The sequence below is a fragment of the Sciurus vulgaris genome, assembly GCF_902686455.1.
Source record: "Sciurus vulgaris genome assembly, chromosome: 8".
Taxonomy (NCBI): Eukaryota; Metazoa; Chordata; class Mammalia; order Rodentia; family Sciuridae; genus Sciurus; species Sciurus vulgaris.
In genome coordinates, this window is record NC_136468.1 from 2,766,314 (window position 1) to 2,835,627 (window position 69,314).

The window sequence follows — 69,314 nt, forward strand, 5'->3', positions numbered from 1 at the left end:
GAGACCCCTGCCAGAACTTCTCAGGAGGAGCCCTCCTGGAGCAGCCTGGGACGGGGGCCAACTGACTGGAAACTCACACCTTTGCCTGCAGGTCAGGGACTCTGCGGTCAGAGCCGCCAGCAGGGCAGATGGGCTCTCAGAGCAGAGAAATGGGGCTGTGGGGACCAAGGACCCAGCTGTGAGTGGGGGTGGGGGTGGGGCTGGGCAGTGACCAGGCAGAGCAGCCGCCCACTTGGCATTACTCCTTGGGGAGGTGACGGGGTAGGGACTGGAGGCGGGTACTGGGCGGGTTGTAGGGGTCGACACCAGGGTGGTGGCCGGGATGGAGCGGGTGGGAATCCGGATTGGGGTGTGGAAGCCTGAGATGGTTGTGAAGACTTGGAACTGGCTGAAGATCCAGGCTGCAGGACCAGGGGCGGGGACGCGGAGGTAGCCCTGTCACACCTGGCGGGGCCCCTGGCCGCACCTGCCGGGGCGGGGCCGCGCGGCCGAGTCTCCAGGCGCGGCGCAGACCTTTGCATGCCATTTCCCTGCCGGTCGCGATCACAAGGAGATGGGGCTGCCTGTGGGCCTGCTGCTCCTGCCCGCCCTGCTGGGGCCGGCGCTGTCCCGCAGCGCCCAGGAGCCGGATGTGATCTGCGGAGGTGAGTGCGCTGAGGAAGGACAGCGGAGCCTTCCCCAAGCCCCTTTCCCCAGTCCCCGCCCCTGGGTACCCAACCCAGAAGCCCTTTACGGTTCCCACTAAGCCCGCCAGTCCAAGCCCGCCAGTCCGGCTGGGTCCAGAGCTGGTCAGCAGCTGCCCTGGTGTCCTGCAGAGCTCCAACCCTGCCTCTGCCTGTCCTGGCTCCCTGGGGTCGGCTCACCTCTCCAGGCCGGTGAGGGGTGGGCTTAGGCCCTGAGTGAGCTGTGGGGACAGAGGCAGGCGCAAGGCAGCCCGGCCTTGAGGGGCTTCCCACACTGTTGATTTAAAGGGGTGCATCGGGTTTTTTGGGTGTAGGCTGTCCTGGGGACTTACAGGGTTCAAGGTGGTCTGGTTGCTGAGAGAACCCAAGGCAGAACAGACCTTCTGTGAGTCACTCTGGTTACAAACAGCCTGGTGCACAGGAGCCTTAGGAGAGTGAGGTGATCCTAGAGAGGACGGGACTGAATGAATAAGGCAGAGCTTGGTCACCAGTGGGGTAGGGCACATGTGGACCCTGGGACAGGAGCACCCTGGTGCTTCCAGGTGCCGGGGGACTTGGTAGAATTTGAGTCTTGCTGGACCTCTCTGCTGTTTGCCTGCATGTCCGAGGTCCCCATGGAGTGGGCATGACCCTTGGGACTTTCTTTGGATTGGGGCCGGTCAACTGGGCCTGGGAAGTTGAAGGCTGACTTTCTGACCATGCTGGCTTCCAGCCCAACTCTGGGCCAGGCGGTGGGAGCTGGTGCAGGGCACTGTGTGAGCACAAGGGACTGAGAATGGGAGGAGGATGCTGGGAACCCGTGGACACTGCCTGGACCAAAGGTTCTGGCAGCTAGTAGAGCAGGGGAGTGTGGGCCAGGGGCTGAGGAGACGAGGAGGCGCGGGATTTGGATGTGTGGTGTGTGAGTCAGGGGCTCTTCCGGGGGCCGTCCCCAGGGTGTTAGCTGAGCCTTTTCCTCGTAGCCTTTCAGGATTGGTCCCCACCCAGCCCATGCCATCAGCATGCCCCTGAGCAGAAGTGGTCCAGATGCAGCAAGAGATCCCACCACCCAGAATACACCCTCCCTCATTGTGACCCAGTGTTCTGAAAGTTCCTGCTCAAGTGCAAATACTGTCCCGTCCCGGCTCCCTGCTCCAGCGGCCCTGGTGCCTCTGGAGAAGAGTCAAGTCCAGCTGGTCAGATGACTGACAGAGCTGGGCTCCCCAGGAGTGAGATGGTGCAGTGCTGGCGACCTGGGACTGAGTGGAGAAGCGGGGAGCCCAGGAAGAGGTGGAGGCCCAGCTTCTCTGCTCACCCGCGTCACCCCGGCTCCCCAGTGAAGGCCTTCTCCTTTAAGATCTCTTCCAGGGTTTGCCCAGCCCAGCTGTGCGGTCTCCAGGTCCCTCTGGGGTGGGTCCTCAGTGGCTTACACCCTGCACTCTCTCTCCTGTTCCCCTCCCCATGCTCCCATCTCACTCCTTTGTCCTGGGGAACTCAGCCTCTGACAGGTAGACGGACCCACCCTCCTCATTTGTCAGCAGAGAACCTGAGAGAACCTCTTCCAAGGTTGTGCAGCTGGGGAGGGACAGGTGGGCCCAGGCCAGTGGTCTGGCTCCATGTCTGTGCTTTGGAGCACTGTGCCGTCTTGCATCGCTAAGTGGTTTGTTCAACCAACCAACACTGGTGCCTTGGAGCACCCTCAGGTGCCATGGGGACAGAAGTAATAGATGCTTGGGGGAGAAGCTTAGAAAAACAAGGACACCCACAAGCCATTGCAAGTGTCAAATGATCAAGACGATCAAGTTCAGAGGAGGGAAGAATTTGCCCCTGTGGCTTCCATGCTGACAGGCTCTCTTGGCCTTCAGCCCTGTGGGTTTTCTTGGTGACAGTATGGCTCCTCATTTTCCATTTTTCCTTGCTGATTTCCCCAGCTGCCCCCTCTCCATGCTAGAGCTTCAGGGCTACCTGCTGGTGAGCCCCTTTGCTGCCCACTGTCTTGGTGCCAGGTCCTCTTGGATAGCTCCTCATGGTGCCCAGGACCTGTAAGTGAAGCTGCTGCGGAGACATGTCCTTCGTTAGGTCAGAAGGAGCCCTGGTGCAGTCGAGCCTGGTGACTGCCATGGAGCTGGCTGGGACAGTCTGACCTCAGTGCAGCCCGCAGTGTACATTGCGGGCGTGTCTGAAGATCCTGCTTCCCTGCACATCGGTCCGCCCACCTAGAACATACAGTGGCCCTGATGTGCGTGGGTTCCTGCCCCCATGGCTTGTCCTGAAGGATGGAAGGCGGGCTGCACCCAGCTGGCCCTGCGGCCTCATTGCAGCCTGGGGCAGCAGAGCCCACCGGTGTGAATGCCATTCCGAGTTGCCCCTCGGCAGGCACTGTCTCTTCTCTCAGAGGCAGTGGGCTCCTCACCCACCTTTCCTTTCTTCCCTGCTGGCCCTGGGGACCAGAGGCACAGTTAAAGGTGGGTGGTCCCTTGCTTGAGGGTGAAGATGCCCTCGCCCAGGGGACAGCAGCCCTCTTTTCTCCTGGGAATGAGCAGCTCTGCCTTTCAATAGCAAACCTGAGCACTTGCCCAGTGAAGGAGGCCCCTGACAGGTGTGGCTCTGGACATGCCTCACAGGCCATGGGCTTGGGTGTCCTTCTCCAAGCCTGACCCTCCCCTGAATTCACACTCACTGGCACAGATGCCCACTAGATACTCCCTGATGTCTAGTGTGGCCCACGCGTAGCCTGTCCAGAGCGGGCCTCTGATGCTGCTGCTCCTGCCTGCACCCCTGGTCCTGGTCTCCGAGTCTCCGGGTGGCTCCCGTCTGATGCTCACTGGCCTGTGCTCCGTGGAGCACTGTCTGTCACTCCTTCCTCCACCTCCCCAGGTTTCACCCCATCAGATTGTTCTGCCCCCAAGACGCTGGCAAGGTTCACCCCTGCCACCCTGGGCTAGGGGAGCTGCATCCCCTGGAGTCCAGCCTCCATGTCCTTCCTGCTGCACCTGTCCACTCTGCACACACAGGCAGAAGTGACTGCTAAAAGAAACAAACAAACAAACCTCAATCAGATCGTTCTTTCCCATCTTTGAAAGTCATCAGTGGAGCTGATGGTGGAGCTAGGTGGTAAAGCGCTTGCCCAGCTGGAAGAGGCCCTGGGTTCAAGGCCCAGTGCTGATGAAATAAGTGGATGAAATAATAAAGATGAACAAAACAGAGTTGTCCATGGCTTCCCACTGCTCTTAGAATACCATCCAGGGCCTGGCCCAAGCCTGAGACCTGCTCCCACCCCCACGCTGCCCAGCCGTGCCCCTGCCCCCAGCCCTCCTGCTGCCAAGCTCCCCTGGCTCCCAGAGGCTCCTCTCAGCTCTTGCCTTCGGTTTGGCTCCTCTTCGCCTGCCATTCCACATTTTCCTTGTGGTAATTGAAACCCACTTGACCCACCCAGCCGTCCAGGACACACGACCATCTGCTGATGCAGAAGCTCCTCGCCCTGCCGCTACCTTGCCATGTGGTCTGGGATCCAACATGACACCTGCAGCTCCCGGGAGCTGCTCACCTCCCATTCCTCCTTCCTGCTCCCCTGGCTGGAGCAGCCACCTTGGACCCGTAGGCGGAGGCCACCTGGCACATGGCAGAGCTGTGCCCCAGTCCAGGACCTCTCACCTCTGAACTCTGACCCTCTGGAACATGTTCTGCTACGTCCACGTCATTCTACTTGGAGTCCCGAAGGCACCGTTGCTTGGCAGTGCCTCCGCCACACAGACGCCTTCCACGTGACCTTCTCCAGGAGACGCTGCCAGAATCACTTTCCCTCTCATAATCCAGTTTCTTCAGAGCCACGGTCACACTGTCTTCTTAATTTATGCGATGGCCAGTCAGCTGTAATTTCCCTGGCTAGACCCAAAGCATGATGGTGGACCTCTCTGCACACTGCCATGCCCTGGGTACCTGCAGCCTCCAGGTGGACACTTGCTGAAGGGAAGAATGGGCCAGGTGCTTCAAGAAGTCTCTGTGGGGTGTGAGAGGAGGACCTGAGGCCAGGCTGCAGTCAGGAGGCAGGCCACCTCCCAGAGCCTTTCCCAGTGGCTAGTGGCCTCTTCAGTGAGCTGGTCTCAGGCTGTCTTCAGTCCACCAGGGTCTGGCAGGAAGGGCCAGGATGGAGCACTGGGCTCTGAGAACCAGCAGGCTACCTAGGGATGGTGGACGGTGCTTGCAGACTGCTTACCACGGCAGCTGCCCTCTCTCCTCACTACCATCCATCAGAGCCGGCAGGGTGATTGCCAGGGGGCAGCTGTCTCCCCTGCAGATCGGGGGTCCTGGGGAAGCAGTAGTACCCTTGCCTTCTTGTCACTTTGGGGGTGTGGATGGAGGAAGCATTATAAAGCCAGGAGGAGCATTCGAGAAAACCCTGCCTGGAAGTCAGGAAGACCAAGCTTAGGACCTCCAGGGACTGGGAAGGGGCATCACTTCCAAGAGGAGGTCACAAGCCACCGAGGAGCCAGGGAGCAGATGTGGACGAGGGGCAGAGCTGTGCCTGTCCAGCAGGGGAGTGGGGCGGTCACTGCCCAGCTCCTCTGCTCTTGGAACTTGCCTCCCGAGCAGAGCCTGGCTGTGCTGGTCTCCTCCACTGCAGGTACATTGTCCCTCCCCTTTAATTACACATGGCTGTGGAAAATGTGAATGTCCAGCCTCTGTGCCCTCCCCAGCCTGGCCTCCCAAGGCAGGCGTACCCTTAGCAGCGCCTGCACGGCACAGGCGTTTATCAGGCAGGTCTGTTCTTGGCACACACGTGGAGCTGGCGTCTTGCCCTGTGAGGGGCATGACTGAGGGGCATGGTGCTGTGCTGAGAACCGTCACCCCTGTCCTCCTCCAGGACCATCCCTCCTGTGCACTGACACTCTGACCCCCCAGCCTGCCAGCGGCACTGGACTTCCTGCCTCTGACTCTGCCTGCTCTGGTGCCTCGCCTGAATGGGGCACGCAGCATTTGTCCCTTTGTGACCAGCTCCTTTCACTTTGCACAGCACCCTCTGGGTTAACAGCACAAGTCAGATTTTCTCCCAGGAGGTCATGTGACCTTGCAGGAAGCCCATGGTTGTCCACACGCCCACCTGCCAAGGGCACAGGGAGGAGCATAGCCGGCTGTGAGTGGGCTTGCAGGTGCCTGTGACTTCCTGCTCCTGGCTGTCATGTGCATGCCCTGACGTGAGGCTCCTGGCTCAGGTGGTAGCTGTGTTCCAGTTTGTCTTTGCAGATGCGCCAAGCTGCTTTCCACAGGGCTGAACCTTCAAGTTCCCGATGGTGTTCAAGGGCTCTGACTCCTGTGCCTCACCACCCTTTGTTATTATCTGTCATTTCAGCAGTGGCCATTGTACTAATAGTAGGCTGTGATTGGCAGGGTATTTGGGGGTTTTGTTTGTTTATTTTTTGTGGTACTGGGGATTGAACCCAGAGTGCTCTACCACTGAGCCACATCCCCAGTACTTTTTATATTTTATTTTGAAATAGGATCTCACTTATTTGCTTAGGGCCTCACAAAGTTGCTGAGGCTGGCCTCGAACTTTTGATCCTCCTGCCTCAGGCTCTGGAGCCACTGGGATTACAGATGTGCATCACCACACCTGGCTCTACATAGAATTCTTTAACTTGTGTTTTTGGTTTTTTGGGTTTTTTTTGCACCAGGGATTGAATGTAGGGGCACTTGAGCACTGAGCCACATCCCCAGCCCTATTTTGTATTTTATTTAGAGACTGGGTCACATTGAGCTTCTTAGCACCTTGTTTTTGCTGAGGTTGGCTCTGAACTCTCGACCCACCTGCCTTAGCCCGAGCCACTGGGATTACCAGTGTGTGCCACTGCACCTAGCTACCTTGTGCTTTTCACTAACAAGGTCTTGAAGATCTTTTCTTGACAGTTTTTGTGAATCTTTCAAAGTTAATACCAACTTACACATCTCAAATTCAGCATATGACTGTTCATTGCATATTACTGTCTACTGACTTTAAATTTTCAGCAATCTAAGTGGAACTAGTACCTTGGTCTCCTGTTTCTTAGGTCATGACAAGGTTGAGTGTGACTTCCCCTCACTGATGCCTCCTTACCAGTTCTTCTCTAAAAATAACCTGGCTTTGCCCATTTCTCTATTGGCTTGTTATTTATTCCTCAATGATTTAGAGGAGTCTTGGGGAAAATAAAAAATAGCTTTTTCTGTATGTATTACAAATTTTCTTTTAGTTTTTCATTTATCTTTCAAATTTGTCCATGGCAATTTTTCTCTACAAATTTTCTTTTTAAAATTAGTGCATTGTAATCATACACAATAGTGGGGTTCATTTCGACATATTCGTATATTCATGTGACGTGTTTTTTTTTCCATTTCGACCCCTGTACTATCCCTTCCCCTTCCCTCTGTCCCCCTGGCCCCTTACTCGTCTCTATCCATCTTCCTCTATTTGCCTTCTATTGATTTATTTATTTTTGAGTTTTTGGCTGTACGTGGACAAAACACCTCTGTCTTATTTATTTATTTATTTTTCTGGGGCTGAGGATGGAACCCAAGCCATACACGTGCAAGGCAAGCGCTCTGCCCCTGAGCCCAGCCCAGCCCTGTTTATTGCCCAGCAGGTGTACCATGGTTACATATATGTGACCGGCGTGCACCGTGGCATAGTTTCACATGCACACAGCACAATTTGATGAACTCGGTTCCCCTCTGCCTCTTACTATACTGCTCTCCCTTCTATTTTCACAAAGATTCCCCCTTCTATTATTTTTTCCCTCTAGCTTCCACAGATGAGAGAAAACATTCAACTCTTAACTCTCTGAGTCTGGCTTGCTTCGCTCAGCATGCCGTTCTCCAGTTCCATCCAGGTACCAGCAAATGATCGATGGCATTCTTCTTTATGACGCATAAACTCCGTTGTGTGTATGTACCACATTCTCTTTGTCCATTCGTCTGCTCCACAGCCAGGCTGCTGTAGATGGTACTGCTGTAAACATTGGTCTACATGTAGCACGATAGGGAGCCAACTATCACCCTCCTTGGTGTGCATCCAAAACATATAAAATCAGCATACTGTAACTACATAATTTATTAGTGTTTTTCCTTATGATTTTTTGGTTTCATCTCATGCTTATAAAGACAACCCACTTGAAGTTTGCTTTTTAAAATCATTTTGGTTGCTCCTGGAATTAATTTTGGTGTTGAATCACAACAGAAATCAAGGCTCATGAACTGACTTTTGGCATTCAATCCATGCTCAGTGTTTGCTTTTTACCACTACTGTTATTTTAAATATTATAATTAATGCCTCTATGTGTTGGAGTCTATTGCTGGACTCTGCTGTTTTTAACCAGTATTTGATTCTTATTATCGTATTCTTTTTCTTACCATAGCCTTATACCATGGACGTGTTTGGTGGGCACTGGGTGGAGCCCAAGGCCTCGTGTGACACTCAGCGAGTGCTCTGCGTCGCACGCATCCCAGCCCTGCTTTGTTTCAATATCCCCTCTTACACTTGTATTTTCTATTAACTTTTTGTGGGTGTGGTGCTGGGGACTGAACCCAGGGCCAGGTACAGGCTAGGCAAGTCTCTACCACTGGGCTACAGCTTCCATTAGCTCTTTAATTATTTACAAAGGTCAGAAAGATCTTCTTGTTATTTTGATTGTGATCTCATTGGATGAATGTAGATTAATTTGCAGAGATTCACATCTGCACAGTACTTACTCTTCCTTCTGGCTCGTTCTGATTCCCCAGACAGCTCTTTCCCTACTCTGCCTTAGACCCCGGACTTTCACACCCTCATCTGACGCTTCCTCGGGGCTCAGAGCTGCTGGGGTCCCCAGGCTCATGCAGACACCCCTTCTGCTGGGCTCTGGCTCTGTCTTCATCCCATAGTGAACTTGATTCCCTCCCAGGTGCTGCCCATAGAGCATGTGGGCACGAGTAGGGGCGTGTGTAAGCATATAAGTGGGGTGTTGTGTATGCATAGAATAGGTAGTTTTGGGGCAGCTCACCTGGATGCTCTGGGATGCCAAATAACAGGCTTGTCCTCCCTGACTGTCCCCTTCTTAGAAAGCCCCAGATGTTGGGCTGGGGACATAGCTCATTTGGTAGAGTACTTGTCTGTCAAGCACAAGGCCCTGGGTTCAATCCCAGCACTGCTAAGGAAAAGGAAAAAGAAAGAAAGCCCCAAATGTGCAGCTTGATGGTTACAAAACCCCATGCTTCATGGTGGGCGTCTTCGATGGCTCCCCACGGACAGTGGAGCCCTGCCAGGCAGGGGCCTAGTGCTCACCTCGGCTGCATTTGTTTCTGCCATCCTCTCACCGTGCAATGGGGCATGGGTGTGAGAGTCCTTGTAGGTGCAGCGTCTGCACACCACAGCAAGGCGGCAGGCGCACCCAGCGAGGCGGCCCCACCACCGTCCTGGGGAGCTGAGGACCTCAGCCACATTCAGACGACCCACCTGCTCCCTCTTCTCAGCCTTCCGCACAGCAGATGGAGCAGGCTCCCATCTCTGCCCCACCCGGTCACTCGAGGAGGGCACTTCTGCGGCCCTGCTGTTGGCAGGCCTCCCTGCATGTCAGCCTTCAGCCTGACGGCTCCGCAGGCTATTGATTTAGTGACAGTGCCCCTGCTAGGAGTTGCTCTAATGTTTTCATTACACTAAAAATGCTTTAACAAGTTCATTCGAAATTAGGCAACGGTAAGGATCTGCTTGGTTTGATGGTGTTCCCTAAAGGAGGATGACATTTTGGAGACCTGGACGACAGCCACCCGTGAGGCTGTGCTGTGCAGCCTAAGCTGAGGAGGCCAGAGGGCTGGGAGCTCTGCCCAGCCTCTCCTTGGTCAGCGCTTCTGATTGAGAGATAGCAGCTGAGATCAGAGCCCTCATCCCTGGCCCTGCCCCTTCCTTCTCTCCTCTATTGAAGGGCTCTGAGCATCCCCTCCCTGGACCATTCAGCCTTCCTGTCTGAGCCTTTTCACCTGGTTCTCTGCCTCTTCCAGCCCTGGGTCTTTCCCCATCATAGAGCTGTTGGAGCCCTGACTACTTTGGGCGAATGGCTTACACTCCCTGTGCCTCTGGGTCTCCATATGCAGTGAGTGGGCAACACGTATCCAGCAAGTCTCCTGGTGAAGCTGGCACCTGGTGTGCTGGGAGCTCCTCCTCTCAGCTCAGCCCTGCAATGAGCTACATGGCCAAGGCAGGGACCCCGGGGACGTGGGGCTGACGGTCAGTGCTCCGACTAAGCCACACAGCTGTAAATGCTGCTGGCCGTCCAAGCGGGAGGCTCAGTCCTCTCCCTGGCCTTGGAGCCCTTTCTCCTGAGCCCAGCTTCCCCCAGGCGAGGCATGGTGCAGAGGGCCGGCTGCCGTGCTCTGAATGTTTGTGTTGGTACTGAGGTGGAGTCGTATTGGGGGTCGTATTGGGGGTACATGTGTTGGTACTGAGGTGGAGTCGTATTGGGGGTCCCCACGGTGGGGCTTGCATGAATAGGATTCATGCGTACAGAAAAGACCCCAGTGTGGCCCTCAGTGTGGACACATCAGGAAACTGTATCAGTGAGCCAGGACGTGGGCCTGCCAGACTGAATCTGCCAGTACCTGGGCCTTGGGCGTCCAGCCTCCAGAACCGGAAGTCGAGGTCTGTTGCTCCACACAGCGCATGGGTTTGTCAGGGCAGCCTGAATGGACCGGCTCTGGTCCTGGTCTGACCTGGAGGTCTGCTGTTTGCCACTGAGCACCCCTTGGCTGGACCGGCTATATGATTTGCGGGACCCCTGGCAAAAAGAAACGAAGGGCCTTGCTCAACAACCAGGAAGAACTTGGGCCACGCAGCAGCTTGTAGAGGTGAACACGGGGTCTCCCGCAGCTGCCAGGTCCTGCAGGCTGTGTGTGAACTGCATGGCAAGAGTTGGCTATGGATGTGGACGGCTGGTGTCAGGACTTCCAGGAGTGTCCCCCCAGGTGCCCTGGCCACACACTACTTCTAGAGGCCCTTAATTTCCCCAACCAGGCCTGGCAGAGCCCTGGATTCTGGGCCTGGTGGGCCCGATGAACTTGTTCCCTCTGCTTCCCACAGGTGGGTCCTATCCGTTGGCTGGGCTGAAAATCAAACCCCATATACCTGCCCCACATCGCACTGAGCTAGTCACATGACGTGCAGTTTCCTTCCTCTCTGTCGCAACGTTTTCCCACGCCACAGGCGTGGCCCGTGCATGTCTCAGCAGGCAGGTTGGTCAACGCAGCAGGGGCCCGTGTGCTAGGGCCCGTGTGGGGATAGCTCCTTCTCCTTGTCACTAGCGCTGTCCGGTGAGCTGAGCCTGCCCTGCTCCTCTGCCCTGTAGCAGGGACAGGCGTGCCGCTGCTGGTCAGGGTCATGGTCAGAACACGAGCTTCACCACGGAGTGGGAGGAGTGCCCCACTCAGGAGTCACTTGGCTCCACCTGAACCCAGTGGCCAGAGAGCACCACCTTCCTGGGCACCTGGGAACCAAGAGCTGGACCACCTGTGAAAACATGAGAGGTGGCCAGAGCACGGGCTCCTGTTTCTAGAGAGGTGCCGCATCTGCACAGTTCCCTGATGCCCAGCGGCATCAATGGCCTCGCTATGGACGTCCGAGAAGACACCCTCATCTGCGGAAGGGAGCAAGGTCATTCTGGTGTCTACACATGTGCTCCCTGTTGTACAGGCCGCTGGACCTGAAAGCCAACATGAAGACAGACGGCATCTGGCACCTCTCCCCAGCCTCCAGCTTCCAAATGCTTAGCTGATTTGGGCGTACGATTCCAAAGAGTGTCTCCCTAATGGGATCAGTAACACGTCTGAAGCTACGGGGCCGCTGTGGGTACGTGCACCGGCCAGCCCCGCCTGCGACCTCTGCCCATCCCCACCCTGCCCACTCCATTGCTTTCTTTAGTGCTGCACCCCTCTGATACTGCTCTGGAACAAGCAGCACAAGTCTCGGTGGCACTGTCCTCCTGTTCCGTCAGCTGCTGGGGGTCAACGTCTCGGCTGGGCTTAGCTGGCTGCTCTGTGCCGTTCCTCATGTGACTCTCCCCTCTGACTGGCGGGCCAGATGGGGGTGCTCCTCTCATGGCAGCAGCAGAGATGCAGAGGGCGAGAGGAGGCCTGGGGCTCCCAAAAAGGTGCCAGCTCAGAGCTGGTGGGTTACCCCTTCCTCCATGAGGCATCCCCGGGAGCCACAGGGGCCTGGCCCAGGACCCCCACCTCCACTCCAAAGTCTGCAGGTGCTCAAGTCCTTCTGTTGAGCGGTGCAGGATTTGCATGCAGCCTACCTCTGTCCTCCCGTGTGCTTTAGGCCACCTCCGGATTCCTCACCATCCAGCATGATGCAGTGCGAGCTCTGTGGAGGTACTCGCCGTACCCGTACTGCTGAGAACAGTAACGTGAGGGGGAGGCTGTTCGTGCTCAGTACACTTGCAGGTTCCCCAGGTTCTTTCCATCTGCTTTTGATTGATTTGAGGATTTGGAACCTAAGGATGTGGAGGGCCCACTGTGTCCCCTGAAGTCATAGTGCTGAACCCAACCCAGGAATGAGCTGAGAAGGACTAAAGATTTACATAGCAAAGGACTTGGAACCTCTATTTTTTTTTTTTTTTTTTGGTACCAGGGTTTGAACTCAGGAGCGCTTAACCACTGAGCCACATCACCAGCCCTTTTTATTTTTTATTTTGAGACAGGGTCTCACTAGGTGCTTAGGGCCTCATTGTTGCCGAAGCTGGCTTTGAACTCCTGCCTCAGCCTCCTGAGCCTCTGGGATGAGAGGTGTGTCTCTTGACTGGTTCAGAATCCAGGACAGTTGGATAAAATGTTGTGACTTGCTGCACCGTTCACCCCGAGTCTTTAACCACCCCAGGATGGTTTAGACTCCCTTCCCGAGCCTGTCTCTGCCTGACAGGTGAACCTGGGCTTCTCCGAGCAGGGCTGGGGTCCTTCCTGGTGTCCCTTCTTTGGAGGTGCGCCTTTCCTGGGACCTCTAGCTGGGCCTTCTACCTCTAGGCAAAGTGGTGTATGGTTCTTGGGGCTCTCACACCCCTGGGTTGGGGCAAGGGCTGCTTTGTGAGTGTCCCGATCCAAAGCAGGCCCTGAAAGGGCGCTGTTGACCATGGTTCCCTGTGTCCCCCGCCTTTGGTTTTAAATGCAACCCTCTGCAGCGCCTGCTCCTACGGCCTTTGCTTCCCTGCTTTGATCCACACTTGGAAGCGGAACGCTGGTGTCTTACAGTGGGGACCCAGCCATGGTCACTCACCTGGGTAGGAGGGAAACTACCGAGCGACCTTGTTTTGTTTTCAGAGATGGTGGTGTTGATGGACGCTGTCCCGTGAGGCTCTGGACCCAAGTGAGCCTTTCCCAAGAGCACTGGCTCAGTGACGCTGAGGCACGTGGCCCTGGCCCAAATGGCCCCTCTCTTTGGTCCTCCTGTCCTCCCTGTCTCCCTCCCTCTGCTCTGAGTGATCTCAGTTGACCAATTTTTCCTGACCAGCTGAGGCAGGCTTTGGAATGTCTTGGGAGTTGACTTCCACTGGGAGTTTTGAGCAGAAACAGCTTTTTTCCAACCTTCTTGGGCAGGTCTAATGGATTCTGAGCTTCTTCAGCAAGTCCAGGCAGGAGCTGACTGGGAAACTGAGTGGCTTGTCTGCAGAGGCAGCAGGTGCTCATGGGCACCCCCTGTGAGTCCACACTGGAATGGCCACCCTTGCTAGAGGCAGCAGGGAGGCGATGACCTCCTCCATATCCTTCTGTAGAGGTCTCTCTCCACAGGGACAACCAAGCTGCTCTCACTGCCTGTCTCCCAGAGCCAGTGACAGCGGGCCACCTCACCACGGTGTGGGTCACCTCGCTAAATGCTGGGCCCAGCTGTCCCGGCCAGCACCTCCCTCAGGAGGGGGAGTGTTAGCACAGGAAGACCAGGCAGGGCGCAAGCTCAGGGGTCAGCTCGGCTGTTCATTCAGGAACAGGGGCTGCAGGGAAGAAATGGCGCCGTGGACCCGCGTTCCTGGTGGAGAACGAGCCACTGAACGAAGAAGGGGCTGGGTTTATATGGGTTATCTCAGGGGTGGTAGGGTGCACATCGGTTTCCTCCGGCACTCAGGAATTTGGCTTTTGGGGTCGGGGGTCAGTGGGCAAGTGTCTGAGAGGACTTACTTTGGCGGAGGTCAGCGCCCCCTAGAGACTGGTTCTCCAGGGGTGTAAGATGCCTCCTTCCATCTGCAGCTGCACCCCGAAACCTCTGTCAGTGCACGGCCTTCGTTTCCACTCCCTCATCTCAGGCCTCATTATCTTGGGGATTTCTCATTCTCCACATCCATTAGGGAGCCATGATCTTCGTTGGACTGACTTTAGTATTAGAACATCCTTTCCCTCCTGGGCAGGGCAGGTGCCTGAGTCCCTGGAGGAGGTGAGCTGCCTCTGGACGAGTCAGAAGGCCTCCCATCCAGGGTGGAAGCCCCTGGCGGAGGCACCTGGGCACACAGGACACAAGACAAGCAGCCTGGTGGTTTCTCCACTGGTTTATCCAACTCAGGCATGCGTGCAAGATTCCTGCTTCCACCAGGCTCTTCCGGACGAAAATGTCAGTACTGGTTTGAGTGTCCCCCGGGGCCCAGCGTACCAGGACGTGGTTTTAGGAGTGCGCTCTCACCACAGACTAGGGGCGACCAGACGCGCCAACCCCATTGGCAGCTCGGATGCACAGAAGGTGCCTGGGTAGAGGGTGGCCAGACTCTACGGGCGCCGGCTTTTAGATCTTGGTCTGCAGCCGCATATGAGGCTGGGACGTGCTCACCTGCTGCAAGCATAACCCAGCAGCTGGGCAGCTCACCGGGCGTCTGTCGGAGGACTTGCTCAGAGGCCTTCGGTGTCTACTGGGTCCGTGGGCACCGGCTGCACCAGTGCGGCCGCAGCTTCAGCCTCCGCGGCACCCCTGGTCCCTGAGAGCCTTTGATCCCACATAGTGGGTGGCTTAACTGACAGGGCCGGAGGGATGGGAGCCAGCCTGAGAGAGCTGCTGATGAACCGCTGCTCAGAAGAGAAGCACAGTGCTCAGGAAACGTGGAGGGCGAACTCAGAAGAGTCACCAAGTCGGAATCACCTACTGAAAGACACCGAGAGGGAGACTTAGTGCGATGCGTGGCCGAGTGCACCCTGGGACCCAGAGGTCTGGACAGAGAGCCTGTCTGTGGATGTTGTTTCTCTCAGAATTAGGGGGAAAAAAAAGAAAGAAACAACCCCACAACGCTCATCCGTGTTTCTGACCGAGTACACAGTGTGTTCTAACAGTCCCTCCCTAGCCACACGCAGCCATTGTCCTGAACTGCAAAGGCCATCAGGACCGGAGGTAAACAGAACTGTAGAGACGCCCTGGAAAACAGACCGGCTGCCCCCAACCCTGATCTCGCTTCTCTTTCCTGCTGTGTTCTGCGTACCTGGGGTTCAGCTCTTCCTATTTAAAGGGTGTTTAGAAGGCGCCTCCCTCTGTTCTCTAGCCCTCCTCCTTAACACACGGCCAGAGCATCCTGAAGTCGTGAAAATGAGTTCTTTTCACAATAGCTCTGATTTTAGACCTGGAAAACATAATTTGGGTTAAAACTCGATGGGGAGTCCCTCCCGCACGCGGGTTGCCGTGGAGATGTGTGGGGGACGCGTGGCCTGCCGCTCGGGCAGGAGCCCGGGGCCTGGATTTGTCTGCACCAGCTGGTGGAGCCTCCTCCCCGCCGCCCCCTCCCACCTGCTGCTCCCTGAATCTCTGCCCAGTGCTGGACTCTCGCGGGAAGGCGGCTCCCGGCCCGGCCGCAGGCCCTTGCAAAGACAGCCCTGGTTTTGTTCCGCTAGGGCGGGGTCATGTGCTGCAGGGGCCGGTCCTTCCTGGCCCCGCGTTTGTGAGCATTGTGATTGTGTTTACGTGTGACTGGGCTGGGCCAGGCCGTAAGACAGTCCTGCCAGGGACAGTCACAGTCAGGGGCGGCCTTCCCGGGCATCCGGGAATGTTTTCCCTACAAGCGGAAGTTGACAGGTGATGGGGCGAGGACCTGAGGCTATAACCACAGGGTCATCCTGCGACCCGCGGGGAGAGTCGAGAGTGTGGCAAACACGCAGGGCCAGCAGGGGCAGCTGCTCACTCCTCCCTAGGTGGAAATAAACATTCCCTACTGCTTGTCGTTGGCGAGACTGTGTCCCCCTAAACCCACAGGCCAAAGCCTTGACTTCCTGTGTGGCTGACTTGGAGGTGGGGCCTTGGACAACATCATTGAAGGGACCATGGTCCCTGGGGCAGCCTGATCTCATCTCACCGGGACACAGACACAGAGGAGAAGCTGATGTCCACAAGCCAAGCAGAGGAGCCAGTGCTGGGACACCCTGACCTCACATACCCAGCCCCAAACTGTGAGAAAGGAATTTTTGAGGTTTAAGCCCCCAGTCTGTGGTACTTGTTACAGCAACCCGGGGAAGCTAATACGTTACCAAGCAGAAACAAATAACATAATCCCTAATCAAAAGGCTTCCACATGAAGGAGGAAATCGGTAACTCATGTACGTGAATTCAGGGAGTGAAACAGCCACGGTGGCCTCAGCAATGCCATCAAAGCTCTGGTTTCTTCTGTCTTTCCCCTGCCCTGCGCAGCTTGTTGGTGCAGATCTTAGTCTGAGCCTCATGATGCAGGTTGGCTGCCACACTTCCAGCTATCACCTGCAGAGGATAAGTCCAGGGGCAAGAACAAGGTGTCAAGGTGACATGTTCCCACATGTCAGTTTTGCTCAAGAGGGAAAGCGATCCAGCAGGATGCCAGTGGCCCTCATGCATGCCCCATCACCATGGTGATGAGGCGTGCCCATCCCAAACCAACAGTTGGCAGGATGCACAGAATTGCTGTGGTGCAGTGACTGGGGAGGAGGCCAGGAACTGGATCTGACGGGTGATTTGCTAACAGAGAAGCTGCACTGGGACGGGAATGGGGGGAGGCTACAGTGGGGCCCAACCCAGCCTCCCAAGAGCTCTTAAGCTCATGACTTCCCTGGGTGTCCCCCACCCACCACTGTAATCCAAACCACAGTGGTCTCTTGCCAGGTCCTTGCAGTAGCCCACCAGCCGCCCACCCACACACGCTGGTCCTCTCCCGTCTCTTCTCCGACTGCAGTCTGAACCATCTCTGAGAGTCTCATCAAGCCTCACTGAGTCAGACCACTGTGGGGGCTGCTCTTGGCTTGGAGGAAGGGCACCTGAGCTGACCTGGCCCGTGCCCCACCTCAGCAGTCTGGGCACATAGCAGGAGCCCCTCTTCCTTCTCCCCAGGGAGGGCCCTGGTTTCTCTTGCCCTTCAAGCCCACCTTGCTCTCCACAGCCCACTTCCTGCTTTCCCTGCCCAGGGTCGGCTCACCCTTCAGGTCCCACCTGGCTTTCCTGGGGTCTCTCTGGTGGCCCTCAGGAAGCTGCAGGGTGGACCATCCTGCAGGGAGTCTGCTACGGGCCTGGCTTGCAGCTGGGCTGCTTGGCTCCCTGCTTCTGGGTCAGAGTCCTTCTGGGTGTCCCCACACGCTTCCCTCCCTGTGCCCCTGTTGCCGGCTGCTCTCTCTCACGAGGACACCCAGCACTGGACTTGGGGCCACAGTCCCAGATGCTTGGCGCTTGGCTTTGGGACCTCAACATGCTATTTGGGGACACGGCAGTCATGACAGAAGGAGGGGGAGGGAAGGGGAAGGGAGGAGCTGCTCCATCCGGCCACCGGCCACTGTGCGCCTGGATCCCATTCCAAAGACCCGCCCCTTCCTGCCTGCTGAGCCCTGGACCATGTGCCCAGACTTTCCTGTGGGAGGACCAAGAGGCTGCACATGGCCACGTCCAGGCCTCGCAGGTCTCAGAGCGGACTCTGTCTTCTGGCCCCTCAGCTTGATACCTGCCGCCCCGGGGCTCTGTTGGAGGCTGCCCTGCTTTGGAGTGTCTAGTGACCAGGACTCTGAAGAAGGACTCCGGCATCAGCCATCCCACTTGCAGGAGAAAGGTCCACTGACAGAGCAGAGTGCGGGGTCGCCCCTCAGGACGCCTGGGCAGCTGGCCTCCTGCCTCGCTGTGGGTCCGGGGCTTCCTCTGTGCTCCTGCAAAGGGGCTCGGGCACAACCAAGCAGGAGGCTCGTGTTGGACACTGGGAGTCGGGTTGGTCCTCGAGCTACCAGCACTCAGTGCGGCCCTCCCCATACCTAGCATAGAGAGTTCTAGAAAATGATTTGTTCCAGAAGTAAGACACGCTCTGAGGCACCAGAGAAGGAGCCCTGTCTTCCTACCTCTTCTCCAGAGAGGTTGGAGAAGGGGCAGACAGCTCTGGTGCTGGCTGTCTCAGTAGGGCGACCTGTTTGCATGTCTGGCCGGCCCAGCCGCCTCCCCTGGTGCAGAGCTGTGTCTTTGGCGGTGCCCAGGGGTTCTGATTGTCGGCTGCACTTAACTCTAGGGCACACTCCCCAGTGCCTGTGCCTGAGGAGACAGGAACCTACGCCCCCTTTGAGACCTGCCTGCTCTTACTGGTGGGCCTGGTCACTGGAGCCTGACCTCTGCCTCTCAGTGCAAGCTCCGTAAGGGGCGGGGCTGTGATCCCCCTCATGACTTCCTTGCACCTTACTGGAAGCTTGGGATTCCAGCGGGGGCCCCACCAGAGCAGTGCAGGCAGAAGGGCAGCTTCGCAGCGGCCGGTCTGTGGCGCTGCCCATTCCTGTTGTGCAAATGCTTTCACCAGGCAGCCATGTCTCTGCTGTAGAGCTGGGAAGCCGGGCACAATGCTGTGCCCCACACCTGCACCCTCCAGGGGCCCCAGAGTCTGCCTTGACATCTCCCAGCCTCTCGTCCCCATTTCCAAATCTTTCTCAAAGGGAGGAAGAGGGAGACGGGGAGGGAGAAGGAGACTGGGGGATGGAGGAGTTGGCGGGCCCAGCTGGGAGGGGCATGCCCTCTGGCAGGCAGCGTGACCTGCCAACGCCCCCAGGAGGCTGCAGCCGCCGCCTGCTCTAATAAACTCTAAACTCCAGTGATTTAAGTGAAGATTTCAGATTAACATTTAAATTAATGCCGGACTAGAAATCTGGAGCCCAGGTCGCTGATGTGACTCTCCGTTAACTTGTTCTGTGACCTGGGGCGAAAATTTAAAATGATCATTTCTCATAGAGCTGCCCCTCCGTGGGGAGGTCAGGGATGGCAGAGCGGGCGCCACCCGCCCGCCCTGTCCGGAAGCTGGTGCCTTCAGGGAGGACAGGGCCGCCTTGACCCTGAGAAGCTGCACCTGACCCCAAGTGCTGTCCTCAACCGGGGGCTGAGATTCCAGCCGCTGGCACCAGAGAGGAAGGCAGGCAGGCACCTTGGCTCCACTGGGAGACTCTCGCTGCCCCTGCCCCAGGCTGGCCAAGCCCGGCCTCCTAGTCCCTGTCCGGGCTGCTGTGGACACTCCAACGGGTCAATTCCTGTGGGGGAGGGGGGCAGGATCAGTCAGGAGATGTGATGTGGACCGAGGGACGTCCTGTGGGCCTCAGAGTGGCCTGCCAGAGTGGCCCCCACTGGCTCCAGACAACCAGGCTTCCTGTCCTTCCATGCCCAGTCCCTGGGTGTGGACTGCCCCAGGGAGGGTGACCATGACCCCAAGGCCTTCGGCTGGAAGGATCCCTGGGCACAGGGACAAATTCTTTCCAGGAAGGACATGGGTCATGCAAACCACTCCTCACTCCACTCTGCCCTCCTCTCTCCTGCCTCCTGGGGACACCGTCCCCTCTCCTCTGATGGTGCCTGGGTCCCAATCTGCCCCATTTCCCACATAGGGACACTCAATGACATGGTCATCAACCTCCAGAGTCCTGTGCTGCCATGCCTGTCCCATTGCCCCTGAAATGGGACTGAGGGGAGGGAGCGTGTTGGGACTGAGCCCAGAGGAGCACCGGCCCAGGGGGCTCCCTTCAACTCCAGTGGCCAGAGTTCGCCCTGCAGGCTCCCAGCACCCCAAGTCCCCAAACCAACCCAGGAACAAGCGTGCAGGCTCGGAGGGCAGCAGCCAGGCCTGAGCCTGGGGCCTGGTTCTGCAGACGCGGACAGCAGAGATACTGGGGCACGGGAGTCCCAAGCTTGTCTCCATGCCCAGACAGGGACTCTAGGCAGAATCCAGAGGGGCAGGGAAAGGACAGCAGCTGAGTGCCAGGAGCTCAGAGGCCGTGCACCCGCTCCTGAGAAGTGGGGTCTGAAGTCAGGGGCAGCTGAGGGCAAGGCCATGGTCCTTCAGTCCCACCACCCTCAGCTCCACTATCTGGGAGGAGGGCCACAGCAGCTCCCTGAAAGTCCCCTGCCCCAGCGTCCTTCACCTGATATTCCAGAGTGCCCTGCTCCCGACAGCTGCAACCAGTGTCCACGATTCAGGAGGAGGGTGGAGGGGCAAGGGGCAAGCTGGCTCTTCAGGAAAGGACTGGAAGGGCAGGGCCTTGCCCTGCTGGGAGGTGCTGGGGGCGGTGCTCGCTCTAGGGCGGCTGCTGTCTGCCTCTGCCTACTGTGGCCGGCACAGAGGGTGGGCCAATTCCGTCAGACTTCCACGCCTCTGACCACGGCGAGCAGAGCTCCATCCCCTCCCGACCCGGAAGGACTGAGCGCTGCCACTGGCTTCACCACTCAGAGGGCAAATCACAGCGGCAGTGCCAGTTCAGACTGGCTAAGGGGCCGTCTCAGAACGACAGCCCGGCTTGTGCGGCACACGGCCGAGCTCCGGGCCCAGATGCTCGGAGGGTGGCTGGGAGCTGCTGATCTGGGTGTGCAGTGGGCAGCAGACCCCAGGGAAGCCTCTCCATCCCTCTCAGCCATGTCTGCAAGATGGGCAGCCCAGGGTGCCCTCGCAGGTCACAGTAAGACACTGCGGCAGGGCCGTGGGACTGGAGGGTCCTGGAAGGCAGCCAGCTCACTCCATGGCCACGGTAGGCCTGGTCACAATCGGCGCAGGCCATGCCACAGGCCCCCATGCTCTGGTGTGCTCTCAGAAGAGAGCACCAAACCTGAGGTCAGGTCAACCATACACAAAGGTAATGCTTTTCCAACAAGGAGACTCCAAAACACAGGGCTGGGCTAAGATAGGCTGCATGTGTCATTCAGCAGCCAGGCAAGCCATCCACGCTGGGGGACCATGACTCCCCCGCTGCTCAGGGCGCTGACCTGCCCATCGTTTTTCCAGCGCCCCTCAGCTGGTGTGTTGTGCTGGTCCCTGTCCACAGATAGGGCAGGTGCACTCGGTCCACGTTCCACTTGCAAGGACTCAGTCCCAGTGCTGCGCCTGGTGGGTCTCCACCTTGGCAGTTTCATCCTGAGGGGGGAAAAGGGATTTTAGGGGGACAAAGCACTATGTCCTTAGACTTCAAATCCAGCAAAAATCAGTCTACAGGAACAGGATGCATTGGGGGCTGAGCAATGCAGAGAGTGACTGGGTCTGACGAATGCAGCCAGAGGTCTTCGGGATGTCCCACAGGTGGGGGAGCCAGCACCTTCACTCTGTAAAGATGGCATATTCTGAACAAAAATCAGAGCTGCAGGCACAGCTCAGGGTCGGAGCACTTGCCCAGATGCAAAACGTGGTTTTCAAAACACTAAGCGCACAGAAGGAATACAAAGAAAGTAGTCTCCAAGTCTTGGTCTGATTACATCTGAGGCTGTGGAGGGCGGAAGCTCCCATTCCTAGCCAGAGTCCACATTGCTGGCCGAGCAGAGGGGGCTTCCCCTGCCCTTCCAAGGCTGCTCCCTGGTCACAGATGTCTGTGTCTTCTTTAGCATGCAGGGCCCTGATGGACGAGGTGGAGTATGACATCACCAAAGCTCGGCAGAAGAAGACCAAGGTGGGCTCCTTCCGAATCAACCCTGACGGGACGCAGGAGAGGAGAAAGGTAGCGGAAAAGAAATTATATGCCAGTGTATAATTGCGGATATGGGCAATTACCAACCATTTATCCAAACAGCAGTTGGTCTTAATCTCCTAACCTTTCTCTTGTTCAGGGTATCAGCTCTAAATTGCTTCTGAGTCCTGAGGGACCCAAAGTAATCTTTAAGCTTGAAATTGAAGTATCTCTCTCAGCACCTAAATTTTGTGTCTTGTCAAGTTGGAAGGCATTTCAGCACTGTTGTTCATCAGAATAAAAAATAACACTTCCATGGTTCTTGGGTAAGGCCAGCAGGGGGCCCAGGGAGGCGAAGGGGTGGGCACCACCCTCTCAGGCACCTCCTCCTTCCTCTGAGATCTACAGATTTCTAGTTGGGGGTGCAGGATGCAAGTCCCACCTCCCAGGATAGACTTGGGTACTTGGCCAACGCGAAAGAGGAAAGGTTTCTGCCCCAGAGCAGAGGGGGGCTCACCCCGGGGATCCGATGTCGGGGGAGGGTTGCCGCAGGGGAATTGCAGAAATCAAGAGAGGCCTGCAGAGGTGGCTCGGGCTCCGGCACGTCCGGGAGATACCAGCCCTCTGCAAGGCGGGGTGGCCAGCACACACGGCCCGTCTCCGTGCCATAGAGAGAAGCAGCATCCAGAGGGACCTGCCACCATGTCACGCAAAGCTGAGTGGATGTGGGTTTGGGTTCTTGCAGTTCTGTCCTGCCTTGTGAGTGCCCCCTGCATTAGAGCAAGTGGAAGGGACACTTTCCTGAAAGGTTTCCTTGTCCAGAGTGGTCAGGAGCAGGGAAGGAGGAAGATCCAGGGGCAGCTGTGGAGTGTTGAATCATGGTGGAGACAGGGATTCCTCACAGAAACCTGCCGTGTGTTTAGTTGGCGAGAGGGGATTTCTCCCTCAGGTCGCACCCCCCAGAGCTGGGGATGCAGGGGTCCTTCTGGGATCCATTGCCTCCCCAGAGGCACACATGGGAACAGCCCTCGGAGAGGCCCCTGAGGATGTCATCAGCAGGACCTGGGGCAGCTCCCCACCCAGGAAACCTGAATCCCCACATGGCCACCTGAGCGCGGGGCGTGTCCTTCCTGGGCACCAGCTGCAAGCTGGCTCCCCAGGTCAAGCTTGGCCAGGACAGGCGCATGTGCGGGCAGGTGCATGTGTGCAGGCACCGGCCAGCTTGACTTCGGGCAAATGGAGTCTGCGTGTTCTAGTGACCTGCAACCTGGGCTGTGACTTGTCAGCAGGAAGGGGTCTCTCCTGCCTGGAGCTGCCAGGCCAGGAGGGAGCCGCTGCTCCACGCCTTTGCCTGACCACGGCCCCGTGGAGCTCACCTTCCCATCTTACTGATGAAAACCCAAGAGCCATGTGCCTATGCCGCAGGTGCTGGGGCGGGGAAGCCGGCAGGGATTAGGAAGGTGCCAGCCTCCACTCCCCGCCTCCTCCTCCAGCCTCTTGGCTGTGTCCTTGGGTAACTTGACCCAGGACCCCACACTTAGGAGGCCTGAGCCTTTTCAGGGTGTTTAGTCCCAGAAGTGGTTTCAATTTACCTGAAGAAAACGGGCCACCAGCCGCCCCCGCTGGCTGTTGTCTTTGTTGTCAGTGTCCCACTTTGACATGATCGAGTCAAAAATCACTTTCCAAATCTGCCAAAAACACTCCGTAAAGTAACCCGAGGGCGCTGGTTGGTGCCGATCAGTGCCACAGGGTAGTCTCAAAGTCACAGCCCGGAGAGCTGCGCCACCCCAAGTGAGCCTGACCTTGGGAGCTGCTGACCATATGTGGCCAGAACAGCCTCCCATGGGGGCCTCATCCACGAGGAGCCTCAAGTGCCCTGTGGACGTGAGGCAGCCGGCTCCCTTCCCTGAGCTCCAGCGACTTCCCTGGCCACACAGCTGTCCCCAGCCTGGCACTCCGCCAGGGTCCTGAGGGGCCACATGGCTCTGGAGTCCTGGGAAAGGGGTTCTCAGGGACCCCTCCAGCAGGAGCACCTCCGGCCCATGTCCTGTACCTGCCTCTCGGTGTCCCCAGTGGAATCAGGCTCCGTCCCCCAGAGACAGCAGCTTGGGGCTGCAACCTCTTGGGCTCCTTCCTGAAGGTCTCCCCTTCTCTCCGAGTTTCCAGAGCCTCCCAACCAACTGGCCTGGGAGAACCTGTCTGAGACAGTGCCAAAGGCCACAACCGACTGCCCTCTATGAGTGAGAGGTGATCAGAGACCAGCCGGAGTGCCAAAGGCACCTGGGGAGGACGGGGGAGTGGCCCCATCGGCAGCCATCCGGCCTGGGTGGCGGCAAGACCCTGGAGGCAGGCAGTCTGCACTCTTCCTGAGCTGCTCCCAAGCAGGGCCCCCACAGCTCCGTGCCCAGGGGACACGAGGCCAAGCGTGGTCTCCTCCCCTGACCTAAGGCGGACTCGAGCAGGCGAGAAGGGTGGAAGGAGAGGTCGTGTGGTTCTGGGAATTATTAGAAAGAAGTCTCATTTATTTTAATTGACAGCATCCTCAAGATAGCTCAGAGGTCTTCCATGGTATTGATTTTAGGGACAGCCCATAAAATAGGGTGGACGGAAATCGCAGCTGTTTAGTATACCCGACGGACGCCGCCCTACATTCCCAGTGACCGCCTGCCTCACTTCTGTGGAAATGCTCTCTGGCCCCTGCTCTTCGTGCCATTCTCTTTTTAAAGGAAGAAACGAAATTCCCATGGAGCGTTGTTGTGCTCAGTGTTTTGATATGCTAGTAATTGTCCTCCGTTTGTGAAGACTGCCCTGCAGCGAAGGGGCAGGGGCTTCTGCAGGTGCCCTAAAGTCAGGGTTCAGAGAACTGTCTCCTGGGACACCCAGGGGTCCATGACGGGAGCGGCTCCGGTGGCTGTGTTGAGTGGGGCTGTTCCCCTGGCACTTCCCCCGCACAAGGCGGCGCACAAGGCAGCATCCCAGTCACGTCTCTGGGCTTCGTGAACAACGATTGGAGAAGGGCGGGTGTGCACGCCTGTGATCCCAGCAGCAGCAGCAGCGAGGGAGGCTGAGTGAGTTTAAAGCCAGCCTCAGCAAGGCCCTGAGCAGCTTGGCCAGACCCTGTTTCTAAAAAAAATATGGAAAGGGCTGGGCTGTGGCTCAGTGGCTAAGCATCCCTGGGTTCCATCCCCAGTACCAGCACAACAAACCCCAAGCCCAGATTGGATCTGTGGGCATTCCTGCAAGACAGGACTAGCCCTACAGTGCCAGGCTCCCAGCTGGAGGGGGTGTGCACCCACCTCCTCTAGTTTGGAAGGCCAGACCTCCAGGGTGCAGGTGCAGAGGAGCGGCTGTCCTCGGCGGGGACCAGGGTCTGGGGGCCAAGTCTGGGCTCAGGCCTGTCTTCACAGGGAAGTGGAGCCCTCGGTGCTGGATACCGCTGGTGACCTCGTGGGGCCCGGGCGCAGGCAGGGGGCTGCAGGTGAGAGCACGTGTCAGTGAGGCTTGCCCTGCTGACTGCAGAGACAAGGCCACTCTGGAAACGGGGGCAGCTTGAGCAGAGGAAGCACCACCAGCCAGGGGATGCCAAGGAGACTGAGGGCTTGTCTAGACCAGCCCCCAATGCCTTCTTGTCCCATTTTCAAAACAGCTACCTGGCAGGAAACAGAGCCATGTCAGTTGACTTCATTTTAGAAATGCAAAAGATGGGCTAGGGACCATTAGTGACTCAGTTTTGACAAACGAGCACTCATTTCATTTGCTTGATAGCTCAATTAAGACAGATTCCAATGTCATTTACCATCACCAGAGCCGCCCATCCCATTATGTGCTGTGGACCTCCAGGAGCCTATTGCATCCTTAAGTCACATGGTATACAACCTGCACAACGGTACCTGTGCCCTGCTTGCTAACAAAATGAGAGAGGCAGGCCATTGTCACAGTCCAGTCAGGAGGCAGAGAGGGATTCAGACCATCAGGAATTTTGCCATTAACTAGTGGATCATAAAATCAGTTTAGTGGAATGTCACCAGCGTGGGAAAAAATATATAAGATGCATTTTACTCGAAAGGAGAATGTTGTTTCCTGACACTTCAAACACACAAAGTGTTTAGGTGGTTTTCTTTTTTGGGAAATCAAAATAACTCTGTGCTATAGAAATTCTAACTCGAAAACGTAGCATCGTTCTCACTTAAGATGGAAAGCCACACGTGAACATGTGATTCTCTTTGTACAAAACATTTGACACAGAGCTGTGCTGTGTCCCTGTCTTGATGTCCCAGGCTCTGCTCAGTGGTCAGTTGGCCTTTCTCATCATCAGGACCCAGGGCGACATCCCGCTTCTGCTGCTCGAATTGGCCCCTGGTGTTCCGGCCGTCCCAGGAAAGAGGGTGGAGGGCGGCCTTCACCCTTTCCTGGGGTTACTCTCTCTTTTTGCCAGGGCTCCAGCTGGCCAAGGACCACCTATGCTGAGGCAGGCCAGTCTCTCAGCCATGCACCAGGAGATAGCAGATGTCAGAATGCACGGAGACAGTGGTGGGTCTCCTCTATTCTGACGCTCGTCTCCCTTTCAAAGAAGAGCAAATCCATCCATCCATCCGCCCACCACCCCTCCATGCTCTGGCCTCTGAGACTGCAGAACGGCCGTGTGCAAGTGGTATTTTTAATTTGTCCAGTGATTTTTAGGTGTGTCACCTCCTGCTTCCCTCCTTCTCTGCTTTTCTGAGAAGTGCTGTCACCTGCACCATGGGAGGAGGCTGGCCTCCATCCTCATGGATCATATTTGTCAGAAGAAGTCAGTGGCTGCAGGTCCTCCAGTGTCAGCACTGGCCCACAAGTGGAGCTGACTTCTGGCCCTGGTCACACTCCCCCTGGCCACACAGGGACCCAGGCTCTTGTGTCTCAGGCTCTACCTCCTTGCCCTCAGAGCCCTGTCTGTCTACAATGGGTGGGGAGAGGCACGGAGGACACCTTGGGAGCCCCGAGGGCAGTCTCACAAGTGAGACCCCGATGTCTGCCACATCCACACAGGTGTCCTGCCACACATCCTCCCTGGCTGCAGGAGGGGCTGCAGGTGCACCCCATGTAGCCAGGAGGAAGGGTGGAGTGTGGGGACCCCAGGGCAGTGCCAGCTACGCTATCCACAGGGCAAAGGCTGGTACCACGGGACTAAGAAGCAATTGGCTGTGTCCCTGGGAGCATCCTGTAGCTGGAGCAAAGCTTCCTCAGACCTGTTACCAGAGCTCAAGCACAGGCAGCCATAACGGGCTGAGCACCCAGCGTGGGCCCAGCACACAGGCACGTCCACTGCGGCAGGCCATCGGCCAACAGAACCTCACCTTCCTTGGGGATGCATTCAGCTGGCTACAGGTGGCAGCCCGAGGCCCTGTTTGCCATGCCATGCCACAAACGTGTGGGTCTCTACTTTCCCTGGCAGCCAGATCCCACTGAGTCCAAATGCCCGGCCTTTCCCAGTCACCCTGCAGGTGAGCTGCCCACATGCACTCTCGCCAGTCTGCAGCTGGGGGCCAAGGAGACACACGACGATGTAAACCACCAGGTGCAGGAAGGAACTGGATGCAGGGTGGAGCTTGCACACCTGGGCCATTGGGTGGGCCACATCTATTGCCTACTGGAGACAGGAGGGTCCAGAGGCAGCGACGGATGCTGTCTAGGGCGGAGGGTCCGGGCCCAGCGGCCCAGCGCATCTGCTGGAGCTTTGACTGCGCTGGCCCACTCACTCGGCACTTGCAAGAAACCAAGCTAAAGCCTGCTCCCTGCCTCTGCCCTGCATGACGCCCCGCCAGGCACACCAGCCATGACGGGCACTGGAGACGCTCTGGGGCAAGCCAGGCACAGCCGTGCTTCCCAGAGGCAACAGCAGACTGAGGCAGACAGCTCGCCACCCAGACACAGGTGGACAGTAGGCTGGCAAGACCTGGGTGGGGCCAGCGCTGGAGACGCACCTGGACTCAGGGCACGGGCTGCGCTGCACCCAACCTGCTGCCGGGGCGAGGTGATACTGTCACCTCCACATGCACCAGCCTTGCAGGGTCACCTTGGCCTGCTGCAGGGAAGGGAGGCAGCTGGCCTGTGCTGGGTGGGTCTGCCTGTGCCCAACCCTCCCCACATGCCCCGGGGCCCACACCTGCCTAAACCTGCTCTGTCCCCCTGCTGGCTGCTGCTCCCCATCGTGGGACTCTGCTCATCGTGGTCGGTGCTCCGTCTCCTCCGAAGGGCTCAAACGTTGGCAACAGAAGCGAGGAAGAGGAGCGTCTGCCCCAGGCGGCCCGTGTGGCACGGATGTGCACCTCCCTCGAGGCTGACTGGGACAGAATGTGGCACCAGCACTGGGGTTGTCCTGGGACCTGTGTGCTGAGCCTGCCAAGAGCTGGACACATGCTGCAGATCTCCCCTGAGGGGGTGCCTCGGCCCTCGCCCCGTGTGGCTGGTGGAGCAGTCCTACCCTCTCCGCAAGGGGCTCCCACCCACCGCCCTCTGCTGAGACACAGCCCGGTTGTCGCCCAGCAGCCAGGCTGCCCTGGCCTCCTCGCCCAGGCCTAGGCCGTGCGCCCACTGAGCCCATGGAATAGTGCTCCTCAGTCACCCTCCAGGGAGGCCGAGGGGAGCCCTCCAGCTTTCGTGCCTGCTCCTGGCTCACCAGCGGCCCAGGGTGTGCTGCCCCGCGCCTGGGCCCTGCGAGTTACTTGGAATTGTCACGACCACCCTCCCCTGAGGCTGGAGCCCGTGTCCTTCCAGTCTCCACATCAGCCCCATTCCACTCCCAGAGGGGACACCCTTGGAGGGGCCAGCTCTGCCGCCTGGAGGTCTGTGTCGAGGCAGGCTGCGCGCACGCTGGACCGGGAACTGCTGAGTGGTGCCCTGCAGCCAGTCCACCTTCCTGCCCCGCCCCCTGCAGGAAGCCTGCAGTCCCCAGGCAGGCCAGCATGGGACCAGGCCTGGCAGGAGCAGGGGTGTGTGTCTGTCTGTGTCTGCATGTGCCTGAGGATGTGTGTGTGTTCGTGGTGTGCATCGCTTGTGTGCCTGAGCATGCACGTGTGTCTGAGCACACCTGAAACAAACAGCAGAGCTGGGAGACACGGCTCAGAGCAGAGGGAACAGAAACAGGGCTGTGCCCCTGATGGGGAGGACGTGGAGCCCTGCAGGCAGCTGGCCAGCGGCCAGAGGGGGACCTCCAGTGGCCAGGAGGCTGTTGCCCCCAGGGGCTGGGCCAGGGAAGGCACTTGTCCCCCTGCCTGCCTGGGCAGGAGCCTGGGCAACTTGTGCTCTTCCTGGTGGGGCCAGCAGGGGGAACTTTCCCCCAGGGTTGTCCTCCTCCATGGCCACCTCGGCCATCCTCTCTCCCTCCCTCCTTCCCCAAACCACAGGGATTAACATTCAGGAGTCCCCAGGGATGAGGGAGGAAGGTGACAGCAAGTTAGAAAGGAAAGAGGTTATTTCTAACCCTCTCAGGGCGTCAAGGCCATGCAGGGAGCCAGGCCAGGCGTCCCTGATGGAAGCATGAGGAGGCCTCGGCCACCAGGCGCAGGTGATCACAAGTGCCCACTCTTCTCCTGGGAAAGAGTCGTCTTAGTTTAGTTCCAGGTCACAGGGGCTCAGAGGTTCCTCACCCGGCATTGTGGGTTCCAGCCGGGCCAGGGTTCGTAGCCCAGTCCTGGGCGCCTGGGGAGTGAGGATGTGCTCTGAGCAGCTGCCACAGGGCTCTGCACCCAGCTGTGAGCGGGCGAGTTCACAGGCGTCTCTGAGCATGTAAGTGAGGTGAGCACACAGTCGCTTTGCCTTAAGAATCACCTGAAGATGGCCCTGTTTCCTAGTCCTCCCTCCCTCTTTGAGGGCACCCTCCACGCCTGGACACCAGGGCAGCCAGTGCCATCACCAGCTCTTTCCTACCTCTCACACCCTCTGCCCCATGCAGAAGTGCATGGAAGGCTGGAGGAGAGATGCCCCAGCGGTTCTTCCGGGGCTCCCTGGGTTTGCAGGGTCCCAGTGACCAGGGAGAGCCACCTGGAGAAGCCCGCCTCTGTGCTACCTGGGCACTGTGTCTCCCACACCTAGGCTGTGGCCATGGGGCTTATTCCTAGTTATCCTGACTGCAGCAGGAGAGTCTCCAGAGACGTCCAGAACCTTAGATGCACACGAGGACTGTGAAAGGACCTGCCCTGGGGACCTGGGGGCAGTTGATGAGTGACAAGGTCAGAAAGCATCTTCTGGTTCCTGACAACCGAGGGAGGCAGGTGTTCCTGAGGGAACGGACCTTGGGTGTGCTTCCGCAGCCGGGAGACAGGAGGCCTTCTCTGTCGCCAGACCGAATCCCACCAGCATGGCAGTGTCTCCAGGTCTGTGTGACGTCCGATGATGTTGGCTTCCAGGAGGCACCGTGAGGCCTTACTGAGGGGGAGCGAATGGATGAAATAAAGCCCATCACATGGCGTCCTGGGTCTGGCAAGATGGGCAGCGACTCCCAGGGGCACCTACAGGACGGCACTCCAGAGACACAGCCTGGTGCACCACCGGAGGCCCAGCACCCTTCTGCAAGTGGAATCCATGGAACTTTCTTTGTCACAGATAGCGGGACTTCAGAGCCGGTGCCAGGACCATCTTTGCTGGGAGCAGCCCACAGACGTGGATCTAGCGGGATCCTATCGTCCTCTTGAACAGACGTCCTCGCTGTCAGTCTGGAATCCAGTTGATCTCTCCCTGGTTTCCACCCAATGCTGCAGCGAGGAGGTGGCAGAGGCTTGCGATGTGTCCCTCAGTGAACTGAACAGGAACAGCGCCCTCCCCCTACGAGGCCCCGAGCCTGCGCGCCCTGCTCCCCACAGACCCTCACCTCAGCCTGACATTCTTGCCAGGATTTCCTGTTTGCTGAGTGAGTTTGTGCATAGTTGAAAGCAGCGAGGGCTCGGGGGTCGGAGGGTCGGAGGGTCAGCCCAGCGGCCCTTAGGAAACAGAAACACAAATAAGGAATTATCCCCTGGCTGCATGCCACCGTCACACCACGGCCCCCACACGGATGGGGGGCACCAGCATCCTGGACCAGAGAGGGCAGGGAGGGAGGAGGCAGCCGTCAGAAGCCTCCCGCACCCCCAAGCTGCCTCAGGGCTGAGCACCCCCTCTGCTGATCAAACTCTTCCTCAGCTTCTAAATTGCTTGTCCAGCCCCCTGAATCCAACCCTCACAACTGGCTGATTGCCTACGTGCCCCATTGCACAACTGGGCAGGGTCAGTGGGGGACAGTCCTTGAACTGAGTTTAGTATCAGGTCACAAAGCCTCGTATCAGATATGGACCAGATTCCTTGAATTTTGATTTTAAACATGTCAACATTTAGCAGAGATGGTAGAGAGAGTTCATGGCCAAGGATTCTGGCAGCCAGGGCCCGATTTTTTTTTCCTTCAAAAAGTCTAGACTGAGGCCGGGCATGGTGGCATGGTCGGGCAGGCCTGTAATCCAGTAGCTTAGGAGGCTGAGGCAGGAGGATCGTGACCTCCAAGCCAGCCTCAACAACTTATTGACATTCTAAGCAACTCAGAGATCTTGTCTCTAAATTTAAAAAATACAAAAAGGGTTGGGGATGTGCTCAGTGGTTAAGTGCCCTGTATTCAGTCCCTGATACCAAAACAAACAAAAAGCCCACCTAGACTAACAAGCTCTGAGAAGCTTGTTCACAGGTAGAGGGGAGAGTGAGGCCACATACTGGGCATGTGGGGTCTCTGGGGACTCTGCAGCTTGTTGGGGACAGTCAGGCTGCTCTGGGCTGGGTTTGTAGGTGGAAAATGTCAAGACTCACGACGGAGAGGGTCCAATCTGGACAAACTACACAGTGGGTGTGGGTGCAGGCACATGTGTGGGCACCTTTGTGAGGGTGTGCCTATGTGTGTGTGTGTGTGTGTGTGTGTGTATGTGTGTGTATGTGATGAGAGATTTCATATGAAGAGCTGTATTTCCAGTTTCTCATGAGGGATCAGGAGCCTCTTCACTCCTCTGGCCCCCTTGCCTCAAGCCGGGTCCCCTGCAGGGTGGTCTCACAGGTCTGGAGGCCTGGAATACCCATTGCTGGCCAGGTGTGCTTGCACAGGTGGACAATCGATGGACAACCAGGTCTCTAACAAAGGAGGGGAAGTTTCAAGTATGAAGTTGCCTTCCCAACGGGGTGTGCGTTCCTCTGTGGGGTAGTCCAAGGCCGTGTTTTGGACTGGTGCTAGGGGAGCCGTTGTGGCCGAGAACTGGGAGGGCAGGGGCTGACCAGAGCTGCCTGCCCCTCCTGCTGGATGGAGCTCCCCGCTCTCCAGGAACTGAGAGGCCTCCTCCTTGGTGGCAGCAGCTAGTTTCCTTTGCCTAATGTGTGCGGGGACGGAGGAGTGACTTGTGACCAGGAGACAAGCTGGCAGAGCTGTGTGAACCCAGATGCCCAGGACGGATGGGTCTGGGCCAGGCCAGGGCCCTGGGCAGCAGTCCTGCAAGTCCAATAAGATGAATTCTAAGCAATTAAAGGAATGTTCGTATGGACTGGGCTCCAAAGAGGGATTTAAGACTTTATATTAAAAGGGGCCTTATTCTCCTGCACACTGCTTAAGTCGGGCAAAAAAATAATTAGGCTCTTTGGGCCCTACTCATGCCCTTTCCGCTGAACTTTCTGGAAACATCAGTGGGAAGAAGTCCTCTCCGGCCACGTCAGAACTGTCCGAGGCTGGGCATGCTAGAGTTCTCCTCTTTCTGTGTGGAAAGGTAGAAGGAAGGGTCAGCCCTGATGTTGTAGAGGGCTCCTGGTTCCACTACGGGCTGTCCACTCAGCAAGGGGGTTCTCCAGCGGCTCTGATGCTTTGGGCCTAGTCAGGAGCTCCTGACCAGGGTGGAGGCCACACCTGCAGAGGCTGGGTCTCTGCTCTGGGTGAGTAAGTGTCCCCAAACACCCATGTGCTGAGACTTGGTCCCCACTTGTGGTGCTGTTGGGAGGTGGTGGGACCTATAGAAGGGGTGCCTGGTGGGAGGATGTTAGGACACAGGACGGTGTCCTCTGAGGGACACTGGGGCCCTGCCCCTTCCTGTGCCTCTGGCCGCCATGAGCTGAGCAGTTCCCTCTGCCATGTGCTCCTCAAGATGTTCCACCTCACGGAAGGGCCAGAAGCAACAGGGCCAGGTCACCACTGGCCGAGACCTCTGCAGCTCAGAGCCAAACTAGCCGTTCCTCCACATAAGTTGTTTTTCTCAGGTATTTTTCCACAGCTCCTTGGGCTCCCAGAAAACCCCCAGACAGGGCCAATAGGGCTGTACTGAGCATCCAGGTCACGCACATAATGGATTAAGTGAATGCGCAAGCATCCAATGAATCCATTTTATATTTTTAAGTGCTTCTTCTTTAAAATCTTTAAGTTACAAAAGTAATACGTGACGCTTTTAACTCGAGATAAAATAGTCCCTTCTTACCCATGGTTTCAATTTCTTCAGTTTCAGTTGCCCATTGTCAACCAAGGTCCCAAAACACTAAATGGAAAATTCCAGAATAGATCTGAGAGAAGAGTTTCGTACAGTATTGTTACAAAAGAACGTCGTACCTAGGACTCATATTTTAAGAAGGTCTCAACGAGTTGCCATTTTCAAATGTTGATGTTGATATTTATTCTGACAGGGTATTTGTTTAGGCTATGTAGCATCTAGCATCAGACTTACAGAGGTTTATCTTAAAACATTCTCGTAAGGTCTGTGGTTCTGAGGTTTGGCAGGGGGCGACATGGCCTTGCATACCTGCTTTCTGCTCGCTGGGCACCTCCGCCGTTGCTGTGACGAACTGCCGGGGAGAGTGCTGTAATTTTGCAGCTTTCCTTCTCAACTTCTGTGGTGGACATTGCCTCTGGCCTTTAATTCACACTCAAATTATAAGAAAATTAAAATCCACTATAGGTATGTACATGTAGAAGCATGGTGTGTACAGGATGTGGCTTCCTCCATGGGGTCTGGGGACGCAGGGCAGGTCTGTCGGATGGGGGACGGCTGTATTAGGGAAGAGGACTGTGACCAGCTTGCCCCGTGCCCTGCTCCCTCCCTCAGGTCATCAGCAACCGTCCCTGCTGTCCCCACGCTCACTCCAGCACTGCTGAACAGATAGATACCTAGTTCATGTTTTTTGGCTTTGGTCATTTTTAAATAGTAAAATCATACTACGTGTATATTTTTCCTCTGAAGCACGTGGGAACCCTAAGAAAGCTTAAGGTCAAGTATAAATGCTTTCCTCAGCGGGGCTGAGTCATATCCCCACATTCGTGTGATGAAGCTGTCACCCCCATGTGATTATTCTTAGAGAGAAGGCCTGTGAAGAGGTCAAATGAGGCCAAATGAGGTCTTGGTTGGGTCCTGACCCAACAAGACTGGTGGCCTAACAAAGAGACCCCGGAGCTCACTCTGCTGTGTGAACGCAGTGTTCAAGAGCATCCTCACCTTGACCTTGGACCCCGCCCCCAGAGGAGGGAGCCAAAGTGCTGTGTGAGCCCCTGGTCTGCCCCTGGTGTTTCTCTGTGGCAGCCCCAACTGACGGAGGTGTCTGCCTAACAAGGGGATGCCTGGACACCTCCAAGGCAGCCACTGGAGGTGTGAGTCCTCTGTAAGCTGCAGAGACCCTCCTCCTGCTGGTAAACTTCCTGCTGTCTCTGGTCTGTTACTATTGCAGGACCACAGCACAAGGACCTCCTGACCGCAGACCTTGTTCTGCTTTCTGCCTTCCCTCCCTTCCTGCAGTGCTGGAGACAGATCCCAGGCCCCTACCCACAAGGCGAAGGCTCCACCACTGAGCCGCACCCAGTCCTGTCCCTCGGATTTCTGTAGGGCACAGTCCTCAACAGCCTGGGGGCCTGAAGTCGTGTGCACTTTAACTCGAGTCCCTGCTGCTGGGTTACTTCCCCAAATCTGCATGTCTCACATGCTTGACAGAGCTGCTTTCTTGCATTTTCATTTGCAGTGGATAACGTCGTTCTTTGACTTTTGGCAATATAATAAGAAAGGTGTTTCACTACTGTCTTAAATCCCTAGTCATGGCCTCCGGTGGAGTCAGCAGAGCTTCACAAGTGTGCTGTCCATGTAGGTGGCCTGCTTCAGCTTGCTTTCTTGTGGCCTTTACCCAGTTTTCTATTGGTTTGTTCATCTTTTCTATAATTACTATTCTGAAAGTCTTCCTTAGGGACAGGGACCCTGCCTGGCCTGCCTGCTGTGCGTGAACCTGCTACGACTTTCCTGTGGCTGGGCTCCTCATCCCACAGACTCCTCCCCTTCCACCCTGTGTTCAGGCCCAGCCTCCAGGATGCAAATGTTTTCTGGATTTTCTCCCCAGAGTTCCAGCTTTATTTCCTGCCTGCATGGTGAATCTGTGTGGAGCATATTTTTGGATAAAGCATGCAGAGCACGTCCAGCTCTCTGTCCTTCCAGATGAACAGCAGGTCCAGCGCTGGCACTGTTTGCTGAACAAACCTCACTCCCCCTCCGAATTGGAATGACACTCTGTCATCTTCTTGAAAAGAATTGTGGGAAACACTTCAGACATTGCCTCACACGCTCTGAACATTCACAGTATTTTTGTGGCTTTTTTGGAACCTGTGCAATCCAGGCCTGTCCTCCACCGTGCCTCTCTGCCCTCAGTCCTGTGTTCAGTGCATTCTTGTGCTCCCGATCACCACCCCACACAGTCCAACACTGCTCCACGCGTGTTCCGGGCCCCTGAGAAGTACACCAGGAGGGGATCGGTGGCTGCCTGTGGCAGTGCTGCTGCTTCTCAGCTACTCCTGTGAGGGGTCTGGAGCTGAGGAGTCCAGGAAAGCAAAAGACTCCATTGAGGAAGAACGAGGAGCTGGCCACTTGTCCACCTGCTGGGTATTCCATTTGACGCCAGGTGTCTCCATCTCAGGGTTTAGCTGATCACATCCAGCATGATGCAAAAGGAGGCTCTGGGACCAGAGATGGCATTTCATGAGCAAGTCACTTGAAACATGGCTCTGTGGCCCCAAGAGGAGTTCACTGGCACAGGGAGCCCTGCTGGGCAGAAGGGTGGCCTGGGAAGATGGCCTGGGCGCCACCCGCTGCCTCGCTGCTCTTCCGCAGAGCCTGGTTCTACTGGTTCTGGCCAGGACAAACTTGAAAACTGGTGACAGTGTGTGCAGCAGGGTGCACCGCCATGCCCCCTCACCCAGCACTCTGCCCAAGACAGACCATGCGTTCGGCATGTAGGAAGATTCTGTGCTCCAGTGTCCTTGGGGAGAAGAAATGGAACAGATGATTCGGTACTCCCGGGCAGATAAAGACAATAATTATTGGAGGGTATGCAGTGATGAGAGAGAATTAAAGATTATGGTAGCTTAGCTCAGAATTAGGGTTAATTAAGCAAATGCTGGCCACGCAGGCGCTTCATTTCATAAACACAAACCAAGGGTGCGCTGACGGCCGTGCTAGATGCCGCCGAACTGGCCCAGCCTTCCCTGGGCCCGGGAGAGCACAGAAACCCTTCTTTTATCCCTGGTGTCTTTTGGGGTAAATGAATCCCCACCCTGAACATGCATGTGATCCTCCAATGTCTTGGTTCAGGGCTCCACTACCAGCCCTGTGACGGAGGACAGGGCCTGAGGACTTCAGTCGCTGGCTCTTCGTTCCTAAAGGGGACTTCCGTCCCCTGAGGTCACCTAACACACTGCAGCACACCCTGGCTGAGACAGAGACGTATGCCCACGAGCTCCAGAGGCAGAAGGCCAAAGCCGAGGTGCTCCGGGACTGGCTCTTTCTTGGTGGTCTGGAAGGAAGTCCACCCCAGGACACCTTCAAGGCCCTGGTGGTGGCCAGCTCTTGCACTACTTGCACTGGGCTGTGTCACCCATCTCTGTGGGCACATGGCCACCTTGATTCTGCAGTCTGTGTCTCTCTCTTATCTCCCAGGACACTGGTCACCTTGGGTTAGAACCTGTCCTGACACAGGCCTCGTCTTACCACTTAGTCTGCCAAGACTCTGACGTCAGCAGAGGCACAGTGCAGGCGTGCAGGTCAGGGCTTGAGCGTCTGTCTTTGGGGATGCAATCCGGCCCACTCCAGGCTAGAGCTGTGTGACCCCAGGGACCCCACCCTGACTCCCCAGGGCTGAGGGGCTCCTCGCCCCATTGTGCCTTCCCATGGGTGTTCCTGGGTGTGGGCTAGGCGGGGAACTCAGGCTGCATTGCTGCTCTAGTCCTTCTGGCCTCTGAGCAGCTGCAGGGAGGGGACCACCTCCCAGGGGCTGGTGCCTCCCACCCTCTCACTCAGCCCAGTGGCCACGGCATGCCTCTCCCCCCAGACCCATAAGGAAGGTGTTCTGGCAAACAGACCCTAACATCGACCTCTGTGGCCCCTCATGAAACCTCTTTCTGGGCCCTTGCTGGCCCCATCTGGCGTGAGGCTGGGTGTCCTTGGCCCTTTGTCTCGAATCTCCCGGTCAGTTTCCGGTGCCTGCAATTTCTCAGCCACGAGGTTCAGACCGCTTGGCAGGGATAATTTCACAGGCCTGGAATTAGATGCTGCACAAGTCTAAGCACACAATGCTTCCAGCCTCGGATTTTGTAATTCTGTCACACTCAAAACAAGCTGTCAAAACTGTCTGGCATGACTTATCCTTAATAAATCCCTCGCCTGTTAATTGCTCCTTATTCCACTGAATAAGAATTGTACGAATCCACAAATCGGGTGAAGAATGGGGGATAATGGGGATGCATTCAGAGGATTGCCACTGTTCTCTCCCAGGATAAACGGAGCCATGGGCAGCGGGCACCACGGCTCCAGTAGGGGGAGGCCGGGTTTAACATGCTCGGGCTTTGCATCTGGTTGGTTGCAAGTAGATCTTTCCATGGAATCTCTGGCAGAAATGATGCATTGATTGTCTGGAGGAAGGTCTCTGAGCAGGGTCACTGGGTCCATGGCTCTGGGCTGGCTGGGATGGGTTCGTGGGAAGGCCGCCCCATGCGGGTGCAGGGCCGTGTGGACACGTGGAGGAGCCAGGGACTGCAGAGGAATCTGGGTACCCTCCACCTTGACCAGAAAGTGCTCACCCCTCTGGACCCTGGGCATGGAGAGGGACATTGGCACCAGATCTGGCTTGTCTTCCTGGGGTGTCGGCATATAAATTTTGTGACTTCTGGAAAGAGACTTCCATCTTGGAGGCTGTAACCCAAGCCCTGCAGTGAGGCAGGTGAATGAGCAGGATGGAGGCCCTGTCAGGACTTGCCATGGCCAAAGACAGAGTCAAAGAGATCTTGTACGGGGCCAGGGCAGGGACAGGAATGTTGGCTGAATGTCCACCACAGAGCTGGCTGGGCCAGGGCAGGGGCATGGCCTGGGTGGTCAGTCACATCCTGCCTCCCCTACAGCCTCAGCTTCCACCACAGGAGGGATACTGCCCACCTCCCCAGGTGTAGTCCAGAGGTAATCAGTGCTAGCAGCCCTGTGTGTGGAGCTGCTCCAGGACCTGGCTGGGCTGGGCAGAGCTCTGTCTGCACTCGGGGCCATGTGGCTCTCATGGCACGCGCGCGTGCGTGTGTGTGTGTGTGTGTGCGTGTGTGTGCACAACCTACCTAGGAACTGCACTTGTGACCTCCAGGAGAGAAAGGCCGTTGGCATCCAGAGAAGAGAAGAGGGTGTGGCAGTCAGGAGGAGTTGCCAGGGAGCACCCGTGGGCAGCAGGACACTCACACAGGATGTGACCCATGTGGGAGGCCACCTGGAGCAGGGCAGGAAAGTGGGGGTGTCTGCAAAACATGGACAGTGTAGCCTCTGGGACACTATCCTCCGGAACCTTTCAGCATGGACAATATTCAAGTGAACAAGTGTGTTTGTGGGTGCAGAATGTGAGTGCATGTGATTCCCACAGAAGAGTGCTTTCATCTGACCTGTCCCCACCTGCAAAGTGTAAGAACCAGCACACTCCTAGCAGGCAGTCAGAGCTCAGGTGACGGTGGCTAAGTGTGGCCTTTCAGGGTTCTGGTCAGGGACTTGTAGTGCACTCTTAATTCAAGGTCAGATGTTGGCACAGCGTTCTTTGATACCCTGCACCAGAAGCAGCCTGGACTTGGCCATGGAATACAAGGCTTGTCTCCGTCTCCATCATCTCTTGCACAGAGCTCCTAAGCAGAGTTCATCAAAATCGCTTGGCCTCTACAGTCAGAGCACCTGACCCGCCGTGACCCAGAGAACTCGTTCCACACACGGCAAGCTTTGCACACCTGGAGGACGCTCTGAGTTCTCTTCTGCAGCTTTAAGGGAAGTAGCCCTCTTCTAAGGGTTAGGCATTAACTGGCAGAAAGAAAACAGGTATCTAGATGCAGTGTCAAGACAAAGAGATCTAATGTTATCTCTTGGGATTAATTCCTAAAAAGTGAAGAAGTAATTGAACTTGAGTAGAGCAAAATCATCTCACATCTATCAACTTTTAAAAAATTAGCAGGGCTCAAGTGGTAAGAGGCAATGTGAAGGATAAAGAGGGGTTCACACTCTGGGGCCTTCCAGGGTTGGCTCTGGCCCTGAGGGAAGGGAAGCAACTGCAGGAAGCTCTGCGCTTCCCTGGGTAGTGAGCTGCCCTGTGGCGGCTGCTCCACTCCAGAATTGGGGAAGCATTGAGGAACACGGTCCTAGGATCTGGAGCGTTTCCCTGACAGAGGCCGGTTAGCAGAGGGCCACTCCCGCCCCATCCGCAAACGCGAGCATGTGAGATAGGCATACAGAATGCAGACCAAGAGCCAGCGCCCCAGGAACCCACAGTTAGCAACATGTCCTGAGAAAATCACTCGATAGGAAAAGGCACCTCACATACAAACAACACCCTGGACTCGCACACCGCCCTGAGCGTGCTCTACAGAAGCCAAACACGACAGAAACAATGGCTCAGGACTGAGGCCGTGTGGAGAAGCAGTCAGCCTGTGATGTCACGGGTCTCAAGACAGTGCTGGAATGCTGGGCATCCCACGTGCTCCTTTCTGCCTTGGTTTCCCTCAAGTACCAGGGAAGCCTCCCCCCTCTTTAGTAAGCACTTGATTTTTCCTCTAGCGGTGCTGGGATGGATCCAGGCCCTGGTGCACGCTAGGCAAGTACTCGCCCTGACCACACCCAGCCCCACTCTCCGTCTTGAATGCTGCCGCCCGCCCAGTGCTGCAAGTCAGCGTTCGTGACCCCCAGGACCCGAGCATGGAGGAGTCTTTCTTGGCTCACCCCACACTGTGGTCAAGCAGCAGCCTGGGGTGTGTCTGCCTAGGTGGCCCTTCCTTCGGGCTCTGCGGGCCTGATCTTTCCAGAGGAAGCAGATAATAAAAAAGTCGTGGAAGGCAGCTGCCTCCTGCTCCTCCTTCACCCTCAACCTCCCAAACCTGCACTGCTCACGCTCGGCTGCACACACAGGCCACCTGGGGCCTCAGGTCTGGGTGGGGCTGGGGTCCCCAGGGGAAGCCAGACCTGCTGGTCTACGGACCACGCTTTGAGAACCAAGGGCCTTGACGCGCATGCTGGCAGCGCTGGAATCCTGAGAGCAGGGGAGTGGAGAAGCTGTGGACAGCCAGGCTTCTGGGCAGCGGTGGCACACCGGCCTGGGCTGATGGCCGCCTGGCTTCCGGACCTGCAGAGGACACGTCTCCCCTCCCTCCCACCCATCGGTGCTCCTTAGCTTGGCGTCACTCAAGATGTGCAGATCTGAAACACCGTGGCCCATCAGACAGAAAATAACAGCAACGCCCCACGTGCCATGCCAAGCCCTCTGCAGGGTTTGCCCTCAGTGACTTAACTTGAGGGATGTCTGAGATGTGCATCCTCGCCCCCACTCCCAGCAGAGGACACTGAGTCAGGAAGGCCACTGGCTGTCCAGGCCTGGCCACAGAGTGAAGCCAGCCTAGGATTCGTGCTGGGGCGGACACTAGACCCTGCCCCTGGGTGCGCTGCACTGCCACATGGTGTGCAGGGGGCCAGGCACAGTGCGAGCAGGCAGGCACAGTCGCACACCTTCCTGGGGCTGGGAGTTGGGGTGGCCACTCTCCAGTCACCCACGGCCACCCTCTGTGAGGCTGCAGCCTGTTGGGCCCAGGCTGCGTCCAGCACTGCTGGAGGCTGCACACTTCACTGGCGGATTGTGCGCACTAGTGGGGGCCACCAGAGTCCCCCCAACGGCCCCACAAACAGGAGTGGCAAGCAGTCTGAGGTCCAGGCGTGGGCAGGGCTGGCTCCCCCGAGGCCTCTCTCCCTGCTCACAGATGGCATGGTCTCCTGTGCCGCAGCAGCGATCACAAGGGCATCCTGCTGTGTGTCCTGATCTCTACTTTCAAAGACCCCAGTCAGGCTGGGAAAGGGCACCCCATGGCCTCATTTCATATTCACCCCCATTTTAAGGTCCTCTTCCAGATGCATCACGTTCTGAGGTAGGGGCTAGGACTTTGACCTGTGGATTTGGGGAGACAAAGTTCAGCCCCCAGCAGTACCCCACTCTGTTGATTTTTGGACAGCCTGGTGTATAGCAGCCGCTGCTGGTGTAGGGTAGGAACAGATGTCTCAGGGCCAAACTGGCCACATTTCAGCACTAAGGCAAGAGTGACAGGCACCTCTATGTGGAGAAGACCTCAGGTGGGGCAGTGAGGAAGCCAGGCACCTGCCTTCCCCAAACAAGTCCATGATGGCTCCCATCCCTGGCTTCCACGAGGGCCCTGAGGTTTTGGGAGAGCAAGACACAGCGAGGGACTCAGCTCTAACAAGGACAGACCAAAGGGACCAGGAGACTTCTGGAGAGGACACTGTGTTGGAGGCACTGTGATCTAAGGGAGGGCACACTGCCTGGTCATCAGGAGTTCCCAGACAGCTGTGGCTTTGGCCAGTCACAGTTGTTCCAGTTAAGTCACAGAACATTCTAGAGGCTCCAGAGAAGCCCCAGGCTGGGGGCAGCAGGCAGCTGTGCTGGTGTCCCTTCTGTGCACTTATGACACTTCTCTCCATGCCTCCCTCTCCCCATCAGAACAGCAAGGATTTGCTACGGGGTCTGTCCAGCACCACACTGAGCTGCTGATGGGGCAGAAGCACAGAGACAGCCACGTAGGCAAAGGCTACTGGAGGAGGTAGCCCATCAGCGGCAGTGGGAGACCGGCCCCCCAGGGAGACCTTCCCCACTGGGTCCTCATCTGGAAGTGGGGTTAAAACATTTGCCCTGCCTCCTTCAAAACTTATCCTGAGACAGACGAAGGCAGGATTTATCCACACACACTTGGGAGAGCATTGACCCGCATGGCTGGTTTTAGTGAGCACTGTGGCAGAGCCGCTCCACTTGCTCGGGTGAGGGAGTGCCCTTCCACACACCTGAGCCTGCTCCCACAAACTGCGCTGGACTTCTGAGCCTTCCTCCGGTCAGTGTCGCAGACAGGAACTGGGCCCTCCGGGGCCTGAGTCTGTGAAGTGAGGAGGAAAACAGGTCACCAGAGCACATGCTGCACTGCAACCTGAGAGACGGGAGACGGGACACGCCTGCCGGCACACCAGCAAGTCCGCGCACACGCATGTCCCATACACACATGTACACGCACACCGGGGCTCTTTCTGGGGGAAGGAGATCTGGGGCCTGAGGGGTCGGGGGCAGGGTCTGGGGCAAAGATGAGCTTTATCTTTTACTCTACCCTTTTGTGCCTTTGGAATTTTTTAAAAAGAAATCAAGTAAGTGTGTTACCTTCTCCCTTTAAAAATGTTTTTAGAGGAAGAGCTGTCATTCTGGTGGCTGGGACCCAGGACAGAAGGACTGTCCCTGGGAAGAGGCTCTGTCCACCTGCTCTAGAACGGCCTTCCGGTGCATTCCTCTCTTTTTTCCTTGTTTTTGGTTAGGCAAACCTGTTGAGAAAGACAGGACCTAGAGGCCACCTCAGTGGCCCTGGTTTCCCTGAGGGACTCTCAGCAGTTGGGTCTCTGTCTCCCCCACCCCAGCCTCCCTGCTTAGTGAAGGTCATTATGGACCCAAGTCCCAGAACGCACAGAAGCTCTGCTGCCCCAGGTCCCTTGCATAGGAGGTGAATGGTGTCCATCCTAGGAATGAGGAGATGGTTCATATGGTGGCACCCAGGGCCCTGCACCCACTCTCCAAGGGTGGCCTCAGATTCTGCCCGGGTCTGGGAGGTGGGCTGGCCCTCGATCATGTCATGCAGGCCAGTTCTCAGCATGTGAAAGGGCCATGGGAGTTGCGACCAGACCAGGACAAGGGTGGAGGCCTGGTGAGCGGGGACTGCTGAGATGGGAGCCAGTGATCCTGCAGACCCCCTGAGGGCCAGGTCGAGCAGAGGGCCAGGAACCCTGCAGTCCCTCTGCTTGCAGCCGTCTCTGGCCACACCCAGAAGCATGAAATGTCTGCTTGTCAGCTGAGGCAGCTGGTGCTTTCTGCATAGTCCGTGCGCATGTTTGTATGGAGGCGTGTGCGTGCGCGTGTGCACGCGCCTGCTTTCGCCTTGAGTGATGTGGTACTTTGAGTTCCTTGACTCTCACACAGCTCACTTTCCTCTTGACGTTGCACGGGGAAATCCTGCCATTTCCTTACTTTACCCACAGGACTCAGAAAACAGGGTGGGGAAGTGCAACAGATTCCCAGAGTGTGATTTGAGCAATTTCTATGCTGGGGAGGTGTTACAAAGAGGTGAACTCTGACAGGCAGCTATATATGCACCATGATGGTTCAATAGCAAGATGCTGGAAGACAATCATGTTGGATAGGAAACTGTACGGCACGGAAACAATCACTAATTTAAGTAGTCCGCACCTCAGTCGACAGAGCCCTATTATCATGTATCTGAGCCTCCACAGGCACACATTTTTTCTTTAAGAAATCCGTTACAGTTTTCATTGACAATCATGGAGAAGTCCTCTTTCACAAAGTCTGAATTAGAGACATCTAACATGATGGAGTTCAGGAATGAATGACTTGCTGAGTGAGTAAACAAGGTCATATTTACCACTAATGCAATGCTGCTGCTGCCTGCCCTTTCAGGTCTCTTGCTTTTTTCTATTAGTTGTTGTTGGAATGAGCAAAACGGCTCTGGAGGCTGAGGCAGGAGGATCACAGGTTCAAAGCCACCTTCAGCAACTTAGTGAGCTAGAAGCAATCCAGTGGGACCCTTTCTCAAAATAAGAAAATGGAAAGGGCTGGAATGAGGAAAACACCCTGAGCCTTACCAATCCAGGGCAAAGCCAGATGCACGTTGGAAGCAAGTGCCCAGGTTGTGGCCCAGATGATTTTTAACAGAGGCTGAAATACCGTAGCATTTTCATGTGCATTGATATATTTCTTTACTTTTACCTAAGAAGCTTGGAATTTAATAAGCTTTTAGGAAGACTAGCAGAATATTGTTGTAAAATGTGAAAATAATGGCTTTACTTCCTCACATTTAATAATGAGAGGAAAGTATGTTTTTGACTTCAGGAAAAGTTGGATAGTATTAGGTGACCCTTATTTGGTGATCATTCAATTCTTGCCTATTACGGATTTTTTTTCCATTTTGTCACTGAGTGGAAAGCATCTCCAAAATAAAAAATGATATTGAATCCCAGGAAAAATTTACCCCCCAATCACATAGTCCTCATCTTATTAGCATTTTTAAAACAAGCTGAGTATATATGCTATTGGTGTGTCTATGAATAATAAAAACAGGAAACACCGGCAGAATATTTTAATTTAAATAAATAAGAAAGATTTGTTTCCATTATTCAAATTATAGAAGGCAGAAATCAGATGCTATTTTCACAGATACACTGTTATTTGTCATGCGTTGTCCCAAGTCTTCCCACATTTCCTCCCAGACCCTAGGATGGCCCAGCGTCACCTGTTCAAATGAAGTTCCTGGTGCTGGGGGCGCTGTGAGGTCAGCTGCCTGCCGCCATTCCTCTCTCTAAAGAAAGGTGACCTAAAACCTCCTTTATGGACTATGCCCAGACACCACTCCGGGCTCCCGACACAGAAAACGAAATGTGTCAGACTTCATTGTTCTTCATCCAAACAAGCTCCTTCAGATTTCTAATTATATTGTCTAATAAAACTAAGCAGTCAATGCCATTTGCATATTATATGAAGAAGTGTCAGACAACAAACTCATAGCAGTCAATTAACATAAAGGCTAATTATATATCTCATCAGCTTACAAGAGTTTCTGAATTCATGCTTCTGTTGTAGCCTAAAGCAAGGGGCTTGGATTTTTCACTTCTAAATATTGACTTTTAACTAATATCAGGAGTGATTCCATTTTTTATGGATGAAAAGTTAGTGATTAAACTAGATGTAATATTTGCTATAATGCAATTAAAATTTCTACATTAACTCACCCTGTAGAAAGGAAATCTTTGCAACAATGTGAAATTAATTATCAGCCCCTAAACAGGTTAAGTACTGGTTTCGTATCTGAAGGCAACTCCAAAAGAATGATCAAGATGAGTGAAATTTGTTGGCGACTGTCAGGCTGTAATGAAAGAGAGTCACCCCACACAATGGTTTCCAGGTCTAATTGTGCAACGTGATATAATTGTATTCCTGCCTGATTGTGATAGCTATCAAGCAAGAAATTTACTACAAGATTAACAGGGACACCGTAATGAAAAAACACGGGCAGCATCCTGTAATTGACTGTTATTAAAGTGTGTCGCAGTGGCCATAATAAACTCCCTAGCTGCAGTGTTCTAAAGAAACCGAAGCCAGAACTTTCACCGGCTGCTGGGTGGTGAAGTTGGGATACGGAGATTGCCCAGCCCCCAATCCAGTGCTCACTTAACAAGCACACCCCCAAGGGAAGCCTAAATGGGGTGGGGGTGGGGGACAGACCCTGCATGTAGGTCGTATGATTTCAGTTGTGGTTGGGTCTCCAAACTGAGAGAAGTTAGGGCTTACTTCGGTCGGGGTACTCCAAGACAGCAATGAAATTCTCACAGGTCATTTTTACATTTCTGACTTGTACCAAATGAGCCCACATGCAAAAGCAATGGCAGATCAGAAAACTGCAGCGAATCCTCTCCTGCCACATCGTGCCACATGGTGGCCTTTTCATTCATATTTTAATGAGGCTGGTATCTCTGAGGCTGTCCTGGGAGGGCAGAGGCAAGGTTCCCAGGTTACAATAGGAGTTGCTTTATTGACAACTACCATTCAAAATCCTCACAGCACAGAGAAAGACGGCTGGCTCGCCTCGTCCCAGTACTTCCTGCACTCTCAGAACTGAAACAATCCGAGAGGGGAAGAGGCTCACCCCACGACAGTCTTTAAACTGATCCAAGGTGGTTCTGCCAAGTAGAATCATTTTAAACTCTATTCATGTACATTTTTAATACTTGTATAAAGAGACACAAGGATAAGCTGCTTTTTCTTAAATATTTTCTGGGAAAGAAAGCTGATGCTTTGGAATTTTAAGAGCAAAATATTTTTTTAATATTCAGTGAAAAGACCTCTGCTAGTCTCAGGTTGGATGTGTTCCCTTTACTGGTAACATGGAGTCTTTTGAGCTATCTGCCAGCAACCATTTCCTGCTTTTAAAGAATCTTTACTCAGCAGGGCTAATGATATCAAAAAGCCTGTCAGCTTCCCTGGACTTAGAAAACTACAGAAATTCACTATGATCCCTCTCTATCACTTATTTGTGTAAAATAGGCACAATGTTGCTAGATTCTAGTATATAAAATTATTCTTCCAAAATAAGAAAAACGCCCCACTGTGAATGGGAAAGATTGTTCTCAAAAAGTGCAATCCAGGACACAAAATGGCTCTCAAAGACCAGGGTTAGCAGGCCCAGACGTACAGGCTTAGCACATTTTGCACAGCTCAGCGTGTTGAGTGTTTAAAAATCGGGTTCTGGAGTGACCCCGACTCCACACAGCCGGGCTGAGGGGGCTGTGGGCACCCTGGGGTGGGGGCTGGGCTTCTCACGGGCTCCAGCCCCCAGAGGAGGTCCCCATCCCCCAAGCATCAAGTATGTTTGCTTTCCCGAAAGGCGCAAGAGGGGGAGGGGAAGAGAGAGAGAATGGATTTCTTGATTACAGTTAGATTGTTTAAGTCAAAGCGTCCACTCTTCACTTTCAAGTAAAACGCGGCTTCGTTGACATCCAGAAACTATGAATGTATTTGTATTGTGGGCATCAGATGAGGAAACACTGCACCGCCCCGCAGGAAACCCACCCTGATCATTCCGTTAAGAGCTGACTTGGTTGCGATTTAGGAACTGACCTCTGCATTTGTAACTTCCAGTGAACGACACATGTTTACTCCTTGGTTCCAGTGAATAAGCAGATTTCAGTTAAGCTTGGGAGCCTGCGTTTATCTTATTACAACTTACAAAGTTCGAAGGGCGTGATAAAGGCGTAGGAAAACGCCAGCATGCATCTGGAGAGCTTATTTTGAACCAGTTTTTGACAGCAGATATTTTTAAAAACGAGGGCAGTCGTGAGTTGAAAGCGTGGTATTTGCTGAGAACCAAGGGCTGCGGCGCGAGTCCAGCCGCCTCTCTCTGCAAACGTGGCCGCACCCGCCCGAGAGCAGCCGGGCACCTGTCTGCGCCGCCGGGAGGGGCCGTTACCTGTGCACGCGGAGTGCAGCTGGTGGGTGGCGGCGCGTCCCTTACTCTCGCCTCTTCCCATGTTCCTTTTAGATGTTTGTACAGGGCTGACTCCTTATTGGAACGGGGCCGACGGTGGCGACACCGGGGTGGGTTCTAATCGCCCGGGTCTGCACCACACAAACCCCCGCGCCCTGCGCTTTCATGTTAATTCCGCCGCTCTGGCTGATGAGATTTGCGGCCAGATGGCGGTGAAGCGCGGAGACCCTTTGTGCGCCCCGAGCGCGCCTCTGAATGTCGCGCGGTCGCTGGCACCGGAAGGGTTCACACTGCGTGTGAAAGGGGACAAAGGAGGCTGGATATATCAACACTGCAGAGACCGAGTTCATTTGTGATGCAGCCCCTTTCACCGCGGTTGTCATGCAAACTTCCTACTTTGATCAGCGGAGGGTGGAGAGGGAGAAAGCCCGCAAAGCCGCGGGCCGGGCGCGGGCCGGGCGCCCTTGGCGGCTCCACGCCCCCTTCCGGAAGGAGCCGCGGGGACGCAGCCTCCTGCACCTTGACCTGTCTCGACGGCCCGAAGGGTTTTGTCTCGGTTACCAAGGGCGCGGGGTGCTCTTTGACCCACGCCCGGGGCGGAGGTGGCGACCAGAAGGCCCCCAGACCCTCGCCGCACCCCGGAGGGAGAGGGGCGCCCGCGTTCCCAGTCCCGCGCACCCCGCGGGCTGTTGCCGAGCGCGCGGACGCGGAGCGCGGAACTTCTGGCTTCCCCGGGAGCGGGTGCAGGGCTCCCGGGCAGGAGCGTGTGCCTCTCTCTCTGTCTCTGTCTCTGTCTCTCTCCACCCACCTCTCCCTCTCTCTCTAGATAGATAAACAGCCGTCTTCCGTGCTTCGAACTTTTTTCTGCATGGTCAATGACTTTTGTTGTTGTTTAAGGAGTTATAGGGATAGGTATAGTTTTCGTTTTTTTTTTTTTTTTTTTTTTTTTTTTTTTTTTTTTGGTCCACTTTCGAATATCCTTTTTCCTACTAGAATTTAAGCGACCCTTAATTATGTAAAAAATGTAGCTGAGACGCTGCGATAGGACGGGGACGCGTTTGCAGCAGCGGGGTCGAGTGTTCCCGCGTGCTGCTCACCAGCTTCACTTGGGTTAATATGAAGGCGAGTGACCTGCACGGCATGCTTCCCTTCACAGGTCCCCCTGGCCCAGTCCGAGGCATTCCTGACCGACCTTCTGGATAAAGTGTGTGAGCGAATGAACGATTACCAGCTCGAAAAAGACCCCGTAACTCAAAAGAAAACTTTCAAGAGATATGCGCCAAGAAAAGGAGACAAAATATACAAAGAATATAAAAAGTTCTATTTTTATTCTGATGCCTACAGACCTTTGAAATTTGCGGTAAGCTCTCTTCTTTTAAGAAGAATCACTTAAGCCTGAGCCTGTTTTTGGTACTCTTTTTTGTCCTTCCCACTCTGACCCTTGCTGAGTTTCCAGACACTGAACAGTAAGATGCACAGTGGAATGTCACCCTGCCACTCTTCGGTGTTCTGCTCTGGGGAAGTGCCAATGTGCACTCCCTAACTTGCCTTTAAGCGCCCGGAGGACTCGAGGTCTCTGGTGATCAGTGGAGAGGCTGAAGTGGTATCTTACATCAGCTGCTGTCCCCCAACCCCTGTGACTCTAAGACCTTCTGCACTATTTGCTTAGACCACTCTGCTTGTGTAGGGGGACCTCAGCCTACCCTGTTGCCAAGGGAAGTCTCACAGATTTGCACATAAGGAATCAGGGGCTGTGGGTTCTAGGTTAAAATCCAAATGAAAACGAATATTGTTTTCAGATATTTTACAGCCAAGTGATAGGAGAGTGATGTAATCATCCCCCACCAAGGCTTCACAGAAGAGTTATTTTCCCAGGTTAGCACAAGTATTCTAGCACAAACTGAGTTAGACAAAAGCTTAGGTATGATATGTGGCATAGTGCCAAATTTCCTTCCAGTATAATGTTTGTTTTACATAAATGCTGGTCTCTGGCTTACGAGAATGTGCCTGGTGAAATATATGGCAATATATTTCCCTTAATACTGTTGAATCCCACAAAGTGATGGGCAGGCCTGCTTAAAAGATGTATTAAGTTCATGCATTGGCCAAAATGTCAGGCATGCTGAAACTCTGAAATGAAGGATGTAGCTGACATTTGGAGATTTCATTTTAATTAAAAGGTGAGGGTGATAATTCAGAGTTAAAAGTATCATGGAATAGTAATGCAGGGTTGCTGTTGGTATTTCACAGGTTTTTAATAAACACATTATGGTGACATTTAAATATTTTTGAGTGCCATTTAAAAATTTTAGAGACTGGCTTAGTGAACTTAGAAAATGATTTCCAAGAATAGTGAATGCCCTTCAGTAATGTCACCATTCCTAAGTGTCACCTGGTCATTCTTTAATGACAAAACACACCCCAGTAGAAATGTAAGATTTTCAGATGCAGGGGCAAATTCGAGCTCCCCCTCCTCTGAAATGTCCTTTTTCCTCCTTCTCTCTCTCTTTCTCCCTTCCTTCCTTCCTTTCTGGAACCCAAAGTGAGCTTTCGGTGGATCTCTAAATGCTCTGAAAAGGCCCTTCCCTCCCTGACGCCAGCAGGTTCTCCAAAGTGAAACTGAAGACGTGTTTGTTCTGATGGCTGAAAAGCCCTCACTGTCTATACTTTCAAACCACAAAATGGCTTGTCATGTTGAATTGGAAGGAAACTGGTTTCACCATTTCAAGGAGTTGTGTTCTTTAAAAGGTGTTTACAAATAGAATTCTCAGACTTCTCAGCTCCTTAACTAGGAAGCCTACTTCTTCCTATGACTGGCATTCTGATTTTAGGAGGAGAGATAAATGGGAAGAAGTCCCCCTCATCTCCCACGTCTTTCAGCACCACTAATCATTTAGTTAAGTCCCAGGAAAATGATGCCATTAACATTCTGGGAAGAGGGTTAATCCAACGCAATGATGTATTGAACCAAAGGCTAAGAGAAATGGACCGCCCTGCTTACAGCGTCCCTGCGCCTCGCTAATGCTGTGGAGCTAAGCCCTCCCCGGGAAGGAGCCCTGCCAGCGTGGTACACGTGTGCTGTTTTGTGTCTCTGCAGTGCGAGACCATAATAGAAGAGTACGAAGATGAGATACTCTCGCTCATCGCCCAGGAGGCACGCTCTCTCGCTGACAGGCTGTGCAGCGAGGAATCAGGTACTGTGTCTGATGGAACATGTGTGCCTCTCCCTCATTCAGCCTTGTCGTGTTTGTACACCGAGCCCCGCTGCCTCCCTGTGAGCCGGGGCTCTGACGTGGGCTCCTGGGGTCTCCGCTGCATCAGACGCATGGGAGGGAGACGCATCCTGATCCTGCAAACTACAGGGCTGTGCAGCTCTCCCCTGCGCCTCCCTCCCCTGCGATCAAAGGAAGGCAAGCCCTTGCTTTCCAGTTGTTGCCCATGAAGCCCATTCAGATGACTCCAAAGCACTTGATTTAAAAAAAAAAAAATTTAAAATGGGATTTTCCATCCTGTCCCTGGAAAGGAGAATCTCTTTGTGACTGAATTATTGGCTCCCCCAGCAGAAGTTGGGATTTTTTATTTTGTAAGAAAATTTTGAAGTTTTTTGTTTGTTTGTTTGTTGAGGGGGCCGGATTATTTTTTTCAGGTTTCTCTTCCAGAGTATCTACATCTTAAAAGGTTTTTTTCTGGATCAGAGGGTGGGAAATAACAAGACTCATCTTCTTAGACAGACACCCCACCACATAGAAGCAGATAGAAGTGAGCAGATGGCCATTTGCTGTATACCAAGGCGAAGCCCATTGCCCCTGGCCCCTTCGTAGGTGGCTGGCCACTCATCCGGTCAGATTGCTTTGATATGTGTCTAATACGGTGCAGGGATGTGGTACACGTTGTGCATTCTTTTCAGATATCTTTGGGAAGGGAATGAATGGACATATAAAAAGACGGAGATTTAAAGTCAGTGCAATGCTTTCTAAGATGTAGGAGCTTGAGACATTTAGCATTTAGCTGTGTTCAAAAGAAAGTCTAATACACACATGTCCATTCTAGCAACTTTAGGGGGCCAAAGTCCTTAAAATGATAGTAACTGTACATTTAGAGATAATATCTATGTCATCAAAATTCATCAGGCAAGGTCACAACCCCCCACTAACGACAGTGAAAGTTTCCTCACTGAGTAGACAACTGGGTTGTCTTCTGTTTAAAAGTCCAGTCCATTGGGAGTTTGTGGACCCATGCAGTGATGTGACATGGGGATTCTTCAGCAGTTTGAGTTTTTCTCATTGACATTGGACATTTAATGTAGAGTGTGTGAAATTCACATTAATCCATAGTCTTCCTTCCAGAGAAAGTCACTTTCAAGGTTTTTAAACAATCCAGCTACACAGGTTTGCTCTCAGATGCCAGCACAGACCGGTGAGCAATGCGCAAAATACTTGCTTTCCTCTTGCCCCTCTGAAGTGACAAACTCAAGTCAGCTGCCCCTTGAAACCCTATGCAGATCTTCTAGGGAGTCTGGAGAGTGTCCCCCCACCCCCATCCACTGCAGTTGTTGCCCCCAAGTGCAGATTCTGGGGAAAACTCTGCTCCCAAGTTCAGCAGCTGGACTTGGTTTCAATAGCATCAACAACCTCTCTTTGTTCCTTCTACATAATTATAATTGAAAATCACAATTAACATCAACCTTGAAAAAAAGCCGAAACTTGCAGAATAAACCCAAGCTATATACATATTGCTGGTGTGAGATAAAACACTTGATAATTCTTAATTTGCATTTGCCTTTTTAAAAGCCACTTCCTCTCACAGGCAGGAGCACTGAGGGAAGGGTCCTCCCAGCAGTGTGGAGCCTCCTGGCTGCTCTGGTGAGGTGGAAGGGTGCTTCCAGGCTGTCTCCCCAGGAAGCGCCCGGTCCGTATTGCAGACCATTCCTGAGTTAAAAACAGAGTGTATTTACCTTGAAAAGGTACTAGAAAAACTGACTGTTGATGTAAATACTATAACTGCAAGGTAGAGAGTGTTTTCGGACTTGAACATTCTCAGCAGGAAAAATTAAAGCCACACCCCAATGGTACAGATTCCAGTGAAGGACGGCGTGGCAACAGAGAAGCGAGGCCATCTATCCCTGGGGTGGTTTCCCCACTGTGTGAAGGGCCAGGCCTCACGACACAGAACGCCAGGTGCACTCCCCCGGCTCCCGCAGTACAGGTGCAGTGAGTCTTAGCCCGAGCAGGCCAGGCCTGCTCTTTAGGGTCAGGAAAGCCCTGGCTGGTTTCTTCTGCCACAGCTTCACCATGCCATGCTCTCCAAGAGCTGGAAAATGCTCACTTGCTGCTTATAGGGAGATCAGATGCTTCTAGAACTAGACAGTTGATAGAAGTTTACTGTCTGTATTTAATATACACTTTGCATATATATGGATTTTGCCTTTTTCTATTTACTATAGACTGTTTCACTTCATTTGTTAAGAGTTACAGGTGAGCAGATGTGGCCACATCCACAGTTCTCCAAATGTTAAGGTCTGAATGTTCACCCCCAACACAAAAATAAATGGGGAATAATGGAGAAAACAGGCGTCTCATTTAAGATGGCCATGTTCGAATGAAGAAGCAGCACAGAGTGAGACTTCATAAATATACGTGTCACCTCTGGTGTGAGGTGGATCTCAGTGACGGCGGCACTCGCATGGGCCTCGCGTGGCACTGCAGTTAGTACGTAGGCCACCGAGTGCACTCTGCTCTTGAAGTGAGAGGAACAGGGCTTTACCTCTCATCATCTCTCATTTAGGCAAAATTAAAAGTTCACTAGATTTTCCCGTGGAATGTTCTGTGGCATTTAACCCAAGCTTCACCAGATGGTCATTTTGATGTCTTGGAGTGAAAATGATTCAAATCTTAATATGTCCTAGGGTATGATTTAAAGTACAACTATATTCTGCTCAAGGTAGAAAGCAGACTGCTGCAGATTATATGTGGCTGGTTCCTCGTATGTTTGTGCAGGTATTTGTCAAATAGACTGTGTGGAGAGTTGAAAGAGAAATGCATGAATATATTCTTTATCTATCATCTGCTTTGAGATCAAATCTTAAACACTGAAAAATATCACAACCGAAGAACATGCCAAATGACCATCTTTAACGCAGCATGTGAAATAAGACATCAAGGCTCCAGAATTGTTTAGCCTGTATGTAATATTATTCTCACTTTGTTGTCTAGTCTTCCTAACCCAAATGGCGAGACCTTAAAATCTAATATATGAAATAATTACCTTTAAAGGACACTACACGTCCAACAAACTCTGGCTGACAGAATCCATAGCCTTTCTTTTTTTAAGAAAAATTTGTTCTTTTACTTATACATGACAGTAGAGTGTATTTTGACATATCTTACGTACATCGAGTAGGACTTCCCGTTGTGGTTATATGTGAGGTGGAGTTACACTGGTTGTGTGTTCCTATGTGAACACAGGATCCATAGCCTTCCTAAATGGAATTGGCATTAATCACTTTTAATTGGAAAAGCAGTAGGAGTACAATACTTTGCTGGCTCTTGGATCACATGCCCAGGGCACTGTGGCCCTTCCCAGCTGTGGACGCTGAGTGGGTCTTCTTTAAACACTCCCTCAGTCACTGGTGAGTGACATGATACCTGGCCTTGCTTTAGAATATTCAAGCCAAGACAGGCGGGCAGATGAGCCAAGCCCAGCAGAGATCGGCCACTGTGGAAGTTGGGCTTGGGATGTGGGGGACCTGATTATGCTCTTCTTTCTGCTTCTGTGCATATTGGAAATTCCCGTTATAAAATTTCAAAAATATACTCCCACCATCATATACTTTTTGTGGTATGTACATGACTTAATGGCCTTGTATCTAATTGATAGTAATGGTTTCTAATTCTTTTTCCAGGTCTGTGTGGAACTTCCGCTAATCATACTGAACTCTAGGCATGACGTGACTATGGGTAGAGAGGAGCAGAGTCCCAGGTCAAAGGTCAACGTCTGTGCTGTGTCTGCGTGTCTCTCATGATGAGAAGTTTCGTCTTGTTCGTACAGTGCATGATTTTTTTTTTGAAAATCTGTTGTTTGGCATCATAACAAACCCAAGTCTTCCTGTAGGTGAAGCAGAGGAGTTCAGAAAACCCGAGTGTCCTTGCAGATCTGCAAGCAATGGCCTTGGCAATAAAGCATTAGATCTGGCTGTGGGAAAGAAGTGAGACCACTTTGTGAACTAAAAAGGGATTTAATCATCTATACTGTACACTTCTAGTAAATGCATGTGCACATATATAGGGACAGTATGCTATTTGATAAGAATTTGATTTCTCAAATACTTAATTGGCAACAAATTTAGGGAAACCTATTGCAAACTAACTTAAAATTTCGTCTTCTGAAGGGTTCTAAATGGTATTGAACTGAACAACCCCACTTTTATCAGGAATGAAATTTAAATGTCTGGAAACTATATATATTAAAACTTTGGCTCTAAAATTTAGTAGAATGCAAAAAAAAAAAAAAAATGGATACTTCTACAGTGAAGGTTATCATACTGGTCTCTCGAGCACGCATTCTGGGTCCGGACAGCTGGGGAAGTGCATTTACCATGACATCACGTACTTAAAGATGGCGCGGTGACCGGGTCTTGTGCCGTGAGCTCCCCAGGCTTCGTTCCTAAGGCTTTTCTGCTAACACTCAGAGTGTGGCTTCTACTACTGAATACCCTGTCGCTCTTCTGACAGGGATTCTTTATTTTTTGAGGTGTGGAGATGGAAGGGGAGGTGGGATGTAGTGGGAAATTACCTTTTGACTCTCTTTGATATAATACAAAATGTATGCTCTTGGGTATTTCGTTGTCTCTGTTAAATTTACCTCCACCAGAACCCAACTTTATTCAGCATGTTAGGGCGTAGTCAACACCTGTTTTAGTAAAGAAATCCTCTGCTGTCCGTGAAAACTGAGTGGGTAGCATGCTGCAAATCCTGTACCAAAAAGGCTACATTGTTGAATATTTTTCTAGAAAGTACACTGTTCACATTTCAACTGGCTCTTCAGCAGGAAACAATTCTTCAATCTAGGAAAATTTACCAAAACGAAGGGAAGCGGTTTCTATTTTTCTCCCCCGTCCCCAGTCTTATTAAAGGTCAGATTCTTAGGTTACGGCGACTTGTATTTACTTGGGGATCTGAGGAAGCAGGTGCTGTCCTGGTGTGCCTGCCCTGTAGCTCTGCAGAGCCCACACACCCACAGACCTGCCCTGCACTGACTTGCAGCAGAGCCGAGTTTAAGGGCAGTGGCCCATGGTTCAGCAAGGTGGTCAGATGGTGTTGTTTTAAACGGTCTGTTCCCCTTAAGCTTGCCGCGGAGGTTGATGAGACATTCAAAGCAGTGAGTTGTAGCCCTGGCCCAGCTTAGCTCTCCTGGTACGTGCACTGCCCTGGAAGGTGATTTCTTAGAGCACAGGGGCGTCTCGGGAGCAGGCTGGAGAGAGTGGTGAGGCAGCCTGGGTGAGCAGGTGACACAGCGACCGCAGAGGTGGCACTGCCCGGCTTCCACACCTCAGGAATCACCAAAGGCTCTCGAACATGGGACTTAAAGCGTGGACTCCTGCTCCAGCTGACCACTGTGGTCACCTTCTCCTCCCTAGTGGCTGTTTTCATTGATACTGACGCTTCTGCTTTGAGACTGTAGCAAATAGCCAAGTTCTCCCACATACGGCTTTTTAAGTATTTTTTCTTGGATTTCCCAGTTAAATGGTCTTGCAGCCTACAGTATTTTTGATATCTGGTGACGTGATATTTTTTCTTTCCAGATCAAGGTTGTTGAACTTGTGTAAATATCCGTAGCTCACTGCATTGCTGAGTAGACTCCTGGGGTAATATCACCCAAACCGCTGCACTCCCAAGGCAGGCAGGACTCTCCTGCCCTGTGCCTGGGAGGCTGTGCTGCTTTTGCTGATACGTGAGAGAGGCTGTTCTCCCTAGCACCCCCTAACCACGTTCCTGCCTTTTAGATGACATTTGAGAACCAAAACCAAAATAAATTAAAAAGCCAGGGTGGACGGAAACCCAACAAACAACACCAAAGGAAAGGCAGTAACACTCAGGGTGTGAGAGATAAGTTTCTCAGAGTTGATAGGAATGAACCTAAAAAAAGAGAGAAAAAAGAAAAGGAAAGGGGAAATCCCTGGAGAAACAAGGGGAGAGGGTGCTTATCGAAGCAGTGAGGGAGGCATGCTCGGGCAGGTGGTTTCAAGTGGGGCTTCTGTAGGATGGTTCGTTTGGGTCTCCACGAAGACCCACGTGGACCTGTCCTCACCACCAGAAGACCACAGTGCAGAGGTGAGCAGAGCACCTTTGCTGCGTGGATCACGAGTCGCTAGGAATCAGCCGAGACCAGCGAATCCACGTCCCCGAGGAGTGGAGTGTGGACTCGAGCCACATCCCAAATGGGAGAGCAATGCTTTATTTATTGAGATGAGCCCTGAAAAACAGAGAGCATCAGTATCTAGCTGGTTCTGTTTTATACCTATTCCTCAGTGTGCGTTGATGTTTCTTCATATATGTGAAAACTTCACCTGAATTAAAAAGCTCAAACCACATCTCAGTCTTAAAATTTTGAAGAAAAACCATTTTTTGGTGTGATTTTATGGTCTGCTTTTAAAGTCAACACAACTCTGCGAGCTAATCTTGAATGTGTGGCAGCCCACTCAATAGACATCGTGTGGTTTGGGACCAAGACACAGTGAGCAACAGCGCCATGTCACCGCAGCAGGACAGATGCTCCTGTGAGATGCCAGTGTGTTTTCAGTGATTCTCCACCTACGCTTTAATGCCCCTTTATAAGTTTCTTTTTTTCTTTTGTACTGGTGATAGAACTCAGGGATGCTCCACCACTGAGCTACATTCCCAGTCCTTTTTATTTTGACAAGGTCTCGCTAAGTTACTGAGGCTGGCCTTGAACTCACAATCCTCCTGCCTCAGCCTCTGGAGTCGCTGGGATTTCAAAGTGTGTGTCCCTGTCCCAGCTCCCTTTATAAGTTTCTTCAGTCCTCAGGTTATTTTCTTTAAGAGTAAAGAACTAAGTGGATAAAAAGATCAAACTCAATAAGTGAAATTGAAATATGGAAGTCATAGAAGTTTATTGCCCTTAAGTCACCCAGGAAAGATGCAGTGAATGGCATTGTTCTCTCCAGGGCTGTACTGGTGGCTCCTTCCTGACCTTGCACCTGCTGAGGAGGAAGGGGCCACTCTGTTGTCCACTCTCGTGATCTGAGGAGCAAAGGAAAAGTGGATTGTGCTTGATACAGAACTGGCTCGTTTGCCTGCAGGGTCTGCACCAGAAGAACGGGGTTTGCTGCAGAAGAATGGGCTGCAGAAGTGGAGGCTGAGACACCAGGCAGCCCTTCACCTTCGGGCTCTCCAGGGAAGTCCAGAGATGGGTGGGTGGATGGATGATAAGTCGGAAGCCTAGACACACAGACAGCGGCCTTCAAGCACGCACTCCCAGATGAAGGAGATCAGGACCAAGGAAGCCGCCAGGACTCTGGGGGCTGTAGGCTGGAGATTTCAGACAAACAGTGCCCGGAAAGTTCTTCAGTTCCTTACAGAAAACACATCATTCCTACACTCTTGTCTTGACAAATTATCTCGAGAGTCCCATTAAACAACAACAACAAAATACACTAAATTGCACTAGAAATAGAAAACATCCTACCCCACAGCAGCGAGATATTTGCAAACATTCAGTCTATTAAGAATTTTCTGGAAAGCAAAACAGCTATGAGTTTACAGTGGAGATGCATGAGCATCTCATATGGTGTGGTGATCATGGAACGGGGATTTCCAGAATCCCATCAGGCCAGGCTGTATCCCCAAATGCTACAGCACAAAGCCGGAGCCCAAACAATAGAACAGGCAATTAAATAGGCCATGGGCAGGGGAGGCCTGCATCCAAGCTCGCCCACCCTGGCCGCACTTCTGAGGCCCTCACAGCCTGCCCTGGGAGCTGCTGGCATCCGAGGTTCCTCTCCTACCAGAGGAAGGTGGCTCTGCAGCTGGGCCCTGGGTGCCAGTGTCAACTGATGGAGCAGACGGGGGTGTGGGAAGACCCAGGAGCGACAAGTGATACCGTGACTTCAGCTTCAGACTTCACACCAGCAAGGCTGGTGCCTGGACTGTCAGGACACCCTCCCGACACCCCACGGGAAGGGCCTGCCTCCCGGCGCAAGTGTTTTGAGCAAGTGGGAATTCCTCCACAGCAGGCTGTGGCCAACACAGGGGACTGCAGCCCTGCAGGTGGTGCTGCCAAAACAGAAAGGGAGGTCTCACCGAGGTGGTCAACATCCTCTGTAAAAACCACCCCGGAGGCTCTGCCGCCCTTCACCAGAGGGTGAAGCTCCTCCAAGCCCTCCGAGCACAGCGCCAAATAGACGATTTGGTCCCTTTTAAAAATGGACCCTATTTAAAGCAACATGGTAGGAAAATAGTGAACTCTAATATAAATGCAGGTTCCAAGAGTGTTGCTGACTTTCTAACCTTCGGGTGGACTCAGCCTCCCCCTGACTTTAAATGCAACACAAGCCCTGGGATGCATGGGCTGCAGGCATGTGGGAGGGTGTCTTTGTGTCTTTTACCACAGTAGTCCCTGGTGGTGGCAAGGAAAAATGACCTGATGGCTCCTCCATGTACACCTGGGGTGCCAGCTCTGGGCCAGCTTTGTGAGCAAAAGCCCCCTGGAAAGCCCCCTGTGGTCCCCACTCAGGCTGCCCGCACACGTGGCGATTCTCATGCACCAGACCTGGCCACCCAGGGTGCGGTTGTGAGTCCTGGGGTGGCGGGGGCTGACACACCCTGAAGGCTCAGAGATACTCAGCCCATGCCTGGTGGCCCGAGCAGGAGCACATCTGAATCTGGCTTAGGAGAAACGCTTTTCCCTCTACCTGAGGAGCGAGTCTCACATCCAAGAAAACCTTGGTTTGGTGTTCTGTTCTTCCCTTCTAATTACTGATTTACTCCCAGAAGAAGGGAGTTTCCTCTTGTGCAGAGAGTTAAGTACCTTACCAACTGCCTCCAGCCTCCAGGCAGGAAGCGGGGACCAGGGCCGCCACCACAGCCCTGGACGGCCCAGTGCTGCTGCGCGGCGCCACGCGGCGCCCTTGCGGCCCGCGTCCTGCTCTGAGCTGTTCTCAAGGGCACAGGCTGTCCTCGCCGGTCAATGTGGTCCCAGAGGAGCCAGCGGGCGGCAGGCTCACACAAAGCCTGTCTGAGGAGGAGCGAGGGGCCGCCTCCTCCCCTTCCCACGTGTCCTCTCGTCCATTTGCACCTCGGAAAAGCCCTGAGCACGGCTCTGGGCGCTCCTCGCCGCTTACCAAGCCTCGAGTGGCAATGGAAGTTATCAATAGGCAGCAGCTGGAGGAGGGCTTCCTGGAGTCGCGTGTGTAGCCTGCCCCGAGGAAGCCTGCTGGGGGCGGCCGCAGCGGCCTGCACAGGCCCGAGGTCGCTGGGGTCTCACCGCAGTACCGGGAAGCAGTACTGCGATGGCTCTGTGGCCGTCGCCCCCGATCCCTGTGTGTTTAATTCTGCCCGTGAAGATCCTGGATGCCATGCAGCTCTGGGTGCCCACGCCAGGGATCTGAGACAAGGCCCTTTGTCCTGCTTGGCTCTGTGCTCACGTGGGCCCGTGTTCACAGACCACCTGGTGTGGAAAGGCCTCTGCTGAGTCCAGGAAGGAGGTGGAGAACCACGCCCCATGAAGTCCCTGTGGGGCAGGAACCTCCAAGGCCATACTGGGTGTGACGACCTCAGCAGCCAGGCGTGTGCAGGGGTGGGGAGTCACAGAAACCTGGTGAGACGCAGCTCACGCTGGACAGCTGCCCTGCTTTAGACAGGGCCGATGCAAAGGAGGGCGGAGGCTAGAGGAGCAAGCCTGGGTGAGCGTCTCGGAGAGCCATGGTCAGGGCCAGCAGGAGGAGCCAGGGAAGGAAGCCAGGCGAGACCTGTCCCCATTAGAGGCAGTGCTGTCCCTCTGCATCTCTTGTTCTGAGAAGGAAGGGGCCCCACCAGAAAGCCCAGGAGCCTGTCGGGGAGAGGAGGGATCCCCCGGCGTTTTCCTGCGCTGCATGTCAGCTCTCCAGGCTCCAGGTTGGTTCTTGACTTTTCAGAGGACTGGGAACATCGGGATCCCCACACCTCCCCAGGAAGCCGGTGTGCATCCCGGGGCTGTGCGTGAGCTGGGTGTGCCCGAGGAGTGTCCCCGGCTGCCCGTGGTGAGGAGTGTGGGTGTCATTTGAATCCCGAATTCAACCCAGCTCTGCTCGCAGATGGAATCCACGCATTTTTGCTGGTGGTCGGGAGAGTGGAACCATTTCACTGTTTCTGACAGACCCTGCAGTCCTGGGCAAAGGTGCAGAGAGCAGACAGAGCCCTGCTCTGGTGGCCCCGTGTGTTGTGTGGCCATCTCATGCAGATGCGGGACCTGTCTTCTCACTCCCAAGGACCACTGGGTGAGTCCCTCATGGCCAGTGGGTGCTCTTTTGTCGGGTGATATTTTTAATACTGGTTCCTTCTCCTCCACTCATCAGAGGCACCATGCTCTGTCACCTAGGGGTCTTCCTTGCCCGCATGGGAATGTCCTGTCCTGGACACTCTCAGAGACCCTTCCTGGGCCCCTTCCAGGGCCTGGCAATGGGGCCATTGGAGGCCTAGCCATGCCTGGGGTCCCTCACCACCTCCTGCTGCCCTAGGCAGGAAAGCTGCAGAGGAAAGGGACCAGCCTCCTCAGCTTGGGTTTCTTCCTTTAAAATCTGACCGAACAAAAGGGAAAATGCAAAGAACCTTCTATTTTTCTTGTAAATACAAAAGAATATGTGCATTTAGAAAATATGGATTTAAAAAATAATGGAACAAGACTTTTCCTGGCCCCCATGCCCAGGTCACCGCCCACAGCCGGTGCGGGTAGGTACCCAGGCCCATGTGCCTGTGAGCTGGGTCACATCTCTCCAACAGTGCGTGGCTGGGCGTTTGGCTCAGTGTGTGGCAGGCTCCTCGGAGCTCCCTACAGCACACACTTTGATGGCTGCGAAGTATTTATTTCACATATGACACGCCACATTTAAAAAGCTGATCTCCTACATTAGTTGTTGAGATTATTCTCATTTTTTACTACTAAGAACAGTGGAGGGATTCACTTTCGTAGCCGAATTCTTAGCAAATTCAAGAAGTTGCCCTGGTCTGGCATTGCAGATGTGGGAGAGCTGCCCTGGAACATGGGGCAGCCAGGGAGGCTGTGGGAGGCTGAGGGAGGTTGAGGGAGGCTGTGGGAGGTTGTGGACAGCTGTGGGCAGCTGTGGGAGGCTGTGGGAGGCTGTGGGAGGCTGTGGGAGGTTGTGGACAGCTGTGAGCAGCTGTGGGAGGCTGTGGGAGGCTATGGGAGGTTGTGGACAGCTGTGAGCAGCTGTGGGAGGCTGTGGGAGGCTGTGGGAGGTTGTGGACAGCTGTGAGCAGCTGTGGGAGGCTGTGGGAGGCTGTGGGAGGCTGTGGGAGGTTGTGGACAGCTGTGAGCAGCTGTGGGAGGCTGTGGGAGGCTGTCGGTTTGCAGCAGGGGAAGCTCTGGGCAGCTCTGCCCAGGTTCCTCACTGTTTTAGGAAGGTCTTAGGAGACCTGGGTTCAGGTTCCTGAGGGTTCAGTGAGAGTGTCGCAGTGTCAGAAGAGGACTTGTACCAGTCCTGCCTCTGCCGGGAAATCCCCTATCTGAGGTCAAGGACACAGAGCCTTGGCCCAGAGGCCTGCCTAGAGGGCCCTGAGCCTCCTGCCAGGTGAGTCAGTCCGTGAGCACTGCAGGGCTCTGAGGCCACTGCAGTGGCACTGAGCATGGTCCTGCTCCTTCCAGCTCCCAGATACCCTGCAGGCCGTGCTTTATTCCATCCTTACTCTAACCATTGTTCCCTCCATCCTGTGACAGAGCGGCTGGGGCTTGGAGTGGCTAAGGTTGAAGGCCAGGCCTGCTGGCTGCAGCACCTGGTGCCAGCCTCCCAGGGTGGAAAGTCCCTGTCAATGCAGCGGCCCTAGATGTGCCTCGGTCCTCGGGTCTAGTGTAGGAGCAGGGTGCCAGGAGGATGGCACTCCAGGCTGAAGATTCTGTCCCAGAATGCTTCCAAAATTTTAATTTATGATATTTATTACTAAAACAATGAAGATTTTTGGTAAAAATGACAGGGGAGAGTTACTGATGATATAAAATTCGAGCCACACAACAGAATTGTTGAGTGGGGACCTAGAGCACTCCCTGGGCCAGAGGGACTCTCGGTAACCTCCTCTCTGGCACTCACTGTTGGACATGCTAAGAGTCAGTAAGGAGCCTGCCTAGAGAAACCCTCCATCCAGCTTCCAGATGCAGAAGGAAGGTCTTTACAGCGAGTGAGTAGCCATGAGTCCCACTTGCTGCATCTGCTGGCAGGGGGTGTGACCACAGGGTCCTGGGGTCCTGTGTTGCCCGAGTTCTTGGCCCATGAGGACCCGTTCAATTCCACACTTCCTGGAAGGTGCACCCTACCTAGTGCAGCAGCACGTGGCTACTCCCTCTCCCAGGAGCCCCGAGAGGGCAGTGAGCCTGCCTCTTTCGCCCTTCGCATGAGTCTGAAGTGGCATGTCCCTGGCATTCCCTGTCCAGCACTTGTCCTCAGGGAGCACTTGTCCTCCGTGGCGTCACAGTGGCCGCGAGTGTGCCTGAAGCCCTCTCCTCCAGGGGAGGCCCCCATCCGGGCTCTGCCTCTCTGGTGGCCCCTCTCCCATCCCAGGTGTTGGCGTCCCTGTCCCCGCCAGGCAGTGGGGGGACCCAAGTCAGATGCACATCGGTGACACTGATCCTGGAGGGGTGTGAGCTCACCCCGGGAGCCAGTGCCATGTGGGAAGACGGCCCTCGGGCCGCAGAGCGCAGCCCTCTCCGCCTCCAGTCCCGCCGTGTGCTCCTTCCCAGGTCAGCTGGCACCACCTGCTCGCCCTGCACCTTCTCCCTCCAGTGTCTCCATCCCAACGTGCAGCCCCGTCTGTGGGCCAGGGGAGGAGTGGGCAGCAGAGACCTGCCCCAGGGCAGGCCCCTGGCAGCTTTAGCCATCCCCTGACCCCTCGGCCTTGGTTTCTGTCCTCCCTGGTAAGTGCAGGTGGACCAGGTGGCTCTGGGCTCCTCCGTCACCACAAGCTCTGACTCCCAGCCCACTCTCACACTGGTACCTGGACCATCTGCCTCCTTCCTGGTCCGTCCCTCGCCTCTGCCCAGCCCTGGACGTTCAGTCCCCCCGCCTCTGCTCCCACATCCACTTCTGCCCTCCTTGTGCTGATGCCCCATCCTGGGGACCGCGTCAGAATGCTCCTGCCCCGTCTGTCCCCCTGCTCTGCTGCCTCCTCCAGCCTGGGTGCAGGTCTCCCTTCTTGTCTTCCTTTTGTCTCTGTGCTTGCTGGTTGAAAACGCTCTCGCCTCCACCTTACGCCATCCCCTCCTGCCGCCTGTAACCCACAGCCCTGTTTCCTCCCAGTGGCTGGATGCCTGCCGCCAGCCATGGCAACGCAGGCCGGGGGCACGCACAGCCTTGGCATCTGTGCGGCACAACCTCTGCCTCAGCCTCTCTCCACGTGGAGAGAGGGCTACAGGAGCGCCCCGGACTCCCAGGGGACAAAGGAAGATTGTCCTGGGCAGAGGCAGCTGCGAGGCTTAGGGAGCCTCAGACGGTAGACAGACAGGCCTCGCCCATCATTGCATTTGGTGCTAAAAATTCACAGGTACTTGTGAGTGTCTGCAGGTGACATTCGGTGCCAACACGGGGCAGAACCAGCGCTGGCGCCACCCAGGGGCTGGGGAAGAACCCAGGCCTTCACCAAGGGCACACCCCGTCCTGCCTGCTCTATCTGCTCCCTGATTTTCTCCTTGGGGGAGCCCAGCCCAGACCCCCTCATCGTCCCCACTCCACCCTGGGCAGGACAGGACAGTGCAGCCCTGGCTTCTGGTTCCTGAGACGCCTTCCTTTTCTCTCTGGGCAGCGCGCTTCCTTTGTTAAAGACGGTGCACACAGAAACGCAGCTGTGCGTGCAGCCCGGCGGCCGTTCGGAACAGCCTCTTCCCAGCGAGCACCCCTTGCCTCTGGGACTTCTGAACCCTGAAGCCCAGCAGTGATGTGCAGGACGATCCTGCAAGGGCAGCACCAGGGCCTTCTCCTGCTCAGGGGCTGGGGACTCCTGCTTCTGGACTTTTGCTCTCTGTCCTGCAGGATTCCCATCTTGCTCCTGACAGCCCAGGGCTGTGGCTGGGAGAGCCTGCTCACGTGGAGTGTGGACACCAATGACACTGACCCAAAATGCTGTCCTTTGACATCACTGTGGCACAAATATTCCAGCGCTGCCCCCCAGGGGAACGGGAAGGGGCTCTGGAGCAGGCCTTCCCACTCTCCAGGAAACAGGACACAGCCACACCCGAGACAGCCCAGGGCCTCCGCAGGAGCCAGCCGACACCACAGCCACCAAGCCCTGCTCTGCCCCTGGCCCCCGGTGTCCTTGCACCCAGCCATGGTGCCTTCATGCAGTTCAGACCCTCCCAGTCCCCAGAGGCGCCACCTCCATCCCATCCATCCTTCGGTCTGCTGCCAGAAGCCCCCAGAAGCATGCCTCTGATCCGAGCGCCCTGGAAAGCCCACCGTGGCTCTCGGTGTTAAATAAGCCCCCCTCCTCTCCCTCCTCCAGCCTTATTTTCTGTGTGTCACCTTTAGCCACCTGGCATTGCAGTCTTCCAAGTGACCTTCCCTAGGCAACACCTCCTTGCCCCTTCCTGGCCTTGCAGCCTACCTCCACGGTACAGACTCTTGTCCACCCTTGGTGTCCAGGGCCCTGCTCATGAGGGCCGGCTCAGGAACCCACAGGGAAGAGAAGCTTCTCCAGGGTCGGCCATGATGCTGTTCAAGGCCCAGTCCCTGCAAAGCATCCCATGGGGAAGGCTGGTCCAGGGCTCCACTCAGCACACACGGGGCCTACCAGGAGGGAGGCCCAGCACTCAGATTCCAACCAACACTGGGGTTCAGTGTCCACTCCAGCAGGACAGAGACAGTATCTGGGTCCAAGGAGATAATGGCGAAGCACAGCCCAAACCTGGACTGGGGCGGCAAGGTCCGTTGTTCCTGGGGGCTGCTGGTCACCTCAGGGCTGCAGGCACAGGCTGAGCCACCTGCACCAGGCTCCCTGGCGCTGGTTACTGAAGACGCAGGGGCTGCACTCATGGACTCAGCTTGCGATCGACGAGGCTTCCCATCAGCCCCCTCAGGCCTGGCAGGAGGGCAAGCCGAGCAAGCTGGCATGCAGGGCTCTGGGACGATGGAGGACCAGAGGCAGGGCATAGCCAGAGGTGCCAAGGAAGCAGTGAGGCAGCTGGCGGAGAGCAGTGTGTCTGGGGAGCCTGGGGGCTGGAGATGCTTCCCATCGCATGGCACTCACAGCCCCGGAGCCCCAAAGGCTGTCCTCACCGGGAAGGGAGCCTCTCCAGCCGAAGGAGGGTAGAAGGAGCCGGCCACGAAAGGCCTGAGAGCAGAAGACGGAGCAAACCTGAAGCTCTCACGCCCTCTTTCTGACTCCAGGCCTTGAGGTGAGTCCCCGAGGCAGCTAGGTCCAGGGCCAGCAGCACCTGGTCCACAAGGGGCGAACAGGGATGCCTGGGATCTTTCCTGCATGCCTGGCCACCATCCCAAACCTACTCCTGGGGCAGGCAGAAGCTGCAGCCGCCGCCAGAGCTACAAGGCCCGCCAGGCACCAGCCTCTCCCCAGCCTCCCCCCAGCCTCTCCCCAGCCTCCCCCAGCATCTCCCCAGCCCAGCAGCACCTATCATCAAAAAACATTGATTTTTCAGGGAAAAGAAGACCACTTTGGTTGATGCCCTGTGTGCCTTGCCCAAGGCCGACCCCAACCCAAATATGCACTCATGCTCACCCCTTGGCCTGGGCTGAGTTAGGGGTCTCTTCCTGGGTCACAGGCCCTTTAAGGGAGCATTGCAGCCAGTGTCCAGCAGGGCGTGGGTGACCAGAGGACCCCTCACTGAGCTCTCCTCACGGTGCAGCAGGAGACCAGACTGTCAGTAAACTGAGGCTCAGAGCAAGGTACCCACGTGAGAGGGAGGGCGAGACCGAGGTGGGGGCCGGGAGGGCAAGTGCCCCCACCTCAGGGCAGGCCAGGGAGCAGAAGGGACTTGTGGGCAGTAGGTTGGGGGGTCCTGGGGATGCCAAGCAGGGCACGAGAGCCCTGCCCCAGCCACAGCCAGCATCCTTGAGCCTTCTACCTGCACAGGTTTATGAAAGTAATCTGCAAAAGTAGCACTACTGTGCCTCTTTACAGATGAGGAAACCGAGGCACCAGCAGGGTGGCCTGTCAGAGGCCCAGTGCCAATGGCTGGGCTCAGCCCGGGACTGGGTTCCAAGCCCGTGTCCACTGCTCCGTGAAGAAAGGCAGACACCAGACACAGAAGGGTGCATGACCGTAAAGGTGTGGTGGGGACAGCACCTCCCAGCCTCTTCCTCAAGCTTTGACCTTGTGACCAGACCCTCCCATGGAAGGTCAGCCCCTTCCAGCAGCCTTAAGATGCTGGGCTTGTGCTCTGCCTGCTGAGCTGGGTGAGTCTGGATGAGGAGGTAGCTCCCAGCTCTGGACAGGCAGCTGGGCCCAAGGCCCCAGGATGGGGAAGAGCTGCAGGGTCCAGCACCACAGCCGTGAGCCCCATGAAGCTCACTGAAGTTATTCCACTTCCCTGGATGTGCTGGCCATGTTTCAAGTGCCCAGTAGCCATAAGGGCAGTGGGAACCGTGTCCTACAGTCCCATCAAACTTGTTCATCATGTGGAAAGTTCTACTGGATGCTGCTGCAAGGGAGGGTTTCTAAGTGACCCCTGTCAGAGTCACTCCCAGGCTGGGGCCTGTGGACAGCAAGAGTGTAGGAAGAGATAAGCTGGGGTGTCCCCTGAGTCGCAGCATCCTGGGGCCCCTTGGTGGAGGCCGCCAGCTTTACCGAAACACACGAGGCAGGGCAGGGGGCATGTATGCATTTGCGGATTCGGCCTCGAATGCACACGGTGCCATGCGATCCACAGAAGGCAAACCTGGAGCCGCTTTCATCTTCTGACGTGTTCTGGGAAGGGTCTGGAGTTCTGGGAGCATAATCCTTTCCAGTTACAGATCTCAAAGTTTTCGGAGGCTTTCTTTCCACCTGGAAATGTGGAGACCACTGAGCCAGCTGAGAGCGAAGCGGACCTGCAGGAGGACAGAGGAGGTTGCTGCAGCTGCTGGGAGCCCTGGCCCCTGGTGCTGTTTCAGGGTGTGGGTCCTGGGCAGGAGGCCCCAGCCTGGCTCTGGAGGCAGATGTTTGAAGCAGGCAAACAAGAGTCCCCAGGTGTCCAGGTCCTCCAACGGCTCCATGAAGGAAGTACTACAACCTAGCCCCCATTTCACAGATGGCAAACTGAGGCACAGATAGGGTCAGGCCAGCTCCTGAGGTCACACAGCTACACCCAAGGTTCACAGTCAGATGATCTGACCCCTGTGGCCCTTGTCCTCCCTGGTGGCAGGGCAGAGTGGAGAGCTCTAAACAGTGGGCATCTGGTTTCTCGAGGCCTTGCCACTTCCAAGTCAGACTCCCCCTTTATCCCTGCGTCCCACCCGCTTCCAGGCCTTTGCTCAGCTGTCACACGTGGGAACTGTGTGCTTGGTTCTCTCTGATGTGTGAACACACCCCCTGGGAATTTGCAGCGACAGACAGGACATTAATTTTGTATAGGTCACCAAACACCTTTGCTAAGTGACGATAATTCACGGTCCTTCTTGGGCTTTGATGACAAGCACGCCACCCATGGAGCCCAGCTCTGTCCAGGGGCATCTCACTGATGCCCTGTCTGTGTGTCACCTCCTTCAGGCCTGGAGCCCCAGCAGCCAGTTTCTGGGTCAGAGGACCTGATGAGGGTGTTGCATGCCCCAGAAGAATTCTCCTTCATGAAGGACTTTCTCCTCTGACCCTGTTTGGGATTCCATCTGGCCTGACAGATTCTGCAGCTCTGCAGTGGTGACGGCAAGCAACCCCCAGAGACAGCAAGCCAGCTGTAGGGAAGCCCCAGACTCAGGGCACCAGGAGACAGAGGACCTGCTGGCTTCTTAAAGTCAAAGAAAGTCCTAGTGGAGCACCGGCCAGGTCAGTTTTATAGGTCGGCAAAGTGTCCTTGAATCTGAGCCTGAATGCAGGTGGAAAGGGACTCTGCTCCTTCTGAGATGCAGCAGGGGCTCCAGGCACTGGAGAGGAGGACCCAGGCTTCCGACAGTCACAGGTCAGCATCCTTGTAAGCAAGACTGGGGGTTGCAAGGGTGGCCCTGCCTCCAGCCCAGGGGAGGTCCCTGATCAGGTTCACATGTCACCAAAGTCTGTGGTTCAGGAAAAGCACATGACCCCACTTGAGCCAATGAGGCATGGAGAAATGTTCCGGGGAGCTGATGGAACCTGGTGAGGTTTTTTTTTCCACTTCATGTGAACCAGGAAATCCACGACCTCAGCTTTGCCCAAAGCCAATGTGTATCTATGCAGGGAGAAGCCATAGGATGAAGACTGAAGGAAGGGACCGAAAGAAACCAGCCCTGGTGACACTGGTGCTTTGGTCAAGCCCCACCTGCAGCCGTCCCACTGCTAGACTTGAGGGCTTGAACGTTGATAAGCGCCCCCTTTGCTGTCTAGGCTGGTCTGCACTGGGCTTTCTGTGACCTTGACTGGGAGCATCGCTGGACAGGAAGTTGTGCCTCCAGGCTGGTGAACAAAGGCCTCTCCTTCAGACAGCAGTGCTGTGTCCGTGGCCTTGGAAGCTGCCTGTTGCAATCACAGCCTTTAAATCCTCACTCGGATGGATGGTCACCCTGCATGGTCACATTCCTTTGAACAGGTGAAGGACAGCTGCCCGTGCTGTGGCCCTCCCATCCTTGATGCTTGGGAGGCCTACTTTCTAGCAGCCAGAGTCAGCCAGATGGCGAAAAACAGATTCACATAGGAGGATAGAAAGGCGGACTCATTGCCACTTTACAGAACTGTCTCCACACTTGATTTCTGCTCCCAACTCCCAAAGCTGGGGGCTCAGGGGCTCAGCCAAATGCTTGAGCTGTGGGCCAGCCTAGCAAGTGAGCCCTGTGGCCTCCCCAAGATACCATGCCACGGGAGGCCTGGCCCCTGGTGTCAGTCCTG

The 69,314-nt window shown here is 54.9% G+C and overlaps 1 protein-coding gene and 2 long non-coding RNA genes across 9 annotated transcripts; 1 reads left to right on the forward strand and 2 right to left on the reverse strand.

Annotated features, from left to right (window-relative positions):
- The first annotated feature begins 309 nt into the window (after positions 1-309).
- On the forward strand, positions 310-55,239 carry CNPY1 (canopy FGF signaling regulator 1). Of its 4 annotated transcripts, XM_079150070.1 has the most exons (6): positions 310-644; positions 21,451-21,563; positions 48,248-48,451; positions 50,189-50,285; positions 53,993-54,076; positions 54,202-55,239. In XM_079150070.1, the coding sequence occupies exons 1-5, from the start codon at positions 554-556 to the stop codon at positions 54,028-54,030; spliced, it is 543 nt and encodes a 180-aa protein (XP_079006196.1). In that variant the 5' UTR covers positions 310-553; the 3' UTR covers positions 54,031-54,076; positions 54,202-55,239. The 4 variants fall into 4 exon arrangements, with proteins under 4 accessions (XP_079006196.1, XP_079006195.1, XP_079006197.1 ...); XM_079150069.1 differs by having other exon boundaries at positions 311-644; positions 53,993-55,239; XM_079150071.1 differs by lacking the exons at positions 310-644; positions 21,451-21,563 and adding an exon at positions 47,497-47,647 and having other exon boundaries at positions 53,993-55,239.
- Positions 2,398-7,016, reverse strand: LOC306667834. The gene is made up of 3 exons (XR_013765655.1): positions 4,317-7,016; positions 3,713-3,824; positions 2,398-2,714 (listed from the first exon to the last, which is right to left on the reverse strand). It is a non-coding gene; the product is annotated as an uncharacterized lncRNA (long non-coding RNA).
- Positions 10,103-15,846, reverse strand: LOC306667459. Of its 4 annotated transcripts, none has more exons than XR_013765558.1 (3): positions 15,107-15,846; positions 14,467-14,775; positions 10,103-14,143 (listed from the first exon to the last, which is right to left on the reverse strand). It is a non-coding gene; the product is annotated as an uncharacterized lncRNA (long non-coding RNA). The 4 variants fall into 4 exon arrangements; XR_013765559.1 differs by having other exon boundaries at positions 10,103-12,154; positions 13,827-14,775; XR_013765560.1 differs by having other exon boundaries at positions 10,103-12,127; positions 12,931-14,775.
- Positions 55,240-69,314: the final 14,075 nt, after the last annotated feature.

Coding starts and splice junctions, on each gene's coding strand:
- CNPY1 (XM_079150070.1), top strand. CDS start 554: ATGGGGCTGCCTGTGGGCCTGCTGCTCCTGCCCGCCCTGCTGGGGCCG. Junction 21,564..48,247: donor GGACGCAGGAGAGGAGAAAG/GTAGCGGAAAAG, acceptor TTCCCTTCACAG/GTCCCCCTGGCCCAGTCCGA. Junction 48,452..50,188: donor ACAGACCTTTGAAATTTGCG/GTAAGCTCTCTT, acceptor GTGTCTCTGCAG/TGCGAGACCATAATAGAAGA.